The 59,626-nt window shown below is 41.2% G+C and overlaps 1 protein-coding gene across 3 annotated transcripts; it reads right to left on the bottom strand.

The window, feature by feature from the left end:
* Positions 1 to 3,147: 3,147 nt before the first annotated feature.
* On the bottom strand, positions 3,148 to 57,293 carry SGSM3 (small G protein signaling modulator 3). 3 transcript variants are annotated; one of them, XM_075182999.1, is made up of 22 exons: positions 57,189 to 57,293; positions 44,026 to 44,211; positions 38,968 to 39,053; positions 38,759 to 38,825; positions 38,357 to 38,565; positions 37,556 to 37,663; positions 36,774 to 36,917; positions 36,482 to 36,677; positions 36,134 to 36,279; positions 34,269 to 34,496; positions 33,919 to 33,973; positions 27,500 to 27,627; positions 25,202 to 25,357; positions 25,054 to 25,108; positions 24,624 to 24,673; positions 24,045 to 24,197; positions 19,410 to 19,480; positions 19,210 to 19,258; positions 17,744 to 17,829; positions 17,033 to 17,155; positions 10,553 to 10,613; positions 3,148 to 3,621 (listed from the first exon to the last, which is right to left on the bottom strand). In XM_075182999.1, the coding sequence occupies exons 2-22, from the start codon at positions 44,030 to 44,032 to the stop codon at positions 3,538 to 3,540; spliced, it is 2,262 nt and encodes a 753-aa protein (XP_075039100.1). In that variant the 5' UTR covers positions 44,033 to 44,211; positions 57,189 to 57,293; the 3' UTR covers positions 3,148 to 3,537. The 3 variants fall into 3 exon arrangements, with proteins under 3 accessions (XP_075039100.1, XP_075039101.1, XP_075039102.1); XM_075183000.1 differs by lacking the exon at positions 57,189 to 57,293 and adding an exon at positions 51,354 to 51,578; XM_075183001.1 differs by lacking the exon at positions 57,189 to 57,293 and adding an exon at positions 51,077 to 51,237.
* Between the last annotated feature and the right edge of the window lie 2,333 nt (positions 57,294 to 59,626).

Raw genomic sequence — 59,626 nt, forward strand, 5'->3', positions numbered from 1 at the left:
GCTCGTCTAGCATCTAAGTGGCTATACAGAAAGCGCTCCTAATAATGAACAATATATCACTATTTTGAGGCCAGTTGAATTCAGCGCAGAGCAACACAACACGGTCGGACATATCACCAACTGTATGTACATACATAACCTATGCCAAACAATTAATGATTATAACGAACAAACCTGTATTCAACTACACAAAATGTAATGTAATGTCAAACATTTCAAGTTCTGTGACTGTATCTGATTATGGACCTGACATTAATATTTGTGAATGCAATGCATAGCTTTGTATAAAGCAGCACCCAGTATTTTAGCTTTAGAGGTCCTTTAAGATATGCTCCCAAAAAACATGGATGTCACTTTTAAACACATTGACGTTTTCAGATATGCTCCACTATTGTTGTATAAGGAGAAGAAATGCCAGTGGTCTTACAAAACATCTGTGTGGATCAACAAAATAGCGCCATTAGATATTTCACTGTGCATATTTCATTTTCATTTTTTAACTACCATTGTCTTCCACCATCCATCTATCCAATGTAAGTAGAACACGGGATTTCTCTCTCATTTAACTACTTGGAACAATGTACCAGACCAGCAACTAAAAAGTCCTACCCCAACCACACGCCGCAAGGCTATAATCACTCCACCCAACTTATTACTAGCTGTACAATCCTGAAGTACACTTTATTGCTTGTTTAACATTCACCTGTTGCCTATGAGCAACACTTAAAAATGTTATTTTTAACAAAACACCAGATGGGTCATACAGGTTTTGTTTAAACCGCAGAGAGAATCTGAACATCTTTGATCACTACTCTGATAATCAAGCTGTTTTCATTACTTTGCTTATGGAAGCCTGTCTATTTGCTGTTTTTAATAGTTATGTTACCTTCAAGTTTCCTCTGCTTCCTTCTAAGCACTGTATGCACACTGCATATAACCGGTCACAAGTGCTGAGTCATCTGCAGATATTTTATTTGGGAATTTCAGGGCCACAACGTCAGACAGATGACATAGTGATGTAAGCTGATCATATGCAAAGCACAGTAAAAACAAACATACATTTTATAAGAGTGCATCTATCACACTATAGGCAAGGTGCTTCCCTTATATAAAATAATAGATAATAATTAAGATAAATACATAAAGCCCACAAAAGGTGAACATATACTTAAAAATTATATAGATGTCTATATATTTTAATATTTAGGTGTTTTACACATGGAAACTTGAATACTTCTAATGTGCTAAATATGATAATGCTATACATGTTTATGTTGCATAAGCTAGCATTTTACACTTAGTTGCTATTTTAAGAAACTGTGCAAATGTGAGTTCTTCAATAAATATTCATTATAATGGTGAAAAGAAAAAAACAGCACTTTTCCACACTTTTATAAACAAATAATAGATTAGTGTTACAGACCCCCATTCTATCCTCTGTTTACACTGTTCACCATGGAGTGAATGCAGATCGGACGTTCTTACGACCACGCTTTCCGTCTGTGGTTTTTCAGCAGATTTACACAAAAACAGAAAATCTGGACACCCTGTGACCTGAAGTTTTGTCTAATATTCTAGAATGTAGTAAAATACATATATGATCCTAAGATTCCCACTGCTCCTGTTAATGTGCTTGTATGCAAAGTCTGAACTTGGGAAAAATAACCCCTGTTAGAGTTAAGTATTTCCATTGGTGAAAACTGTGACACATAATAATCTAACTCTAGGCACGTTTTGAAACCGCCTACAATGTAGAACCTGAACACCACAAATGAAATCACCAGATTTGCATTAGAACAGCCATTTAGAGATTTTCATTTTCTGCAAAACATTAGTTTCGGGCCAATCAAAATGCAAAAACCTATAGTTACCTAGCAGCTTTGTCTGGACAAGTATACATCATAGTTGCCTGCTCTACCGGAATGTCCTTGACTACCGGGAGAGCAGAAAAACCTCCCAGTTCCTGGCTGTAACCATTAATTTAGTGGCAGGGGGGGGGACTTATGACGCGATTCACGTGTCATTGTGGCTCCCTGTTGTAATTGGCTAAACAAGTGTGATGTAATTTAGGGGGCGGGGTTAATTATACAATTCTTGAGCCCCAAACATGCCCACCTCCCCCCAATCTCCTGGATGCCAGTTATCAAGTATAGTATACATTTGCTTGAAGCAATATGCAGTGTTACACAAGTGTTCTAAAAATCTATGTATGATTTGTACCAAGTTATAATACCAAAACCATATTTACTGTACCAAAAGTCAATTTTTTCCTGTGCAACCAACAGGTTTCTACATTTCTAGTAACAGTAGTTACTGTCTTTACGTTATCAAGATCTAAGTTTTCCCACACACTCAATTAAAAGTCGCAAGTCTCACTCAACATGAAGAGACCTTTTCTCACATGCATCAGTCTACACATTTTTGTTCGTAAAGACATCTTTTTATATTTAACTTCTCTAATTTACAGATAAAGGTGCTTTTAACTGTTTAAATTGCAATGATTTTTCCCTTACCCCCTCGTCCCGCCTAAATTTTCTATAATATAGTAAGGAACAATCTTTAGTGGTGCATATATTCACTATGTAAACCCTCTTACATTATGTGCAACAAAACAAATAAAACTATTAAAAAAGACAATTGAAGAGAGCCTTGTCAAACCTAAAATGACTGACTTCAGCTTGGACTACTCCATTGGGACAAAACACTACAAACAAAATCTGTCATGAAATAGAGACTTTACATACACATTTTGGAAAGTTACAGATGTCTTTTGCATTGGATCAATCTGTATTTTAAACTGTCATTAAAAACATAAAAAATAAAATAAAAATGAATAAACTACTGAGACATTCGAAGCTTTGAGCAATTATTTTACAAAGAGAGGTCATTTCACAGCCTTCTGGTCCTTGAAAACATAATGGAACAGAAGTGGCAAAATAGTTTAACACTGCCAAGAAAGTCAGCAACACGTGTGCACTAAGCATGTATATTATTACTACATGCTCATGGAAAGTCAGACTTGTGTATTGTTTATATTACATTTAGGCCACAAAATATTGTTTTTGAAACATTGTATAGTGCAATAGAGATAGCAAACTGGGAGGAGGTAGGAGATGAGTTGCCAAAAGAAAAATCTACAGATCTGTCTCAAAATATACACACATATTTATTATATATATATATTTTATATACACACAGCTATAGGACTTTTATGATTTTGGACCATTTTTGCAAGCCAGACGATTTCAACCTGACTGGACAGAAGAGACAGAATGAAAGAACTCAAGTGAAGTACCACCATGAAATGTGACACATTCTCTTCTCCGTGTTTGTGACTGGCCTCAAGTTCCCTTCTGTCCCGTCATACTACATTCAATTTGGAGTGTTAATCCAGAGTGGAATACATCAAGATTTTTTTTTTCAGAGAGAGTTCTTGGCAGTAGAGCAGAAATACAAAAGTGCATTGCTGGAGTGAAGTTCTGTCCGACTCCATAGGGTCAGTTTTAAAACTTGCGGGGCATAATAACATAGCCGTCATCAACCGTCAATATCCCAGCTGAAGAGATGGTGCTTAACTAACATATCCTGTACCCCTTCCTTCAGTGGCTTCTTCTCCTTTTCCTGCAAGACATTAACAGGTCATCATTCTTTAGTAATACAGCCTTATTTTTAAAAACTCATTTTGAAATAAATAATTGTACAGTGATATTTAATTTGACAAATGTTCACAATTTACTCTACGGTTATACGTTTTATTTTACCACCAAAGCACCCAATCACATACAGAATTTGCAATCACCACCTACTCCTCAAGAAACACAAACATTATTAAACATCTCTGTTTGACATGCGGCTGCAATATACAATCATTGAACTCACTGGGAGTATGACTGTTTATGGGAGCTTTACCATGCAGAAAATCAATCAATTTTATCAATAATAAAGAATAAATGAAAAGACCACAGCTTTCACTTGTGAGAGATTCCAATTGGTTGGGTCATTAGTATGCTAGTCGCTACCACTGCTGCCCCCTGCTCTATGTCATCTCGATAGACCATAAAGTATACACGTTCTCCCACATCCCAGACAAATTGGGTATGTGAATGGAAGGATTTTGGTTCTACTTTATGCTTTGAACAGCCTGTAGTTAATAAAAGAGGGCCTTTTGCTTAGGTGACAAGTCCTCTTATTTCAACACTAACAGAACAGACATTGCTTATTGTGCTGTAAATGTAATGTTTTCTTACCATTTGACAGGTGTTAACTAACTTCCTCCCAGCACACTCCCCATCAGATGATGCAAGTACCATTACATTACATAAATATTGAAGAATTCTACCAACTCAGACTCCATTTAAGTACTGCAGATTACAGAACTTTCTGAATACTGGCCAGTGTTTTCTGAATGTTGCAGAGAGGCGAGTAAATATTGACACAAAATAAGCCTAACTTAAGCAGTACCAATAATAAAAAAACACACAAACTGATGTACTAACAAAGAGAAACAGGTTATCGGAGGGAAACATTTCTGTGGTCTGCAGTATTTTGTTTCTTACCGACTGACAACCAGTTCTCTATAGGTATAAATAACTAGCACCAGCAAGAGTGCAAAATATTATAGGTAATACAATTTTAGTGGAGTATCTTCCAATAATGAAGTAATTAGGGATGTGCACCGGCGACTTTTGAGGTCTCGTGTTTTGTGTTTTGTATCCGGATTTTCCCGATGTTTTGGGTTCGGATTTGTTTTGCAAAACACCTGCCGAAACGTTTTGGTTCGGATTTAAGGTTTTGGATTCGGATTTTTTTTGAAAAAAAACTAAAAAGTGTAAAAATCAAGTTTTTGGGCTTATTTTCACTCCTACGCTATTATTAACCTCAATAACATTCAATAACAATAATTTCCACTAATTTAAAGGCTATTCTGAACACCTAACACCTCACAATAATTTTTTTTTTTTAGTACAAAACGTTGCAACGAGGTATCTTTCTGGACTGCGTAGAGGAGTGTTCCCCACAATACAATTAAAAACCCATCAACTGGTCTGAATTACACCCAAAAATAGTATCTGGACTGCGTAGAGGACTGGCCACTGGCCACCACAATATAATATATAGAAAACCTTCAACAGGTCTGAATTACACCCAAAAATAGTATCTGGATTGCATAGAGTAGTGGGCACTGGGCACCACAATAAAAAATATATAGAAAACCTTCAACAGGTCTGCATTACACCCAAAAATAGTATCTGGACTGCATAGAGGACTGGCCACTGGCCACCACAATATAATATATAGAAAACCTTCAACAGGTCAGAATTACACCCAAAAATAGTATCTGGACTGCGTAGAGTAGTGGGCACTGGGCACCACAATAAAATATATAAAAAACCTTCAACAGGTCTGCATTACACTGCACATACGGCTGCTCCTCCATCCTCTCCATCATATACATGTTGGAGTTTCAGCGTGTGAAAACCTCTTGTTTTTGATAATGTCAGTGCATTTTGAATATTTTTCAATTTGCCCCACACCACTGAATGTACTTTATCTATGATACGCATCTATCTATCTTGACTGCGTAGTGTGGTGGCCCCGGTACACAATTTGGTACCGAGGCCACAATATAATTAAAAAACCCTCCACGGGTCAGAATTCCACCAAAAAAGGGTATGGACTGCGTAGTGTGGTGTGCCCGGAACACAATTTTTTACAGCGCCAACAATATAATTAAAAAATTGGGCATCAACTGTCACCGTTGTTTAATATCTGATACACCTAAATATGGACTGCACAGTGGAGTGGCCCCGGTAGTAAATTTGGTGCCGGGGCCACAATACCTCCTACAACTTCCAAGTGTAGTGTTTATAAAGACAGACAGCGTCGAAGTGTTATTAGTTGACTTTATTAACCCTAAAATTGTCCCTGTTGCAAATATTCGTGCAATGGACAGTTTTCATTGAAAGACTCAAGCTTTCAAGTGTAGTGTTTATAAAATATAAACAACAATACAGTAGTTTTAGAGCACGTCAATACCTCTTGTTTTAAATTATGACAGGGCATTTTACTTTTGGTTTAATTTCTTGAATTTGTTTAAATTTGGTTTTACTTTTTGAACATGGCAAACGACTGTTGATTGGTCATATAATGCAAAAAAAAAAGTTCCAAGATGGAATTGTCCTTGGGCCCTCACACCCACCCTTATGTTGTTGAAATAGGACATGCACACTTTAACAAACCAATCATTTCAGCGACAGGGCCTACCAAACAACTTTGGCTGAAATGATTGGTTTGTTTGGGCCCCCACACCAAAAAAGCTATTCATCTCTCCCTGTACAGACTAAACAGGCTCTACTGAGGCAAGATGTCGTCCTCATCCTCAACCTCTGATTCCTCTCCCCCTACAGTGTGTACTTCCTCCTCATCACACATTATCAATTCGTCCCCGCTGGACTCCACAACCACAGGTCCCTCTGTAGTATCTGGAGGGCAGTGCTGTACTTCATTGAGGAATTGATTATTCATTTTTATAAACATCATTTTTTCAACGTTCTGAGGAAGCAACCTCCTTCGCCGCTCACTGACCAGGTTCCCCGCTGCACTAAAAACTCTTTCCGAGTACACACTGGAGGGGGGTAAAATAGAGCCAGTTTGTACAGGGGCTTCCAAACTGCCTTTTTTTCCTGCCAGTAACAATATGGACTGTCTGACATGTCTACTTGGATGGTGTCAGCAAAGTAATCATCCACAATTTTTTCTATTGTGACAGCATCCAATGCAGCGAGAGTAGACATGTCTGCAATGGTTGGCAGGTCCTTCAGTCCGGACCAGATGTTATCAGCATCCCCGCCAGTGCCTCTTTTGGGAAAACTGAGCTTTTTCCTCGCAGCCATAGATGTGGAAGAAAATGAGGGTGGAGCTGTTGGCATGTCACGGTCCTCTTCAGAGGACAATCTCCTGACCAGCAGGTCTTTGCACCGCTGTAGACTTGTGTCCGCCGGAAACAGAGACACAACATACGCTTTAAACCGAGGATCGAGCACGGTGGCCAGAATGTATTCCTCTGACTTTAAAAGAGTGACCACCCTCGGATCCTGGCAAAGCGTACGAAGGGCTACATCCACAAGAGCTACATGCTTGGTGTAATCGCAATGACTCACCAGCTCCTCCCTCACTTTCTCCAGCTGCTTCTGCAACAGCCTGATCAGGGGAATGACCTGACTCAAGCTGGCAGTGTCGGAACTGACTTCTCGTGTGGCAAGTTCAAATGGCTGCAGAACCTTGCACAACACGGAAATCAGTCTCCACTGCGCTTGACTGAGGCGCATCCCCACTCCTTTGCCTATGTCGTAGGTGGCTGTGTAGGCCTGAATGGCCTTTTGCTGCTCCTCCATCCTCTGCAGCATATAGAGGGTGGAGTTCCAGCGCGTCACAACCTCTTGTTTGAGGTGATGGCAGGGCAGGTTCATGCTTTTTTGATGTGCCTCTAGTCTGCGGTAGGCACTGGCTGAATGCCGAAAGTGTCCAGCAATTTTGTGCGCCACCGCAAGCATCTCCTGCACACCCCTGTCACTCTTCAGGTAATGCTGCACCACCAAATTAATGGTGTGGGCAAAACATGGGACGTGCTGGAAATTGCCCATATTTAATGCCCGCACAATGTTACTGGCATTGTCTGACACCACAAATCCCCATGAGAGTCTAAGTGGGGTAAGCCACTGGGAGATAATTTCCCTCAGTTTCTCTAATATGTTGTCAGCGTTGTGCCTCTTATTAAAGCCTGTAATACACAATGTTGCCTGCCTTTGCACGAGCAGCCATTTTGTAGATGCTGCTACTGATGCAGCTGTTGCTGCGGAAGGGGATGCATCTACCCAGTGGGCTGTCACAGTCATATAGTCCTTAGTTTGCCCAGAACCACTTGTCCACATGTCCGTGGTTAAGTGGACAGTGGGTACAACCGCATTTTTTAGAGCACTGAGGACACTTGATCGTACTTCTCTGTACATTTTTAGTATCGCCTGCCTAGTGAAGTGGAATCTCGACGGGATTTGGTACCGGGGACACAATACCTCCATCAACCCTCTAAATCCCACTCCACTGATGGCGGACACCGGGCGCACGTCTAACACCAACATTGCAATTACAGCCGCAGTTATACGCTTTGCAATAGGGTGACTACTATCGTATTTTGTGGTCATGGCAAACGACTGTTGGACGGTCAATTGTTTTGTGAAAGACTTAGCGGTCTTACGACTTCCCCTCTGGGAAGATGAGCGACTAACAGCAGCAACAGCAGCAGTGGCAGTAGTAGGCGTACCGCTGCAGGATTCCTCGGATGAATCCCGTATTGAGGAGGACTCAGTCTGGCTGCTGACTTGGGCTGCAGGACTGAATCTGATGGAGATTGTGGAGGAAGTTGAGGAGGAGGGTGTTGCTGGTGTGTATCCAACTGGACCACGGGATTTAGGTGTCCCTGTACCGATGACGGTCCTAGCCCCAGTTCCTGAACTAACCACTGAACTATGAAGGTTATTCAGGTGTTGTATAAGGGAGGATGTTCCTAGGTGGGCAAGATCCTTACCCCTGCTTATTTGAGCTTTACATAAGCTACATATGGCCATACATTGGTTGTCTGGATTTGGATAAAAATAACTCCAGACCGAAGAGGTGCATTTTTTGGTCTTCTGACCAGGCATGACGATGGGCTTTTTCACCCCATGGACATCAGCTGTTTCCCCCCCTGGTGCCTCATTTACAATAACCACATCACCATCCTCATCATCAAGTTCCTCCACAGCGCCAGCTACATCATCAATAGGCTCCTCCCGAGCCACCTCTTCCCGTACAGTGATGGGAAGGTCAGGCTTGACAACCACCAACACCCTTGGACTCGCCTTGAGGATTTGTGATAATTTCTCTTTAGAAGGCAGAGTTGTTTGCTGTTTTGTTGCTGACAGCATAACTCTCTTCAATTTTTTGTAGGGGGGGGAGGAGGAGGAGGGATAAGATCCGTGGGTCATGAACACGGGCCAGGGCCTAAGCCGTTCCTTGCCACTCCGTGTCGTAAATGGCATATTGGCAACTTTACGTTTCTCCTCAGATGATTTTAAGTTTCTCTTTTTGCTACTTTTCTTAACTTGGGCTTTTTGGATTTTACATGCCCGGTACTACGAGATTGGGCATCGGGCTTGGAAGACGACGTTGATGGCATTTCATCGTCTATGTCATGACTAGTGGCAGCAGCTTCAGCATTAGGAGGAAGTGGGTTTTGATCTTTCCCTACTTTATCCTCCAAATTTTTGGTCTCCATTATATGTAGCACAAGATACTGCAGAATGTGTGAACTTGGTAATATTGCAGTACCAATGGACTTATACTGCTGGATTGGTTTTGCAAATTTGGTTATAATTACTTTTTTTTTTTTTTTTTTTTTTTTTAATATTTTTTATAACTTTTTTTTTATTTTTTAAAAACTTGGGAATAATGGGGAAATAACTATGCCCTTAGAAGCACAGAGCACAGGACACAGCACCACTGGACTGAACAGGACACAGCACAGGACCCAGCAGCACTACGGAACTCAGCAAGACAGACCACAGGACACAGCATCACTGGACTGATACTGCAGAATGTGTGAACTTTGTAATATTGCAGTACCACTGGACTTTTACTGCTGAATGTGTGAACTTGGTAATATTGCAGTACCAATGGGCTTATACTGCAGGATTGGTTGTGCAAATTTTGTGGTAATTAAAAAAAAATTAAATTAGTTTTTGGTATTTTTTTAAATAACTTTTTTTTATTTTTTTAAACACAGGGGAATATTGGGGAAATAACTATGCCCTTAGAAGCACAGAGCACAGGACACAGCACCACTGGACTGAACAGGACACAGCACAGGACCCAGCAGCACCACTGACCTCAGAAGGACAGAGCACAGGACCCAGCAGCACCACTGACCTCAGAAGGACAGAGCACAGGACACAGCACCACTGGACTGAGCACAGGACACAGCACAGGACACAGCACAGGACACAGCACAGCACAGCACAGCACAGCACGAGATATAGCAGGACAGAGGACCACCTAACACACCCTCCCTCTACCCTGATCAATGCCCGAGTGAAGATGGCGGCGACTAGCGGGGAATTTATAGGATCCGAGTATCGCGAGATCCGACAACGGAATTATGAGTCAGAGCCTCGGTTTCAGGTTTGAATTTGGCGCCAATACCCGGATCTGTCTCGGATCCGACTCGGATCGGCAACGTTCGGGTGGGCTCGGATTTCATAAATCCAAGTGCGCTCATCTCTAGAAGTAATGTTCTCAAATCTTGTGGAAACAACCACCCCACTTTCACCACAATACAACAGACGGAATTCTGCAGGAACCCAGGCAGATGGTAGATATACCCTTTTCCACTCTACTACATGACTTTATAATTCAGTGGCATCGGCAGTATAACACTCTGGGAAGGTGCCCAAAAAGTTTTGTCTTCTTTTGTCTTCGTTAACCTTATCCGTGTACTATAAAACATATTCAGGCTTACCTCTCTTTTCACAGGCAATTCCCAGTCTGGTGACAAACTGAAGGCAAATTTTGAAAGTACCCTGGGGAAATAGAAAACAACAATGAATGTGTTCCTATTTCAAATAATATAAACATTATATCTGTCTCTGCAATTTTATACGTTTCCCAGCATGCTATTATGATCTATGCAGATGACTGCTTATAGTAACAAAGAAAGATTTAATAGCATTATAGCGGTGTGCATTTAAAATTATACCAGCAAGATAATGGGGCATGTGTGACATACAATCATGATACAAAAATGCTCATCTCTCTTTGCATTTCTGTGCCTGGTTGTGTGCCGCACATAAGTGTACTCAATTTTGAGGCTGGTGCATAGATGGGATTATGGCCCCTTAGAGAGCATTAACAGTGTGCAACCCATTTTCTCTAACTGGAAACTTTCAAACCCATGAACAAGGCCTACCTGTGTTCCAATGCACAAACATCTTTATTAAACCAAATTACTGACGTTCACCTGCTCATTGTGACTAAACATCTCAGGGCAGTGTGTGCTCACAGGAACTGTGTGCTACTCCTATGCTTGGTTTTCAGTTTAAAGCTTTTAATTACATTTGAATATAAGAGAGAGCAGAGCACGGTGTTACTGTAGGGGTAAAAACGGTGTATTAAATTTTTTTTGCACAAACATACAAATAAGGAGCATTACATTAAATGCACTGATCTCCCGCATGCACATACATGAACCAAGAACATTGATTATTCTAAAAGCCATATTTTGTTTGTAATTTAAAAACAAAGTTTAAGCATTCTCTACAGCAAGCATCAGCAACCCTTCAAACGCATGCCACAAGGTGGCACTCAAGGACGTTTTGAGTGGCACCAGAGTCTCGTCCTCCTCTCCTGCTCCACCTCCTTCCTAGCAGAGTATAGCCTCACTGACTCCACCTGTCTGTCTCACTCTTCACTGTCTGACTCATTACTGGGGTCAGAGAGAAAGTTAGCTGGGTGTTAAAAATATAAGGTTACTAGAGATATGTTCAGCGTATAAAATGTCCCACTTCCCTTTAATGATGTGATGTTCATAAATGAGAAATCTCGTTGAGGTCAGTGTACAAGTTTCCATACGTTAAAGAAAGAGAAGCATTTGAGGAGTTCAAAGAACATGCCCCATGTGTACATGTTCCCTTTTGGAACCATCTATGCTTCACAATTGTCCCCGTGATTGGTCTGAAACATAAACCGGCAATTCCTCAACTGACTGCAATTTTTTATGTGTGTATTGTAAGCTTTGTTTTATGATAATTTACATCCAGAATTATACTGATATTTCTGTAAAAAAAAAAAAAAAAAAAAAGAAAAATGTTTTGCCTTGTAAATGTTTAGCATCTAGCACAAGAAGAGAAGAAAGGTCTTTACGCAGTGGAAAGGCTCTGCAACTCCTCAAACTATACTCGGACTTCCCTTAGGCAGGCAGAGTTTTTATTTTTTATTTATGCAATGCACCAGGCCCCACAAAAACACACCTATCGGGTAAAGCCTGCACCTGCCTAATTCTGCCCAATGTCCAGTTGAATTCTGTGTATGACTATAGAGTCACCACACATACACACACAAGCGGGAGCACACTGTGTCCAATTACTGTAAACTTATAACTAAAATGTTGCTACACAGAATGTAATAGCGAGCACACTGTGGGGACTGTTACAGAACGTAATAGCAAGCACACTGTGGGGACTGTTACAGAACGTAATAGCGAGCACACTGTGGGGACTGTTACAGAACGTAATGGAGAGCACACTGTGGGGACTGTTACAGAACGTAATGGAGAGCACACTGTGGGGACTGTTACAGAATGTAATGGAGAGCACACTGTGGGGACTGTTACAGAACGTAATGGAGAGCACACTGTGGGGACTGTTACAGAACGTAATAGAGAGCACACTGTGGGGACTGTTACAGAATGTAATAGAGAGCACACTGTGGGGACTGTTACAGAATGTAATGGAGAGCACACTGTGGGGACTGTTACAGAATGTAATAGCGAGGACACAGTGGGGACTGTTACAGAATGTAATAGCGAGGACACTGTTGGGGACTGTTACAGAATGTAATAGCGAGGACACTGTTGGGGACTGTTACAGAATGTAATAGCGAGGACACTGTTGGGGACTGTTACAGAATGTAATAGCGAGGACACTGTTGGGGACTGTTACAGAATGTAATAGCGAGGACACTGTTGGGGACTGTTACAGAATGTAATAGCGAAGACACTGTGGGGACTGTTACAGAATGTAATAGCGAGCACACTGTGGGGACTGTTACAGAATGTAATAGCGGGCACACTGTGGGGACTGTTACAGAATGTAATAGCGAGGACACTGTGGGGACTGTTACAGAATGTAATAGAGAGCACACTGTGGGGACTGTTACAGAATGTAATGGAGAGCACACTGTGGGGACTGTTACAGAATGTAATGGAGAGCACACTGTGGGGACTGTTACAGAATGTAATAGCGAGGACACAGTGGGGACTGTTACAGAATGTAATAGCGAGGACACTGTTGGGGACTGTTACAGAATGTAATAGCGAGGACACTGTTGGGGACTGTTACAGAATGTAATAGCGAGGACACTGTTGGGGACTGTTACAGAATGTAATAGCGAGGACACTGTGGGGACTGTTACAGAATGTAATAGCGAGCACACTGTGGGGACTGTTACAGAATGTAATAGCGGGCACACTGTGGGGACTGTTACAGAATGTAATAGCGAGGACACTGTGGGGACTGTTACAGAATGTAATAGCGAGCACACTGTGGGGACTGTTACAGAATGTAATAGCGAGCACACTGTGGGGACTGTTAGAGAATGTAATAGTGGGCACACTGTGGGGACTGTTAGAGAATGTAATAGTGAGCACACTGTGGGGACTGTTACAGAATGTAATAGCGGGCACACTGTGGGGACTGTTACAGAATGTAATAGTGAGCACACTGTGGGGACTGTTACAGAATGTAATAGTGAGCACACTGTGGGGACTGTTACAGAATGTAATAGCGAGCACACTGTGGGGACTGTTACAGAATGTAATAGCGAGCACACTGTGGGGACTGTTACAGAATGTAATAGCGAGCACACTGTGGGGACTGTTACAGAATGTAATAGCGAGCACACTGTGGGGACTGTTACAGAATGTAATATCGAGCACATTGTGGGGACTGTTACAGAATGTAATAGCGAGCACATTGTGGGGACTTTTACAGAATGTAATAGCGAGCACACTGTGGGGACTGTTACAGAATGTAATAGCGAGCACATTGTGGGGACTGTTACAGAATGTAATAGCGAGCACATTGTGGGGACTGTTACAGAATGTAATAGCGAGCACACTGTGGGGACTGTTACAGAATGTAATAGCGGGCACACTGTGGGGACTGTTAGAGAATGTAATAGTGAGCACACTGTGGGGACTGTTACAGAATGTAATAGCGGGCACACTGTGGGGACTGTTACAGAATGTAATAGTGAGCACACTGTGGGGACTGTTACAGAATGTAATAGTGAGCACACTGTGGGGACTGTTACAGAATGTAATAGCGAGCACATTGTGGGGACTGTTACAGAATGTAATAGCGAGGACACAGTGGGGACTGTTACAGAATGTAATAGCGAGGACACTGTTGGGGACTGTTACAGAATGTAATAGCGAGGACACTGTTGGGGACTGTTACAGAATGTAATAGCGAGGACACTGTTGGGGACTGTTACAGAATGTAATAGCGAGGACACTGTTGGGGACTGTTACAGAATGTAATAGCGAGGACACTGTTGGGGACTGTTACAGAATGTAATAGCGAGGACACTGTTGGGGACTGTTACAGAATGTAATAGCGAGGACACTGTGGGGACTGTTACAGAATGTAATAGCGAGCACACTGTGGGGACTGTTACAGAATGTAATAGCGGGCACACTGTGGGGACTGTTACAGAATGTAATAGCGAGGACACTGTGGGGACTGTTACAGAATGTAATAGAGAGCACACTGTGGGGACTGTTACAGAATGTAATGGAGAGCACACTGTGGGGACTGTTACAGAATGTAATGGAGAGCACACTGTGGGGACTGTTACAGAATGTAATAGCGAGGACACAGTGGGGACTGTTACAGAATGTAATAGCGAGGACACTGTTGGGGACTGTTACAGAATGTAATAGCGAGGACACTGTTGGGGACTGTTACAGAATGTAATAGCGAGGACACTGTTGGGGACTGTTACAGAATGTAATAGCGAGGACACTGTGGGGACTGTTACAGAATGTAATAGCGAGCACACTGTGGGGACTGTTACAGAATGTAATAGCGGGCACACTGTGGGGACTGTTACAGAATGTAATAGCGAGGACACTGTGGGGACTGTTACAGAATGTAATAGCGAGGACACTGTGGGGACTGTTACAGAATGTAATAGCGAGCACACTGTGGGGACTGTTACAGAATGTAATAGCGAGCACACTGTGGGGACTGTTACAGAATGTAATAGCGGGCACACTGTGGGGACTGTTAGAGAATGTAATAGTGAGCACACTGTTGGGACTGTTACAGAATGTAATAGCGGGCACACTGTGGGGACTGTTACAGAATGTAATAGTGAGCACACTGTGGGGACTGTTACAGAATGTAATAGTGAGCACACTGTGGGGACTGTTACAGAATGTAATAGCGAGCACACTGTGGGGACTGTTACAGAATGTAATAGCGAGCACACTGTGGGGACTGTTACAGAATGTAATAGCGAGCACACTGTGGGGACTGTTACAGAATGTAATATCGAGCACATTGTGGGGACTGTTACAGAATGTAATAGCGAGCACACTGTGGGGACTGTTACAGAATGTAATAGCGAGCACATTGTGGGGACTGTTACAGAATGTAATAGCGGGCACACTGTGGGGACTGTTAGAGAATGTAATAGTGAGCACACTGTGGGGACTGTTACAGAATGTAATAGCGGGCACACTGTGGGGACTGTTACAGAATGTAATAGTGAGCACACTGTGGGGACTGTTACAGAATGTAATAGCGAGCACACTGTGGGGACTGTTACAGAATGTAATAGCGAGCACACTGTGGGGACTGTTACAGAATGTAATAGCGAGCACACTGTGGGGACTGTTACAGAATGTAATATCGAGCACATTGTGGGGACTGTTACAGAATGTAATAGCGAGCACATTGTGGGGACTTTTACAGAATGTAATAGCGAGCACACTGTGGGGACTGTTACAGAATGTAATAGCGAGCACATTGTGGGGACTGTTACAGAATGTAATAGCGAGCACATTGTGGGGACTGTTACAGACTGTAATAGCGAGCACATTGTGGGGACTGTTACAGAATGTAATAGCGAGGACACTGTGGGGACTGTTACAGAATGTAATAGCGAGCACACTGTGGGGACTGTTACAGAATGTAATAGCGGGCACACTATTGGGCCTTATTATCAAACGTAAAGCCCTGTTAACAATTTATTTTGCTTCTAAAGGTCACTACTGAAATTTTTAATGGAAATGATGGAAAAGCAGAATGTATGCATACATTGCAAACATAAAAATAATCACAGGTGACTTAAAAGTAAAAATAACTATTTAGCACTTTGGCCCTTAAGAATATGTTACATTTAAGCTTTTATAAAACAATAAATCAAACATATGACTGGTTCTTGTTTCTTAAATTAGGGACAGTCCCTCTTAAATTACTATGCATAGGCTTTCTTCCCCCAAAAATATCTCTATATACAGTAATAACAGAGAAAACCACCTACAGAACATTGTATTATTATTCCATGTTTGTATAGTGGCAACTTCTCCCTCAGTGCAGTACATAACAGGAATTACAAAACAACCTTTAAACAACAGAGTTTACTATCTAGTTTACTATTTTTGCATTTTAATTAATAGTTTTCAATCTTCCCAAAAGTAAACAGTTAATTTGGGCACTGTGACGTTGCACATCACAACCGTTACACAGATTATAACAAATGATGCATTGTGTTATGGATAATATACAAACTCATCTTACCAGCCAATAGGTTAAACACAATTTAGCAAGTAGAAATTAAAACTACAATGTACCACTTGGGGGGGTAATTACTGTGTCTGGGAAGCTGAAGCAGGAGGTGAAATAGCAGTATTATTTATGAGTACAATCTAAAACAAATTGACTACAGGAACAAAAAAAACAAACCAGCATATTGTATAAACTAAATGTGTGTGTTGTCTTTTGGATAAAATAAAGAGAACCAACGGCAAATCAGGGATCACAGCTAAAGCCTTGCGGTGATGGATTGCTTCTGTCATGCAGAAACATCCTTAGACACACAACCATGCGCCATCTGCTCTTAATGGGGAGCAGTCTGTCATCTCACAGTAACCATCACAATGTGGAGAGCCTCTGTTACATGACGGAACATCATTTACCGTAAATAACTTGCTCACCTAAGTTCACACTTGATCTGCACCCAACCTGGGCTCCTCAGGAAAGACCATGGCTGATACCACTTCTCTACGGTCTGTAAGCTGGAGCACAGCACTTCCAGCCACAAATGGATGACCTGCTCGCTACAAAAAATACATAGATATAAAATAATAAAATGAATGGAAAGATAAAAAGACAAATATAAGTGCAGGACCGCAGGAGATCCAAAATAGGTTGAACTTGATGGACTGGTGTCTTTTTTAAACCTCATCAACTATGTTACTAGGTTTAGGTTACATAATAATTTGAAACCTCTCAAAACTTTTAGTGTTGAGAGTTACTGTGCTTTTTATTTCCCCTATAAAAATCCATCAGTAAGTCATGTGAGCTAAAAAACAACTGCCTATTTCTTCTGGGCAATGTTGGTACTCCCACTTCTGTTATGTGCAGCTCCAAGCTGCATTTCACAAGTGCAAGTGGTGTTTTTTTTTTCTTTCTCAATTTGTAACTTCCTAATACAAACGCTTGAGGAAGATTCCATTTCCATATTTTTATGTTACCATCCCTCTTGTACCATATCCACCAATTATACTACTACTATTATTTACTTACTAAATGAAACATTTTATTTATATGTATTTAAGACTAGATTCCTTTTCCTCTGATTTCATTAAAAAGTAATAACATTTTACAAGACATAATGGAATGAAGATAATTTTATTGTTACTTACTTAAGCCCAATACAAATGAGCGAGCGGAGCTTGACGTCCATCTGGGCGTGAGCTGCATCGTGACTTACATTTACAGACTGCACCCCCTTGTGAGAAGAAAACAACTTTTTTCAGATGACATATGAAAAAAAGGTGCCATAGAAATAAATCAGTATCAAACCACATGACACACAGACTACAGCTTATATGGAACACAATGCATCATGACATTTGGAAACACCCCCCTGCTTTCTGTTGACAAGTAAGACAGGCAATTTCCTCCTGTGGCTGGGTGGTAGCTGCTCCCAGAGCTGACTGGGCAATAAAGAATATGGATTCCTTAGCAAGTCAGTGATCATGTGCAGCATTATTCTCCTGAATGGATAGCACTCAGCTGCATGGTACAAGGCATACACTGTTTATCGATATAATATACAAGATAGCCAGTGCCAGCATGTCAAATGATCAAAAGATTTAAATAATGACTATCACCCAAAGCTCTTTTTGGATGTTGTAGAAAAATAGATTGAAGTTAACTTTGTACTTCATAATTTAATTTATTACAAAACAACTAGAACTAGAATTTTATTTTGTTATAACAATTATAAAGCCAGATATGGTGTGTATTGAATAGTGGAATTTATTGCAAGGTCCGACATATCTTTCCACTTCTGATACAGCTCCTTTACACTTCTATAGTCAGATCCATTTCCATGGTTTTGCAGGGCTTCAGTTTCATACCTAACCTCTTCCTGATCAGGACTAATCTATACCTTTGTGACAGTTTTGCTATATGTTAAACAGATTCGCTGCTAGCCACTTTGTGCACTGCAGTGTTTTTTATCCAAACAGATAAAACTTTCTTTTTTGGTAAGTGAAAAGTGAAAAGTGAAATAAATATATTTTATTTAATAAAAAAAACATTACAAGTATAAACAGGGAAAAAATATACACTTTCGTGATTCTTCCACAGGTCTCCTTACGGTGCTTACTCAAAGACCTTATTGTGATTAACAGTGAACTCTGGATTCACCACTGAGCTTTATATATCACTCACTCTCAGCGACACAGTATACAACAATCAGGTAGCCAGGAAATTATACCTGACCACTTCACAAGAACCAGAGGCCGTCACTGACAGCCAGGGGCAGGCTGGGCTGGGGGGCATCGGTCCGATAACTGGCTATTTCGGGCTGGGTCACCTGCACTTTTTTCCCTTTAAAATGTTCCTAATAGATTGCTGAGGCGAGTCTGGAATTTCCTCTAATAGTAGGGCAGCACTCTGGCGCCGGGCCAGAACACAAACACACTGGTGCCCCATGCTGCCACTTCATCTGCTGGCCATCACCCCAAAGGGAAACACATGGGAGAAAGGCATTGTTAACATTGTTAGGAGTTTGATAAAAGCTCACCTCTTGTCCTCCTCTCGATACAACCAAATATTTTGTATTGGGTGAAATGATCTTGTAACTATAAAATATACATACCCGATATAGTAGCTCCTCTGGAGTTAACACTTTGCCATCCTCATCTAACCTGTAAGAGAAGGTATAAACATTCCAGCATTTACAGAGAGCAGAAGACACAGAGCTTTACTAATCATTGAGTGAGGCCATTCAGAAGGAAAATGAATTTGCTTCTATAAAATGTTATACATAACTTAGTAGAGTTGTTGTGACCACATTACCTGTAGGTCTTGCACAGAACAAGGCGTGAATACACTGAGTCAAAGTCTCTCTCCACTTCCCGACTGGCAGCCTTAGGGAACATAATCACAATGCATAAACAAAAACAATTAAATTATGATCCTCCATTTGTTGTTTCTTCTCATACATAATGGAGTGCACGGTCTCCCTTTTTCAAGGCTGCCGAAAGAGCTGTATTGTATTATAGATCTTTCATAGGAGAGAATAAATACGGTACATTTAATAAAGAACTCTTATTATCATAATGTATTGGGGGATAATCTTAAAGCAGCAATCCGATGAATAAACAAGGTGTTTTCTTTTCTTTTGTTTTTTAACATAAATCACTATGACAAAGTATAAGAAACTTGGTATTTACCATTTTCCTTGGTTTGTTTCTTCAGGCTGCTATTAATGATTAATTCTGAACTGTTTCCACAGTGTCATGTGACTGGCATAGCAACCAGTCACATGGTATATGCTGTAGATGGTTTGGAATGCCCTCTGAGTTCTGTCTGCACTGATCCTTCCCCTCACTTCTCCCCCCTCTGCTGAGAGTCGGTGTGTGTGTGTTTGCTATTTAAAGTAACAAAAAAACCTTCTGTGTGGCATTGCCGCTTAAAAAAAAAAAGTGGATTTAAAACTGTACTTCTTTGTTCTCCATATTCTATAAAGTTATGCCAACATTTATTCTGCTACTTCTTTCTTCCTGTCTCATGTCTGCCCACTCTTCATCCTCCTCGATGTCCCTGTTATGTGTTATGCTGAATTGTTTTTATATGCCATGCATTTTGTACTGTTAACTTCATCCATGCATTTATCATTCTGCTTATCTGTACCCTTTGTTCTTTTCTGTATGTATGTAATTTTGTAGCATATTCTAACTTCCTATGTACTGCACAGTGGAAGCCTTGTGGAACCTTATAAATAAAATATAATAAAACATCTTTAAGGTAGTATTTGTTTTATTCATTTAATCCTAAATAAAGATGTTTTATTAGAATATGCATTAAAAAAATGAAATGAATAGCTGTCCCATAAGACACTTTTAAAGAGCATTTTCAGATTCCTTCACTTTTATATAAAGTGCCCTGAAGATAAAAAGATGTACCCTGTTCCTAAAAATGTTTAAGTGCTTGTATAAATGAATGCATACTGTAGATCTGAGTGTTCAGTGAAATAAATGTCATCCTATAATAATTAGGGTGCCATGTGACCCGGTTTTACAATAGTCACAGCACATATTTGGAACTTTGAATTTTTGATCTTATCAGAATTCAGACCCAGTGTGCACCAAGACTAAACAATTCTAAACTAGAATCCTTTGTTTATTTGCAATTTGCTCCCAAAACAAAACAAGAGATGCCATCATGGATTGAGAAAACTTCATGTCATATGATTGCTGCAGTGTTACACTTTAAAACGGTCAACTGTAGACATTAGAGAAGAGAAGACTTATAATGCATTCTGCTGCTCGTATCCATATTAATTAAAGTAGGGTCTCCATTGTAAGAAACAGCTTACACATACATAGGAAAAATGCTGGTGAGCATGGGGATTCATAGAGCTTTTTGTAGAGGGATCTCAGCCTTGTACCATAATCCCTCAGCCACAGTGTTAGCAAATGGCTTTGTATCCACACCTTTTCCTATCTATAATGGCACCTGCCAAGGTTGTACCCTATCGCCCCTACGCTTTGCGTTAATTATAGAATCCCTAGCAGCCCCTATTCGGCTGAACAAAGATATTTCAGGGATCACAACAGGCTCACGAGAACACAAAATTGCTCTCTACGTGGACGACGTTCTACTGACAGTTACTAATCCCCACATTATCTTGCTCAATCGTCTTTGAGAAATCCAAACATATAGTAAACTTTCCAATTATAAGATAAACAAGTCTGAAGTTTTGGATCTAAATGGGCCACTCTCTGTTATTCAGACACTGAAAGCATTATGACTTGCGGTGGCAGTCCCAGAAACTCAAATACGTGGGGATATACCTTATGATAAGTTACTCCCAAGTATATTCGGCCAACTTCCCTCGCATTATAGACTGCATAAAAATGGATCTAACTCACTGGACCAAGCTTATCAACTCCTGGCTTGGACGCATAGCAACCATTACGATGATTGTTCTCCCTAGATTACTGTATGTCCGACAGATACTCCCCCATACACATTCCCGCTCATGTCCTGAATACCTTACAACAGACTCTTACTAAATTTATCTGGGCTGGCCGTAGTCCACATACAAATCCTTCAAAAACATCAGACAACTGGGGGCCTGGGTGCTCCTAATTTACAAAAATATTATCAGGCCACATATCTTTCTCAATGTGTTTTATGGCACTCGCTGCCACACCAGAGAGTTTGGACACACATCAAATCTGGCCTCTTGCATTTCTACTCTCCACATTCCCTGGTATGGATGCCTCCCAGCCAAGGACCTAAGGCGGTCAACCTCATCCCCACTGTTAAATTCTCACTATCTATATGGGATCAAGTCACGTGGACACATCAATTGCACTCTGACTACTCCTTACTAGCCCCTCTTTGGAACACTGTTACATTCCCTCTGTGGAAGGAACACCAACTCATTCATACTTAGACGCGCCATAATCTCCTATTAGTTTGGGACCTTGCCCCTATGTGCTTCTTCCTCACTTTTACAGCTCTCAGTACATCGTTAGCCCACCCTCATCGACTATTTTACCAAAACCTTTAGAATCTGCACTATTTTAACTCTCTGAAACTCCCGCTGTCTTCTGAACAGTGTTCACCAATGGAGGTTCTCTGCCACAGTTCCCCTCCCTTGAAAGGTCTCATCTCCACTGTTTATGGATCCTAAGGACTAGTCTAAAATTAACCTCAACCTAGCTAAAACCTCGATATCTGTTCGTCTCTGACCTTTGCTGGTGAGCCTGGGGTCAACGTGGCAACCTGCTGCACATAAAACGGTCCTGCCCGAAAACACATTTTTACTGGCAGAGAGTTCACTCTCTCACTGAATCTATAAATGTCCATATGCCTGACTCTGCACTATACATGCTGTTACCCAGACCCATTCCTGATACCCAGCGCCCCATACAGAAACTATTCCAAAACATTTTGAATGCAGCAAACTTTTTTATTGCAGCCCACTGGAAAAATGTTACTCCATCCTATATGTCCACTCCCATACGAAGCATATGGTCCACGTATCGAATGTTGAGTATCACAGCCACCTTACATAATACACCTTCTGCCTTTCAAACTGTGTAGACTCCGTGGACAACTTCTATGATGCAGACCCTCCACTGACCAATCTCATAGGACTACTATATCACCTTTTACTTTAATTCCTTAGATTCCCTAACCCTCTGCTGCAACATGTCTCATATTTCCCTATTTGCGACTAGCTTACATTTCTACATGGATTTTTCTTTCCCCACTGTTTGTTTCCCCATATTCCGACATAGGAATACACTTTGTTTATGCACATACTTGTAATATATTTTGCTGATTTTTCCATCTGTACTCATATGTTGATTATTTCCTTGCATGTTATTCCTTTGCATATAAAACTCAATAAAACAATGCTAAAAAAAAAAAAAAAGGCACACCAAAAAAAAACCAACATCTTCCATGATGCTTTTCTTCCCTCTGCACAGATTACCAGTTTTCTAAATGTAATCAATATACCCTCTACCCCTCTTGACATAGGTACATAAAGCGCTGATCTGAATACATCATAGTGATAACAATTCACTATTTAAAAACAAACCCGATGTGTGTATCCTGCTTGTATAATATATGTGGCAACTCGCCAAGACCCTCCAGTTACCATCCGACCCATTCCTACAAGGGGGATGGTTAGAGGTACAGTAAATTCTGCATGTGGCATATCAGCTAGTCTCTAACAGGAAGGAACTACTGACAGGATCTGCTCTGACTTGTTGGTCCTCCGAAAGGATATTGTGTAACAATGGAACTGACTGGTAATGAAATACTGATAAGCTGGTATTAGCTATCTGCAAGTATTTCTAAGGCAGGAGGTACATCTGTATTAGCAAGTATCCCTCAAGGGACATTGGAAGATGTATGTCTACGACATTATTTGATGCCGACTACTAAGGCACCATAATAGCAATGGTAAGACCTACAATTCACATTTATTTATTACAGGAAAAAAAAGCAATATCAAAGTCTTTACTGCTAACAATCTGTGCAACCAATAGGAAACAATAAGGTGGTCATTCTCTTTAATTCCAATCTATTACAGTTTTGTACGCAGTGGCGGATCCAGGGGGAAACGATCGCCCCCACTAGCAGGGGCTTGCTGCCGACAGCTGCACACTGTGCAGGTCCGCTCGGCAGTGACAGAGTACTGCCCGGCTGCTCTGATTGTGTTTTAAACACAATCAGAGCAGCGCTCTGACTGTGTTTTAAACACAATCAGAGCAGCGGGGTAGCACACTGTCACTGCCGAGCGGACCTGCACATAGTGTGCAGCCGCCGGCAGCCTTAGAAGTTAGAAAGGGGGTGGGGCCTAAATCCCCCCCCCCCCCCCCAACCCCCCACCCCCTAAAGTCGCCCCGGGTAAAGCAATTGTCTAGATCTGCCCCTGATTGTACGAACAGCATGAGTAATTCTTACCTCCTCAATGAAGAGCCAAGGATGGCATGGTCCTCCTAACAGAGATGGCTTCTTCAGCCCATGCTCAAATATAGCTTTAATACTGGGGCATAATGTTCCTCGAACCAAGTCTGTAATACCCTCCGTCACAGTGTCATCCCCAGCAACCGAATACTGTGTTACAATAAAGTGACAACATTGAGTAGTGGTCCTCAGATATGAATACCTGACTATAAACTTAATTTATATTAATATGTGTAATTACAAATTTGTATTTGATGGAGAACACAGAAGAAAGTGGCATATGCATTAACATAAATATCATATGAGTTAGTCGGTGCAGTCAGGTAAGTGGGATTATATGTATGCCTTTTACTATGCATACTTACAAACATAAATTGTTTAGACAACATGGGCTGATTGGTCTTTATCGGACTTCAAACAATTTATGATTGTGAGAGCAACAGGAGTCTACTGCACATAGTGGGAGACAAGTGTCAGCAGACAATGATCTACAGTATAGAATGCATACAATGTATTAAAAAGAAGTTAGGTCATTGGACACAATGCACAGCAGCTATGAAGTCTTCCCATTCTTACCTCTTTACTTCTTTCATCAAGAATCTCCACAAACTTTGCCGGAAACCAGCCTGAGAAACGTTAAAAGAGTTAAAAAAAATTACAAACTATCATTGACATATCAAATATTGATAATATAATAGAGAGAATGTGCACTCCTCACATCTGAAGCAGGAAGTGTGTTTATTGACCACTCTTTTCTTTAATGTTTAGATTGTCTAATAACAATTATGGAGCTAATATAGCAAGTATTCATGGCTCTTCAAACCAGCATTTTTATATGTCTTGTATGATAGATGTCTGGATCACTGTGTTCTCCCCCGAGTATACAAGAACAATGCAGTTTTTCGTAAGGTCAGAGTAACTTATGCAATACAGTATGTTAAGAGGGGATAACAATTTAAACAGTAAGCAGATAATTATTCCCTCTCTGTAAAACCAATTTACTTACCTCTGAGTCCATTCAGTTCTCCAACCCAACAGTGCTCATCCTTCTGAGAAATTATCTAAAAATATAAACGGGTTAATCACTCAATCTAGCCTATATGGGTTACAATAACTTCTCTACTTGTTATCATCCATCTCTCAGTTGGTTATACCGTGATGATGTCATTCTTGCGAAAGCCAAGCTCATCGTCATCGTGGCGCTCAAAGTCTAGAAGAGCCTTTGCTCTGCGGCGTCTGCTTCGTGAACATGACACGTAATTCTCATGGTCTCTCTGATGGCTCTCCATGGTGTAATCAGGAGTCAGGTCCTGGGATAAGAATGGCTGATTAGAAAAAGCTGTGGTGTAACTTACAATCATTGTTACTTCCTAAACACAGGAATTGTCAAAAACATAACTAGATAACACACTTCACCAGTGCAGACCAAAAAATATTTTATCTGGGCTGACAAAAGCATAGAACCTTCTTTAAAATGTCACATTATCTTCATGATTATGGAAGATTGTTAAATTAAAAGTCCTATTTAAGGTTCCATTAAAAACTAATTTTCTCCCCCCCCTATACTTTTTAGAAACTGCTGTTTAGAATTGTGCCGCCCCCCTCCACCTGACATCCCATCCAGTGGTGGCCATCAAGCAGGACAGAGCTCAGTGCTAATGTCCCTCTTCTGGCTATCTACCATATGATGCATCTGCACAATGACATCTCCAATGTTTTGTTCCTGCCTCAGTATTCTGTGCTTTATGTGATAACAGAACAGTATGGTATGAGTCAGGGACAGCTGGCTAATTCCATGGAGGCTTCAATCTTCAAACCTGTGAAATGGTTGCTAAGCAGACAAGAGACATCATTGGTTGAGAAAAAAAAAGTATGGACACACAATTCTAGTAACAACAACAATCTGTAAGGAATAAGGAAGAGGGATACATTTTGTTTTTAATTGAGAATTATTTTTTTAAAGAAATTAAAATGTGTAAACATGTGCTTATACTGAAACTGTAACTGCCCAGAGTCTAAACCAGTCCCACCCCTTTGCTTAAGTAGACCATCCTGCCCAGTGCCAAACTTAAGTTTAATAGGTGTATTAGCACTCATATACCCTCAGCAATAAGGTATTACTCAAGTCCACTTATTCTCCCCCCGACTAGTCGTCTGAAGTGCACTCACCGATGTTGGGCTGGTATGATGTATGCACATTTAGATAATTGGCCAAACTAACTCTTGATTATACATACATATCATTCAGAAAGGCCACTTCCCCATCATTGGTTAGTGAGGTTAGGAGGGAATAAACAAATTCATACTTGGTTCCTCTCACTGCATTAAGCCTTAGGCAAAGAGGAGGTTGGTGCTAGTGAGAGGCAATGTTTGTGAGTGCAATTACAATCATATAAACAGTTATACTTCCACTGGGCTGCACATGGATGAATGAGAAGCGCACAGAGATGGAACCATGACAATGCCTCAAGGAGTCTGCAAAATGAGCAACAGAAGTGAGGATCTGCTAAAATTGTTGGATCGTAGGAATATGGGAGGGCAGGTAAGTTTATTATTATTTTACATATTTCACTTAATTACATCCATAGCTAAGTTTTTAATTTTGTATGAAATTATCCTTCAATGTTAACACGACAGATTTTCTTAAACAGGTGGCATTTGAGAAACCTTGCATCACACTAATACAGAAGAGAAGCCAAAAGTGTCAGAGCTTAATGACCGCCTTGCATACTCCTAGCTCACTATATACGTAATGAATATTTCACATTTTGGGCTTGGCTGCGATGAGCAAAAAGTAAAACTTTTTAACCCCTTGTGCATGGGCACAGAAGAAAACACCTTGATTAAATCTTATAAATACTAAAAGACAATTATAGCTCTAGGGATAACAACATGTATTCATTGAGTCTATCTATCCATTGCCACCGCATTTAAGAATGAACGGAAAAAAAAATTAAATTCTCTTTCTGGGTAAAAGGGGTAATTTTGTATTTACCATTAACTCCCCTTCTCATAAACTGTAGGAGGACACAGACGGCGGGGTTGTTTCACCCCTAGGAAACTGGAAAACAACTGGCTCCTCCTTTTCCCTATATCTCCTCCTCCAGTATATTTTGCAGTTCCCTGCATAGGAGGTGGGCACCATTCCTTCTGCCCTTAATTGTATTTTATTGCATTATTTTATTTCATATTATTTTATGTTTAATATAGGCGCAGCCTCAGCTGTTGCCTGGATAAAACCGCTTGCAGAAATTAAGAGTCACATTTGTTTGGTTTAAAAATGTGGTGCTTTGTGCATTTTACCTTGTTTTATGGTGATCTAGCTATTGGGACACTGCTCAGTAGGACATTACGCATAATATTTTAGTCTTTCTCCGAGGCAGTGAGTGGGGGTCGTGAGAGAGACTTATCTGTTGGTCTCATAGGCAAACCTGTATTGCAGCACGACTCACAATGTTGCAGTTTTTAGGTTCAGTGCACTGGAAATGTCGAGCGACTTGCAGGATGGCCTCCCGCAGATCTGCTACCAATGCGGTCTGCTTGATATTCTTGGCTTTTAGGGCCTCAAAGTCGTCATCACCTGTAGCAGAGAACATACAAGAGTTAGGCCGTGCAGGCTTGCCTGAAGGGATATCCACGCAATCTACTTCTAAAACCTGTCACTGCTTACTCAAAAATGTTCATTTTACCCACTCTCCCTTTCCTGGACAATTGAAAAGTGGGTGGGATGTAACTAGGTGGAGGATAAGAGGATTTATGTACTTACGTTAAATCCGTTTCTCTGATTCTGTCTGGGGGACACTGCTTACCATGGGTTGTGGAGGGGAGCTTGGGAGTTGGCACCTAACTAGTTAACTTTAGTACTGCTGACAAACCCCTCCCCTCTACAATCCCCCTGCCTCTTCCTGTCCAGTTAGTTTTAACAAGCCCAAGGATAAAAAGGGCAGTCACACAAGAGCACACAGAAGAATAACAGAAGGGAGGGATCGCAGTGTCCCCCAGATGGAATCAGAGAAACGGATTTAATGTAAGTACATAAATCCTCTTTTCTCTTTCATCCGGTCTGGGGGACACTGCTTACCATGGGGACGTTCTAAAGCAGCCCCCTAAGGGTGGGACTACTCCGAAAATCCCTCTCGTAAAGCACTACGAGCGAAATCTGCATCAGCTGATGCAAAAACATTAAACTGATAAAATTTTGTAAAGGTGTGGACAGAGGACCAGGTGGCTGCCCTGCAAAGCTGGTCTGCAGAAGCTCCATTTCTTGCTGCCCACAAAGCCCCTACCGATCTGGTGGAATGGGCTGTAAGTCTCTCCGGCACAGGACGGCTAGCCTTTATATAAGCATGCCTGATGGTAGACGTAATCCATCTAGCGATGGATTGTTTTGAGGCTGGCCAGCCTCTCTTATTAGCGTCATAAAGGACAAACAGAGTCAGTCCGTCTAATCTGGGAAGTTCTTTTAACATAAATGCGGAGAGCCCTAACCACATCTAACTTTTCCATCGATTGTTGATCCGCATGAGAAGTGGATGAGAAAACCGGAACTACTATTTCCTGGTTTAGATGAAAAGCCGACACTACCTTTGGAACAAAGGAAGGAAGGGTTCTTAACACCGCTCTGTCCTTGTGGAAAACCAAATAAGGTTCCCAACAGGAGAGGGCTCCTAATTCAGAAACTCTACGAGCAGAAGCAATAGCCAGAAGAAAGAGAACCTTCCAGGTCAACCACTTTAAATCTGCCCTGCTCAATGGCTCGAAGGGAGGCCCCTTGAGCATGTCCAGAACCAAGTTGAGATCCCATGGAGCCGTAGGAGGGACATAAGGAGGCTGTATATGCAGAACTCCCTGGAAAAAAGTCCTAATATCTGCCAAATCGGCTAATTTCATATGAAAAAATACTGAAAGAGCTGAAACCTGAACCTTTAGGGAGCCTAATCTAAGGCCTGCTTCTAGGCCATCCTGAAGGAAAGCTAACAAGCGAGGGAGACGAAAGGATGACGAGTCGCATGTCCTATTTTCGCACCAGCTAATGTAGGCCTTCCAAATCCGGTGATAGATGCGAGATGAAACTGGTTTCCTAGCTCGCATCATTGTTTGTATTACACTGGAAGAAAAACCTCTAGCCCTCCAAAGGCTGGCTTCAACAGCCATACCGTTAAATTGAGCCGAGGTAAATTCTGGTGATGGAATGGACCTTGAAGAAGAAGGTCGTCTCGATACGGAAGGCGGAATCCCGGACCTTCCGCCATAGATATTATTTCTGCGAACCACACACGCCGTGGCCAGAAGGGAGCTACTAGAATTACTGGCAGAGAGCCCTGCCGTACTCGTCTGAGGATGCGAAGAAGCATGGGGATCGGAAGAAACAGGTATCCCATCCTGAATTCCCATGACATCGTCATGACGTCCACTGCCAACGCTAAAGGATCTCTTACCCTTGCGCAGAACCTGTGAACCTTCCTGTTGTGTCTGGAGGCCATGAGGTCTATGTCTGGAAGACCCCACCTGTGGACCAGAGATTGGAAGACTTCCGGGTGTAGTGACCCCTCCCCCGGCATCATTTGGTTTCGACTTAGATAGTCCGCCTCCCAGTTTTCTATTCCTGGAATGAAAACTGCTGATATTGATGGCACATATAGTTCTGCCCAAACCAATATTTGGGCTGCGATATCCATTGCCGCTGCGCTCCTGGTTCCTCCTTGTCTGTTGACATATGCCACGGCCGTGGCATTGTCGGACTGGATTCTGACCGGGTGGCCCTGAAGAAGGGACTGTGCTCCCCGGAGGGCCAAAAGAATGTCCTTCAATTCCAATACATTTATTGGGAGAGCAGACTCCTGAACCGACCACCGTCCCTGGAGCCGGAGGTGCAGTATTACCGCCCCCCAACCTTTCAAGCTGGCATCTGTCGTGGCTATAATCCACGACCATGGTGCGAAAGATCTGCCCACATTCAAGTAAACCTGGCACAGCCACCACTGAAGAGATATTCTCGCCCTCTGAGATAGAGAGATCTTTTGAAGCTCCAGGTGTAGGTGTGATCCTGACCACTTCGACAATAGGTCCCACTGGAAACATCGGGAATGGGCTCGACCGAAGGGAATGGTCTCGAAGGAGGCCACCATCTTTCCGAGTAGCCTCATGCACAAGTGCATTGAGGGTTTGGGGGAAGACAGAACCTGAGTAGTTACCTTTTGAATAGAGGTGACCTTCTCTACTGGGAGAAATATCCAGGAACACCATGCGCTGACATGGAACCAACTGGGATTTCCTTGAATTTATCAGCCATCCGTGGCCCTTTAGGACCGCCTGGGTGAGGGATAGGTGATAGCCTAGGCAACTCTCTGTGGAAGCCTTGATGAGTAGGTCGTCCAAATAAGGAACGACCTGAACACCCTGCAGGTGAAGACATTCTGCCATTACCGACATAATCTTTGTGAAAACCCTTGGCGCTGTTGAGAGGCCAAAGGGGAGGGCCCGAAACTGATAGTGAACTGATCCCACCGAAAATCTGAGCAGGGACTGATGGTGGATCCAAATGGGAATGTGGAGATATGCGTCCTTTATATCTATGGACGCTATGAACTGATCTTTCGCTAGGCCGTTTATTACTGACCTTAGAGATTCCATCCGAAATTTGTCCACCCTTAAGTGAACATTGAGGCCCTTTAGGTTGAGGATGGGACGAAAGGAGCCGTCCAGCTTCGAGACTAGGAACAGGATGGAATAAAAACCTCTTCCCTTCTGGCAATCTGGAACCCTGCAGATGACCTTCTGAAACAGAAGAGAAGCTACACAATCCTGTATAGCCTGTCTTCTTAATGGATCTCAGGGAAGGGGAGTCTGGAAGTAACGGCGTGGAGCCGGGCCCAAAAGGTCTATCTTGTACCCTTCTGAAATAATCCCCCGAATCCAAGGGTCTTGGGAAGACGCTGCCTACTGTTCGTAAAACAGAGACAGACGTCCCCCCACTGGCACCCCCTGCAATACAGGGTGGTCGTCAGGACGCAGGCTTCTCCTGGGTCTTAGGAGCCTGGCGCTTAGATGCAAACGAGGACCTCCCCCTGGTAGAGGAGCCTCTGGAATAGGATTGCCTGCCTCTAAAGGACTGTCCCCTATGGGAAGAGGCCCCACGAAAGGGCTGACGAAAAGAGCTGCCCCTCGGGGCGCGGCTCCTGTTAGCATATACTGGCAAGGAAGTGCTTTTGCCCCCCGTTGCCTGAGAAATAAGGATATCTAATTCCGGGCCGAACAAACCTGATCCTGAAAAAGGAATAGTTTCAACAGACCTTTTTGATTCCGCATCACCTTCCCAGGATTTCAGCCAAAGCGTCCTCCTTGCTGAAATGGAGGCCGCCTGAATGGAAGAGGAAACCGCCGCTGAGTTCTGGGCCGCCTCATAAAGATACCCCGAAGCCTCCTTTAAATGCAAGGCTAGGGGAAGAAAAATCGGAGTCCTGTAAGGCCTCTGCCAGCTGGTCTGCCCATGCCTCCATGGCTCTAGCCACCCAGGCTGAGGCAAATGTGGGTCTGAAGGCAGAACCCGCAGCCGCAAATATGGATTTGAGCTGGGATTCAACCTTGCGGTCATTGGCGTCCGGAAGGGACGCTGAACCAGGGTTGGAAGTAAAGTATGTTTTGCCAAGCGAGCAATAGGGATATCCACCTTGGGAATACTCTCCCAGCGAACCACTTCTTCCTGTAAGGGATACAGGGAAGAGAACCTCTTGGGAATAGAAAATCTTTTATCAGGGTGTTTCCATGCCCCTTCAGCAATATCTCTAAGTTCTGCGGAAGGGGAAAACGGCTGGCCTTCCTCTTGGCCTTTTTAAAGAGACTTCTGTCTCTGGGAGTAATATCTTCCGGCTCTGGGAGATCCAACGCCTGTCTGACCGCTAAAACCAAATCGTTAACAAATTGGCCTTTAGAAATTTCTCCCTGCTCTGAGGAATGACCTTGGTCAGTATCCGAATAAATTTCCCCTTCTTCCTCAGACTCCTCCTCAGAGTCTGAGAGGACCAAGAGGGGATTAACAGATCTAGGTCTCTTTCTTTTAGCAGGCGGGGTGTTAGAGGAGTCAAGCAACTGGTTAAGTTTGTCCAAACCTCTTACAATAGCTGTAGACCATGCCGGATCGGTAGAAACCGGGGCTGGGTCAGTCTGTAATGATGAAGGTCCCGGCAAACTCAAAGCACTAGAACCTGAGGACGCCGGGAGGTCTGACTGCGTACTAGCATTACTAGCCACAGAAGTTGCCACAGTAGTCAGCAACTGGTTAGATTGAAACACCATCTGAGCTAAAGAGCTAACCGACTGTGTCAGGGAGGTAACCCAGGCCGGTTCCACCGACGGTGGGACTGAAACCTGCTGGGTCTGTGCAGTGGAAGCCTCTGCTTCGCATGCCGTGCAGAGCGCCAAGGGGTCCCTCTGAGCGCACGGTAATTTTACATTACATTTAGAACATGTGAAATATTTTGCCATAGGGCCCTTTCCCTTATCTGTCATATTTATAAAGGAAGGCACACCAAGCACACAGACTAAATAAAAATCTAGCTGAATATACAGATAGATAGCAGAGAGAGAGAAAGAGAGAGTAAAGTATGTAATGAACAGAGAAAATACCAAGTAATCAACTGATATATTTTTAAAAGTTGTACTTGAAAATTGTAAACACCATAAATATCTATGGCTAGTAGGAGGCTATAGTGTAAACCTGCTAGCCCAGTATTACAACATCAGATATGTGTGTAATTTAAGGTGATACTTAGCCCAAGGGCCACAAAGGGGAGAAGTCCGACAGCAGTCCTGTGCTTTCTCCTCAGCTCTGTTCCTCTTCCCGGGCTTCTGCTGGCACCAGAAAACTTGGGAAGGACCATCTCTCTCTCTGTAGGGAAGGGGGAACTCTATGTTTTAGCTCCCCCTCCTTCCGTTTTGCCGATATCAGCAACTATAATTTTCAAAAAAAAAAAACAGACTTGCTTCAAAACGTGGCAGAGTAGTGGAGACCTCAAGGACAGAGGTCTCCGCAGCGGAAGATATCCGACGCCCCCCTCCTATGTATATGGGGGGGAATCTTGGTATAGCCCCCTCTCCTTCAGCGCTGCTGCCGAAATCCAAGATGGCCGCCGGCGTTTACACTATCCGATAACCGGCGCTCTATGCCTGTAATGGCAGCGCCGGTTATTGGGGAGGCTGGAGGAGTGCAGCGGTCCTTGAGACCGCTTGTCACTCCTTTCAATCAGGCACCCTCTTCTTATACTTTTGGTCCCTGTCAGTGAGAGCCGCTGGCTCTCAGCTGACAGGGGAATGCCTGCGCTGCCAAACTGTGAGTGTGTTCTCTATAGTAGAACACACTCCAGCACTGCCACCTGTAAAAAAGTAAAAAATAAAAGAAAAAAAAAAAAGAAAATTTCTTAAATTTAACCCAAGTACTAAAAAATGCTGCCCAAACTCCAGGGCACCTAAAAAAAAACTGGACAGGAAGAGGCAGGGGGATTGTAGAGGGGAGGGGTTTGCCAGCAGTACTAAAGTTAACTAGTTAGGTGCCAACTCCCAAGCTGCCCTCCACAACCCATGGTAAGCAGTGTCCCCCAGACCGGATGAAAGAGAAAAGTTAGTATCAAGTACACATTGTAATATTTTAGGACTTTTAGGCTGCATTTTTTTGTTAATCATGTATTGGGAGTCAGGACAAAAGGGAAAAATTTGCACCTAAAAACTCCATTACAGAATTAAGAAAACCTGTAATATTCAAGAAGCCTTACATTACTGGATTGTCACACAGTATGAAGTGTTGTCAATGTAACAGGTCATATTCAATTTGGAGACACATGCAGGAATTGCTTCAGTTATATGAATCCAAGCCTACCAAAAAGAAGTGTTGTGATTCCAGACTTCCTGCGCTGACTCGGCCTTCTCATGATCTGCAAAGACAGAGAAGGGTAATAAAAAAAAACTAATTACAGTATCTATAGAGAAAGAGAGATATTTATTTCATACATATATACACAGACTGTGTGTGAAGTAATCCACTATCTAGCAAGGCCCTGTAAGGCCCGAAAGGATCTAGCTTGGTCCATACGTCAAACTGCTGGATCTCGTCCAATTAATTATCTATGTGGTTTGGACACAGATCCTGGCACACATGCCAAGAAACAGGATCAGCTCATGTACAGTAAATGTCTGTGAAGCATCAATTATTACTCACAAACTTCTCACCTTGGAAAGATTAGTGACAGCAGCGGTTGAGTTAAGCAGCTGGCCCTGGTCTGCAATGAGATAAGCCAGATGTTTGCGTCGCTGAGCCTCTATCATAACTTCCGTGAGGGTTCCCGCAATCATCATGGCTTCCCGCAGCAGCATGTCTGCATCCTCTATTTGGGACGGAATGTCCGACAGAGTGTTAAAGATGGAGGCAGAGTTTTCAGACTGGATGAGCTCCTCCTCCTGTGGGGAGGAAGATTGCCAAGACAAACTCTTTAGAAACACCATTTTTTTTCCTAAACAATTTCATAAAAATGGAATTTGTATTTACCAGAAAAATCTTTTTTTTTTCGAAATCCATAAATGGGGTCACAGAGATGAAAGCGATGAAGTTCTCATCCCTGGGATGGTGGACACTAAAAAAACCTGAAGAACCTCCTGCTATAACCCTCTTCAGCTCCAATCACCCCTCAGTTTTGTCCCCCAATATGCTTAAAAGAACAGGGGTTTTACAGTACGTACAACATACCTTTTTCCTAACACTCAGAACATGGGACACAGGAATGCAGTTTTCCTACTAGAGCCTACAGGACTCCCGTGACCAAGGCAGGCTCTGCTAAGTCAGGACATTTTCCCTATAAAATTTGGTGAAGGCGATTCGAGAGGCAGTTGCTAAATCTTCAATCTGCACTCAGATTAAAGAAAATTCTTATAAACTTTTATTTCGGTGGTATTTGGTCCCTTCCAGGCTGAAAACTATTTATCCATCTGCCTCAGTTCTCTGCTGGCATAATTGTGGTTATCAGGGTTCACTGTCCCACGTTTGGTGAAGCAGTCGCTAAATTATTTATTTCTGGCAAGAAGTGGCTGACCTTATTCATAAAATAACTAGTTTAAGGGCTCCGTTCCATCGGTCTTCTTTTCTTCTCCCTCGTCTTCCCCTGACACTCACAAACTTATTTGAAAACTCTCAAGCCACATTCTTACTGCCGCTAGATGTCGAATAGCTAGAAACTGGAAGCAAGCTGAACACCCCACTATTTCTGTGCCAATTCAGAAAATATCATCTAGAACATGAGGCTAGTATAGTAAATAATCGTTCCTCTTGTCATGGCATCTTTGGCAAGACTATTTTGCCTCTTCGCAACGTATCTCTTAATGTATCATACCCACTATGACTCTTGAGAACATAACTAACTACTTCTCCCTCTGCTATTTTTCCTTATACTAACAAACCCTTCATGCCCCCTCCCTCTATAAAAGAGGGATCAAGTCCCCGACTTGCAGATCTGTTCAGCTGAAGACATACTACCCACACTAGGCCTACCACCAGAGTGGATTGAACCACTGGACTAGCAGGAACCATATCTGTCCTTATCTATGTGGAGTTTGTATGTTCTCCCCGTGTTTGCGTGGGTTTCCTCCGGGTACTCCGGTTTCCTCCCACACTACAAAAACATACTGGTTGATTAATTAGCGGCTATCAAAATTTACCCTAGTTTGTGTGTGTGAGATAGAGAATTTATACTGTAATCGCCAATGGGACAGGGACTGATGTGAATGAAAAATACCCTCTGTATAGTGCTGCGGAATTAGTGATGATGATAGGCGTGAGGGTTCCCATGCAGAAGTGCATTGCAGAGGGTATGGGGCTGGATTCCCCTTGTGCCACATTCCATGTATCAGCTAAGGTAGTACTATCAGTTCTCGCAGTTGGAAGGACTTGTAGCAGAAAAATCATACCCCAAGTAATCAATATTGCACATTATACAGTAAATTTAAGCCAGGTTCTGATTAATTCATCATGAATTATAGGGATAGAAAATAAAAGAGTAACTTGACATGCTTGTGACAAAATGTGATGCTATAACAGATCTCACCTTAATTTTTAACATGCCCAATGTGGTCTGAAACAGGACCAGGGACCCTTGGTAGAAGAATACATCCCAGATCCGTAGCAGCAGTTTAATGTGAACTACACTGGCAAATGCAGTGAGGAACCAGTGTAAAGTGATTAGGGATAGCTCTGCAGGCCGGGAAAGAGAGAGAGAGACACAGTAAGAGACGATACATGCACAGGAATATACAGATAAGAAAAAAAACAGCAAGACAATCATGCCAGCGCATGCCCACATAAGGGAACACTTTAATTCAAGAGTTGGCAGATTGTTAAACATTCTTCTACTCAAGTCATGCATCCAAGCTGTAGCTTACATAAATACACTTACCAATATCATGTTCCTGTAGCAGCTTATCCAGTCGTGGGAGGTACTGAACAATGAGGTGTCTCAGTACTCTCTGATCTGTTTGCACACCTATCAGAGTGGTGTTGAAATAAGAGGCTGGCACCAGGTCCTCTACAATAGCACTCATCATCCAGAAAGCATCTTCTTCCTCTAGGAAAAGCAGTAAGCACGCCGCCACCTGACAAAGGTTAGAGTTTTAGAGACCTTGGCTCAAGTAAAACCATTATTCGTATAAACACAACTGTATGCGTGGCATACTTTCTGCAAGACTCACCATGCCCGTGCCTTGGCAATACCCAATATCTGGGTACAACCATGCCAGCCCACGCAGCACTCGTCTGAGACGAGGCACGCCCACGCTTTGCAGGTTGGAGAAACAAGCATTGCTGGGCATTGTGCGGAGCAAGTCTTTCTCAATCTGACAAGAAACACAGTAACAACACAATATCAGTTATATCACAACTCTATTATAATAAATTACTATGAGCTTGAGAAGCAGATGTTAGACTACTAGGCCAGTTCATAAATGACACAACAGACATTATATAGACTTTCTTTTTTATTTAAAAATAGCACCATCTAAGAGCAATTGTGCTACACGCATTTTACTTAGGAGATGAAGCTTGTTTTCATACTTTTAAAAGACTGTACTGTGTCTGAAAACAAACATGGCAACTGTGGAATTAGAAATGTTAATGTTTTTATATTGAGAAATTGTCATAAATGTTACGCTACTCGTAACTTTGCTGTTTGATTTTTTACCAAGATAAAACAGTACATATAGATGACAGCATAAAAGAAAAATACCTCACATTTAATAGAAATTGGAGAATTATATTCAACCTATCAATACACCAATGGGAGTATAGAGAAAAACTTTAAATCAAATTAAACCAACACCATCAATACAAATGTGACATCTTAAATAATCAGAAATGATATAGTATTATTCATTACATATCGCTTTCATATAAATGCAATGTGAAGGGAAGAGGGCTCTAGGGACTAGAAAGAAAGAACAGTTTGTAAGCACTGAATGAAATCGTCGCTCAGTACCTGTTTTGCAGCAAGAGTCTCATCGTTGGAGCTGTTACGCACAATATCTTTGTACGTCATCTCTGAATTCCTTTTCTTCTGCAAGCCACCCGAGAGCCGCATCCAAAGCTGGGTCACAATAATAAGTTACGTTATTTATCCTTGTTTACTTAAGCACTGTACTTTATGAATTGTGAATTATGTTTGTTAAATTAAGCATATGCAGTGCCATGGAAACCAGTGATTCAATTTGGAAATGCAAAGGCCTAGCAAGTAAACAATGAAGTCTATGACATAGTGCTGGCATTGAACATTGAAGGCAGATAAAGATCAACTGGATTATCAAATTCACCCTTTTATTCTTATTAATAAATGGGTTATTCTTCTTACAGCAGACCTGCATTAATCTTAAGCAGGGTTAGATTCCTTTGCTGTATTTTTTTTTTTTTTTATAACTAAATCTGCAAGAGGTCTGTTCCAATATTCTAGGGTGATCCATTTGGCCACAGTGTCAGCTATCCCACATGAAAGCACAACACTTCAGTGTGAACCATGGCATGGCTTCACAAGTAAGGGTTTCCTAACAATACAGACTAGCTAGTCTATATTATTTGACTTACATCTAGAAAAATATCGATTTATAGAGGAAATAAAACACACAGTAAAGAATAATAATACACAGTAACCTACAATGTGTTTACATGTATGCAGCATGCACCTCCATTATTAATTACATGCATAGCTTTGTAAATTGAGCTTTGTTATTGAAGTGCTTAATGCTTTCAGCGTAAAGAGGTATACCATTATCTTTATATATTGTACCTGTGGTCTCATACTGTGGGGGATCCCAGCAAGAACAAGGGAGCGCAGCTTGTCAGAATGAGGGAGAGTTACATCAATCTTATCCCATGTTAGGTCTCCGACATCATGATTGTGGGTGAATTCCAGGTGGGCCTGCCACTTCAGCCTCTGCTGGGGATCTTCCGTCAATGGGATACCCAATAGCTTACTCGAATTTGGTTCTGCTCCATCTGCGGCATGCAAAGTAAAAGTGGCCTTGGTAACACAAGGATAGACACAAGTAAAACAAGAGTATAGGAGAGAAATAAAATGAGAGGGATGAAAATGGAAGTTAGAGGTGTGAAGACATTACAAGGAATGATTTCTTCATACCCACTAAAGAAACCTCCTTTCCAAGTACTTCCTGATCACATACAATCTCACCTTCTTTATCTACTCGGAAACCAAACTCATCATAGCGAAACTCCGGCTGATCTACAGACTGCTCTTTCTGTAGAGGGTATAAAATGAGAGATCTGTATACAAAAACTGCATATTTGTTAATAAATCAATGTGTAAAACTCTCAAACAGTAAGAGACAGATAAATATTTATGCCGTAATTATTGTTCCTTACATTTTGCTCTGTTCATACCTGTGTATATTTTGCAAGGATGTCCTGTGGCCACATGCTTGCTGTAAGGGCTGAGAAGGAACCGCCCGGAGACGGGGTGTAACTCCCTTAAAATTGGTTAGAAAGCAAGACAACATTAGCACCTAAACAGAAGGGGATGTAAGAGCATGTTTACTAACACAGAACTAGTATGTGTCAATTAGATATTAGCTTGATCAGCCAAATGTAAGATACTTGGAGCAAATGTCTAAATAGGTGCCTTACTTGGAACCCCAGTATAATAATAAGTGCTGAAATCTACCTGATGTGGTATGTCACTTCTACAGAGCTCAGCATTTTTATTACTAGCAAACCCATCTACATTAGAGCTGACCACTAGCTGCCCAGATGTGGAATGCCTCTTGTAGATAGACTACATGAAATCTTTATGACTACACTGGCTCTGTATATGCATTAAAAAACCACCTGTTCATTATGATATAGATGAGCTGTAACCATCATTCTTCATTAGATTATTATATATGAATAAAATATGTGCACAAAAAAAATAAAAAAAATAAGATTTTTACTCACCGTAAAATCCATTTCTCTGACTCCATTGGGGGGCACTGCGAGACATTGGGGTATAGTAGTGGGCTCAGGAGTCTTGTCACTTTAAATGCTAAGTCTTTGGACTCCTCCCCTGCTATGCCCCTCCTCTCCAGAGAGATCCTTAGTTTTGAATAACCAAGAGTGAATGTAAAGGAGGTAATATAACCTTAAATTATAAAGAAACATACCCAAAGTTTTCACACACAGAACTATATACAGAGCAGTGGAGGGTGCACAGTGCCCCCCAATGGAGTCAGAGAAATGGATTTTACGGTGAGTAAAAATCTTATTTTCTCTTCCCTGCCATTGGGGGGCACTGTGAGACATTGGGGATATACCAAAGCTTCCTCAAGGGTGGGAATGCTCTGGACCAGCTGCACGCATAATCCTGCGACCAAAGCTTGCATCAGCCGATGCACAGCCCTGAAATCTATAAAATTTAGTAAATGTGTGGACGGAAGACCAAGTCGCCGCCCTACACATCTGCTCCGCCGAAGTGCCCCAAGCTCAGACACTCTCCGTGCTGAAGCTATAGCCAACAAAAAAAAATACTGTCTTCCACGTAAGATACCGCAAGTCAATAGACTGTAAAGGCTCAAACGGAGGTTTAGTGAGAGCACGAAGAACCAAATTGAGGTCCCAGGGCTCGACAGGATGACAAAAAGGAGGTTGTATACGCAACACACCCTGCAAAAATGTCTTAATATCTGCATATTCAGCAATCTTTTTCTGAAAATACACAGAAAGGGCGGATATCTGCCCCTTGAGGGAACTAAGTCGCAAACCCTTCTGAACACCTTCCTGAAGAAAACCCAGGACACTGGAAATCTTAAATCTTGAAGAATGAAATCCCTTAGACTGGCGTCTGTTGTGACTAGGGTCCAAGACCAGGTCTGTAAGGACTGGCCTCTCTCCAAGTTGGATTGGGACGTCCACCAGACAAGGGACAGCCTTGTGGCCGTGGACAGACGAATAATCTGTTTGTCTAAATTCCTCTGAGACCCTGACCACTTTCGCAAGATCTCTGCCTGAAGTGGACAGCAGTGAAAATGCGCAAAAGGAACTGCCTCGAATACCGAGACCATTGTCTCCAGAAGCTTCATGCAACTGAGAACCGAGACTCTCTTTTCCATTAGCATGGCTCTGGTCCTTTTCTGCAAAGCTAAGACTGTTTCTGCTGGAAGATAAACTCTCAGAGACTGAGTATCGAAAAACAGACCCAAGAAGCGCATCTGCTGAGTTGGCACCAGCGATGACCTTAGTAAATTCAACACCCAGCCATGACTCTGAAGAAACTGCATAACAGTCTGAATCTGTTGGGATAGAGGACCGCAGACAGTGCCTTCAACAGAAGGTCGTCTAGGTAAGGGATAATTGTTATGCCCTTCTGGCGCAATAGACTGGCCATGACTGTCATGATCTTGGTAAAGACTCTGGGGGCGGTAGCCAGGCCGAAGGGGAGTGCCCTGAACTGAAAATGCGCCCTTCCTACTGCGAACCAAAGGAGACTCTGGTGTCCCTCCCAGATCGGTACATGTAGGTAAGCATCCTCGATGTCTAATGATGCCAAAAACTCCCCTTTTTCTATCCCTGCTATCAGAGCGTAGGGATTCCATGCAAAATTTGTGAATCTTCAGCTGCTTGTTTAGAGACCGAAGATTCCGGATGGGCCGGAAGGATGCATCTGGCTTTGGCACCAGAAAGAGATTTGAATAAAAACCTTGCCCCCTTTCTAGAGGAGGAACCTGAACTATTACCTGTGCAGTAAGGAGCTTTTGAATGTCTTCCTGAAGTGCAACACGTCTGAGGGGACAAGAGGGGAGAGGAGTGACGAAGAATCTGTGAGGAGGGGAGTGGGCTAGATCTATGACATAGCCCCGGGACACAATTCCTCGAACCCAGAGATTCGTCGTGGATTTCCACCACTGATCCCTGAATTGAAGTAGTCGTGCCCCCACCTGATGCTCCCCCTGAAGAACTATGTCACGCGGAGGGCTTGTCTGCTGGACGAGCAAAACCTCTCCTAGTTGTACCTCTACCTCCTCTGCTTCTATTAGCTGACGGTCTAGACGCTGAGGAATGTCCTCTATTAAAGGTACCTCCCCCTCGGGAACAAAACTCCGAAAGGAACAAAATCTACCCTGACGGGGTCTGTTTGAAACCGTGGGTAGAGCAGAACTCTTTCCTCCCGTGGTCTCCTGAATAACCCTTTCGAGCTCCGCCCTGAATAGAGTTAATCCGTCAAAGGGTAAATTCTCCAAAGCGCTCTTAGAGTCTGCGTCCACTGACCAAGTCCGTAACCATAGGTTACGACGAGCTGCTACAATAAGAGCAGAGGCCTTAGCATATACAGAAACTGCATCCATGGCAGCGTTCGCTACATACTCCGAAGTTTCTAGTACATGTTCAGCTAGATTTACTAGCTCTGTACGTGGAGTGCTATCTCTAAGGCCCTTAATCAAAGCCTCCATCCATAACTGCACCGCCTTGTTAGCCCATGCTACAGCCATGTTAGGTCTAAACAAACTTCCCACAGCGGTATAAGCTGAGCGAAGAGCCAGATCACACTTCTTATCAGTGTAATCCTTAAGGGTTATCCGCTCTTGGACAAGGATAGCCGAAGATGAAGCTAAACGGGCTACCGGTGTGTCCACCCTAGGCAAAGTGGCATTTTACTGTGTCCTCAGGAGGCAGAGGATAAAGGGACTTAAACTTTTCCCGGCATCATAAACTGCTTATTTGGCTTCTGCCAAGCTTCAGAATAATCTCCACCATTTCTGGAGAATGCGGGAATATTGCTAAATGTGCCTTAGGTCTTTTAAATAAGGAGATACCCTTAGGTGCTGCGGGCTCCGGATCAGCCAACCCTAAGGTATGCCTGATTCCCAAAATAAGACTATCCACACTCGTGGAGACTGAGTCAGAAACATAGAGAGCCTCCCCTTCCGGGTCTATATCTACCTCACCTTCCTCTGCTGAGGAGAGATCAGAGAGCTGATCTATGTCCAGACCTGCATCAGTAATAGCTCTCTTACCCCTCTGGGAAATAGATACTAGCCTATCTTCCCTGTGGGTAGACCCAGCCTGTGATGTGGAAGCATTCTCGTCAGACTGGCTGCCTGCAAGTGTAAGTGGGGTAGTGCTGTCACGTAACTCTGTTACCCGCAGCATCACGTCAGTTTCTCCACAGCCGAAGACAAGGATTGCATCCAGGGCGGTTCTACCACTGCAGAAGATCCCTCCTGGGCTGAGCTGTCTCGCCTCTGAGCTTCCGCAGTACAAGCTGCGCAAAGGGCGTTTCTATCTGTGTGGCCAACAGAAAGTTTTGTGTTACACTTTGCACAGGTATAATACATTGCAGAAGGCACAGAGTGACCCTTGCTTTTTAGCTGTCCCCTTCTCAGCCATTGTCCTGCTTCTTAAAATAATTATTAAAAGAAATGCAGACAAAATGAGACTAAAGAAATAGAAGTCTCCTGTGTTAGGAAGTCTCTCTAAAATAAGAGCACCACTCCAATATCAAAAAGGGGTAACAGTACTGTCTGTGAAAATTCCTTTTCCTGAAATAACTCACAAGACAAATATAAACATATAAAACACCTCCAGACAACACTCCTCTAGTCACACAAGCCTGAAATCTGTACACAGTTAAGGCTATCACTGGAGGAGAGGCAAGCTGAGAGTTTCAGGGCAGCGCTGCACGATTTCAACCAGAGGCTATTACTCACCACCGCACGGGAAGAACAGAGGAAAGAAGTTACCTTAATACTCCTCCCCTTCCTGGCGCTGCCCGCTCTGCTTCCTCCGCTCTCACTGGCCCCATCCACGAATGGCCGCCTATGAGTGCCCGGCGCACGCCGTCAGAAGTGCCCAGTACAGCGCGCGTTATTCCTGCAGCCAACTCACCTCTCCTGAGTGTGAGCGCTGCTTAAATGTCCCCCAAAATGCTAGTTATCTGCGGGCAGAGAGGGGACCTGCCGGCAAGCTGTCCGCGGCAAGGGAGGAGAGGCTGATACAGCATCCTCCCCTGTCGCTAATTTTCAGTGCATCTAAGCAGTGACTTTCCTCTGATTATTTCTATTGGCCCAATAAAACTAATGCCGGCAGATGTGCTGGTAATGTGAGCGCGAAGCTTCACTTACATGCGCTAGGATCCAGAGTGAGCATGCTGGGTCTTGTCTGGGATCCTGCTCTGCACCTAAAAGGGAATAAAAATAAAAACATGTAACCCTAAAAACTAAACAGAGTATAGGCAGGAGCCTATACTCTAGTGACCTTGACTCTCCAGTCACTTACAAAAAACTGAGGATCTCTCTGGAGAGGAGGGGCATAGCAGGGGAGGAGTCCAAAGACTTAGCAGTTAAAGTGACAAGACTCCTGAGCCCACTACTTTACCCCAATGTCTTGCAGTGCCCCCCAATGGCAGGGAAGAGAAAACACTGTTTGCCAAAGTTCATTAAAAGAAAAATATAGGTGAGTCTCGCTTACCTGACATGGTGCCAGAGTAAATTCTGCTGGTGGATTTATCCTGGCCTCGGGCACTGGGCAATTAACAAAGGCAAAGTCTTCAGAATACTGTGTGGAGCTCAGACGTGGAATTGGCGGTGATCACAAGGTGTGGACGTAGCATCGGTATCTTATGGGAGGTAGTGTGTTGGCAGTAGATGTTCTCTACTGGAAATCAAGAACATTGCAAGTGGTGTATTCAGTAACAAATTCTTGCCAAGTCTAAGGGTTGTGGTTTTGTTCTCAATGTCACTGAATGTTTGCACCCTAAGGGCTAGCCTAGAACACAAAGGCTTTGTGTTGATTCAGACTGTGTTGAGTCACCGCATACCAAATATATACAAATCGGTAAATATATCATGAATATTGGACATTATTTTTCCGAAATGCAAGCCATTACCATATAAAAAGACAGGATTTAGGATTTTTAGTAAAGAGTTTTGTTCATATTGATCCTTCTCATTATGTTGGAGAGAATAAAGTGAAAGCATAAACCTAGTAACTTGTAAAATGTACATATCCATTCACCCAGGTGATTATTTAATACCATTTAAGTTAATTTGCGAAGGTCCATACACATTTTTGTACAACACATTTTGATTGTTGTATATCTCAAGAGCACTTACACAGAAAATGTATGACAAAGTATTTCACAGTAATAATTATTATTTTTATACTTTTTAACTTATCCAGTTCTGGTATTTTGAAGAAAGGATACCTGGTGGTATCTATAAATTTATTACAGTGGCACAATTCTGATCAATATATTATATGAATAGCACACCCATTTGGAAATTAATCTCAGTAATTAGCTAACAAAAAACAAACAGTCTTAAAAATCTCCGGTAGACCTATACTACAAGAAGAATTATAGTTGAAGGCTCTTGTTCTCTTAATTGCATCAAAGGAATCACAGGATGTGTGTTTGTATGTGTAATTGTGCTCAATGAGGCTCTCTAGAAACTGTAGCGCTACTCTCCATAAGGATAGGGACGCACAAACGACTTTTAGTTGCAAGATTAAAATCAAAACTTAGCAAAATAGAAAACACTATGATACTGCATGCAAATGTTTGCAATTGTTTTTATAAGTTTTGTCCTCAATTATGTTTACGTCACACAAGATACACATATACAATTAAGGATATCCTTGTGCAAATAGATTGAATTACAGCAAACTGTGTCAGTTAACTGCTCTCCAGTGCGTAATTGTGCCTATTCACACGACTGTTAGAAATTACTTTGCACAGTTTACAACATAGTTACTCACTTATTTTAATTGTGAGTCAGTGACCACTAACGTAGCCCTAGCTTTAATGATGTTTAAGGAGAATAATGAACAATAGGTAAACAAAGAACATCTTCCCGCATAGAACAGTACAGGTTAGGCTGAAAACCTCTATTTGGTTCAGGATGCCCACTCAAAACACCAATTCCATCTGGGGTCGGCGTGAATATTAAAATTACACACACACACACACATATATATATTATATATATATATATATAATATATATATATATATATATATATATATATATATATATATATATATATATATATATATATATATATATATATATATATATATACACACATATACATATATATACATATACATATATATATATATATATATACATACACACACATACTCACATTTCTTCCAATGCACTAGTAGATAATTTTATATAGATTGCAGCCAGCTGGCTAGTCTACAAAACTAGTCCACCACCCTTTCTATAAACAAGGTGAGGTTTGGTATGATATTATGTCCTTATATTATACAAATGTAACACTGTATTGCGAGAAAACAAGGCGATCATGCAGAGTGCACAGGTAACAAATATCATTAAATAATAATTGTTTAACACAACACAGGAGCACACCTGAACGAACTCACACCAGACATGAAAGGAATAAAAAGTTCTTTAAATTTAAAATTAAATAACTTACTAAATTATTTAATATTTGAGAAAGATGCTGAGAAAAGTATATAAGTAGTACATGAAATGTAAACGATGTTTGCTATAGAACTCAAGATCACGGTGACATGGTAGATAAGATGACATGATTTGATCAAGTTATGATACTTTGGCTGGCATGTGCAATACAATTTCTAATACATGTCAAAAAGCAAAAAAACTGCAGTGCATCTCTGTGCGCGCTTAATAACTATTTGATGAACGTCGATACTTTACATGTGTGCTGAATCTGATTTTTTTTGTATGCATATGTGACAAAACAGGGAGTTATCTTGTTTAAGCCAAACACTTGTGAAAACACATATGTAAATGCTTTTTTACTGCATGTCGTAGTGTTTTAAACACACACTCATTGAGATGGATTAAAGCTTTGAACTGCATGTCACACAAACTTAAATAGAACAAGTAGTGTTCAAAGAAAAAAAAAAGAAAAGGACGAGTTGTAAAAGTGCAAATGTGTGTGGTTCCATTTGGTACAATAATTGTAATTTTCATAGCAAATTAAATGCACTGAACCTGAGTTAAAATTCTACATTTACAGTGCATTTCTAACACCTGTGAGTACATGGACTACAAATCTCACTCTGTTCAAATACACAACTATTTAGTAAAGTTACAATACCACTATATTAATTTATTCTGGAGACGGTATTTTCAGAGGTGTTCAATCATACTAACAGCAGTGTACCACTTTTATATTTAAAATAGACCGCGATACCAATTTTTGTACACATGTAATTTTGGAGACTTTGTCTACTATCCATCAACATGGTTTTAATAAATATAGATTATAGTCAGGTCCTTAGTTGCATTTCATGTATTCAGAAATAGCTGCCAAGAAAGATTAGCATTTTATCTGCAATATGATATCCATGATGTTAGTGTAGAGACACATCTGAATCAAGGTCACCTGATGTGGTACAATGTGGTACACAGACCGATATTTCATCAAATTATATCTTGAACCTCACTTTCTACAAATATAACACTGTTCAGCAAAGCAGGAATGTATTATTCCTTAGTGCCTCGTAGTCCTAATATATCAGGTTTGCCTCCTGCACTGTATTTTACATAGCATGTCAGTACAATGTAGCACTTTTTATAATTAGGAATTTAAGTACACTAGCCTTGTCCTTAGACATTTAGAACATTCATGTAAGGTTGGGGTAAAACAAAAAAACAGATATTTAACCCTCAACACTTTTCCATAGAAAAATACTTTAAGGCCCACAGGCTTACAATATACAAACCTCCATGAAAGGCATGATCTGCACTGTGCATGAACATAGTCAACAGGTTCTTTTTTAGCATTCACTTTGGAGAACTACAACATAGAACATTTCAGCCTTTCCATGTGAGAGCATTTGTAGAATACTTTACTTTGAGCATTTTACTTCTACCTGTGTTTCTTTGTACTGAATTTTGCTCACAGCATGGTCAACAAAATGCAATAGAGAATATAATCCTTTACAACTATTATAATCCATTACAACTATTACAAAAGAAAGGTGCAGACTTCCAGTAGAACAGATAATGGACCATGAATGCTACATGTTATATGCTTTTTGAGCCCTTAAAATGAAACGGGGCCTCAAAAAAATAAATTGATAACTTCACGTATGAGCTTTATTTTCATACACTTGTGGTTCTAGGCATAGGTGCAAATTTTTATAAAATAATGGTGGGATAATGAGAACACCCCAATATGACTGAAAAAGGCCATGCAGGAACATATTTAGCTGCAGGCAGGGCCTGATTAAGGGTTCAGGCCGCCCTAGGATAACATGCTCATAGTCACCCCTCACATTTCACGTCAAGTCAATATGTGGCAAGAAAAAACAAACTCCTTCTTAATTTACAATCCGGCTTCCTTCACTTCACCCCCTCCACTTGGGATTTTAAAAAGGTCAAGGCAATCTATGTCACTCATTAAATTTTCATTAAAATCAGAACTGCATGGCAGAATGGAGGCAGGAACAAGTGCTACCGCCTCTCCTCTACTCTAATAACCTCATCCCACTCCAGAATTCAAGACTTCTCCCGAGCTGCCCCCTTGCACTGGAATGACCTCCCTCGCTCCATCCCTCTATCCCCTAACTTGTGCTCCTTCAAACGGGCACTCAAAACTCATCTCTTCCTCAAAGCTTACCAGCCCTCCACTTAACCCTCTTTCCATGCTCGCTCTCATCTCCTGGATCCTCCTTTGAAAAGGGTGCACTTGCTCCCCTCCTCTGACTCCCTCTGTGCCGATTGTCTGTTGCCCTCTCTTTAGGATGTAAGCTCTAATGAGCATGGCCCTTCTCCCTCCTGTCTCTCTACCTTCTCTTCTGCTCCAACCTCAATATTTTTGCTTTTCCTGGAGCATCTGAAGTCTTGGTATTACTCGTTTATTGTTCTGTACTGTTATTCCCTGTACTGTCCATTGTTTGTACTGTGTTCGGCGCTGCGGAAACCTTGTGGCGCCTTATAAATAAATAATAATAATACCGAGGGTGAACAGGTGAAGGTGGTGAGGGCACCTGCAACCATCCTTGTTTCTCCTACTCACTTATCCTTAAGTGCCTGCCCAACAATGACTCATTGTCTTCAGCCTTTACTACGGGAATAATAAGAAAAGGTAAAAACCTTACAACATTATTTCTTTCATGTTTTCTTTTTACTTTGGAGAACAATAATTCTTAAATATTTTAAAATCAGTTTAATTTTCTATATACATGTTCCCTGTCACAATTATTGCAGGAATATTGCCCCCCAAAAGCCTTGTGCCCTAGGCTGCAGGCTAGTCAGCCTATTGGATAATCAGGCCCCTGTGGAAGGGGTAAAACAAATATTGGGGGTGCTCAAGCACCCACAAAGCTGGTTCCAATGGTTCTACGAGCTGTCATAATCTCTTTCTCAGTTCGTAGAAATGTGCTGTATATGCAGAGAATAAATAGAAATGTTTACCTGTTTACCTAGTTTAGTTCTTGCAAAGTCAGAAAAAGAAAACTCTGCTGGAGCATGTGTTGTTGTCGAAAAGGTGAGTTTATTTAAGTAATAAAGTAAGCCACCAGGAATGTGAAATGGTCCTGCCCAGAAATATAGCAATGTGCAGCTTTAAACTTCAATAATTTTCAGAGTAAACAGAACCGGTCTGGCACTTAATGACAGGCAAGATGATGCAGTTTTTAGTTCCACCTTATGTCAACTAACGACGTTTGGTATTGAACAGAACACATGCATTTGTACATGATCAGATCATTTCAAGTGTGTTCTGCTCAATGTTTATTGGATAATTTCCTCTAGTGGGATGTGTGCATGAAAAGATTAGTCAGGGTTGTTTTCATGGAAGAGCAGCACAATGCACAGAGAATGAACAAGCAAAAGTCCATGTCTATGAGCCCATAAAAAACAAACATACTATTCTAGTTTTGCTACTAGTTTGAAGTATTTCAAGCGTATCTTAAATATATTAAATAAGTACCTGCGTGTAATAATCCTAAATCAACTGAAACAATCTGATTTCTGTATGGTCATATAGAATTCTAAACAAAATATGTTGGAAGTACTTGAGGACAGGGCTATCAAATTTGCCCCATATATTTGGGAGATATACGTATATCTCAGAGCTAACATTTCCCACCCAAACTGACTTCCACCAAAAAATATCACAAACTAACCTAGTTAAAGAAGTGATCCATGGTTTGCTAAAAACTGCCTTGAAAAATATATAAATTTAAAGCCTTTTGGATACATTTAGAAAAATTATTGCACAAAAATACTGTGCAAAACAAACTTACTGAAAATTAGCAAAAATGTCAAACAAATTAATAAATGCACCAGAAACTCTTTAAAAAATGCCCCCTTGTGTATAATTTAGTACTTTAGTCAGCTTGTAAACTTTGATGACGTTTTCTCCTAGTATACTTATTGATAAGATTTTATAGGAATGCCAACACTTTGCACAAATAGGACCATGAGCCATAAATGTAATGTAGTATTGTCACCTTTACTTTCATTGGTTGCACAGTATTATTGCATATATGTGTACACTATTATTATTATTATTATAACTATTATTAAAAAGAAGTTATATAGTGTCAGCATATTCCAGTGTTTTACAACTGGGAGCAAATACAGTAAGAAAACAAGACAGGGTATTAGCAAACATACAAAAAGGTAAGAAGGCCCTACCCAAAAGCTTACAATCCATATACATATGAATATAAAAGAGAACAAATAACTAAGATGCTAAGGATAAGAAATGTGTCTACAACACTGGATTGCTACTATGTTATGTCCTTTCTGAAAGGTAAGGAGTTAAGCATTATTCAGCTATAAAATGACAAAAAGGCATCTGGAGAGGGGTCAGACTGGTTTTTCTCGCTGGCCTGCCATCTCCTTGGAAACCTGTCTGTATACGTAGAGGGAAGGAGGTGTGGGAGACATGAAGCAGAATATAATCTTTCCCCATTTATCTCCTGTTACCAGTGAATCCACTGACCTCTCGCTACCAGCTATGTTCTTAATGTAAGGATTAGAGGACAAGCAGGGGAGAGAGCGCGTTGGCATTTACTGACATGGCTATCTACATGGAGATCTGCCAGAGCCTTCCATTGTGAGCTGAACGAAATTCAAGAGAGGTGGAGGACAATGTAGAGATTTAGGAGATACTACACCTGTTTAAACATAGTAAGAACCCACATCTTGATTGAATATTGACCTAGTTGTAAAGCAAGTTTGCATGTTATCCAATTCTATACAATTTCCTTGAAATTATCACATCTATTAATTTTTGCAGACTAAAGCCATCTAAAATCACAGGTAAACTGTGTTTGTAATATGCTTGTGGATCAAACAGTTGGAGAAATAAACTAAACATGTCCTAATATTATACATGCACCGATCCCAGGAATAAAACTCTCTTTTATTCTCTGTTGTATTTATGTGGATTAAACAGAATGCTTCAAGTGAAAGGAGAAAACTGTGTTTATATCAATATATAAAAAGTGAGGGAGTTACAGAACCAGTAAAGTTGGAGTAACACAATGTAAACAAACATTAACATACCTAAAAGTAATAATCTTTGAGATTGTGATCAAGCAGCAAAACCAGAGTATTTTCAGCCCGTACACGCAGTGAACAATCTCTCCCTGTGTGTAGTCACTGACGTGTCACTAAAACTGTAACACACACAAGGCAGGTGCGGCTCTGGAGAGCTAGGGCACAGCAGTATCAAGTGTACCCCACTATAATCCTAGGACCATCAGACTGCTTACGATGTCTCTGCAGTTACCCATTGTTCCTTTTGTCAACTTTAAGTATCTAGCAACAGAAAGCAGAATACCTTGGCTCAGTCCTTGCACTCTGTTCCCTCATCCACACAGACTTGTATAAGGAGTGCACACAGAAAACTAACAGGTGCATGGGAAGAAGCAGAAGTGGTGGGATCCTTGTACACGGAGAAGCCCCCTTAGTGATTCAGATGTCCATCACCTCTGCAGGAGGGAATTCCACTTCTGCCATAGATGCTTCTCCTTCCCACCCCTCTCTCTTCGCTGTTCACGCAAGAGCACAGGAAATAATTCCCTGAGCTACACATCCTGCTGCTGCGCTTCTAATATTTACTCTCACAGATCTCCACCCTCCCCCTCACTTTGCAAAAACCTTCAGCTATTTGGAACCAGCTTAGTTATCATAACTGTGGCATGGCAGTAGCGCCATTTACATATTTACTCCACTTCTGAGAGAGGCTGCAATTATTGCATGTTATAATCCAGTTTAATAATCCCCCTGTATTGCTTTCAGCACTGCTGGGTGCTCTCCTTTGTATATTGTATTTCATCATGAAGGTTCACATTTAAAAGTCTCAAATTTACAGCTTACTTTTATAAATACTGTTCACTGCTATACTATGGAATTATACTATTTTCTAAATAGTAGTTACCACAGCAAAAAATAAAGTGGTATACATTGTATTGTCTGCTCCCCACTATGTACCCCCTACCTCTCCTCCCTTTCATTTCTGTACCCCTTTCCATAGCTTAAAACCTTTAATAAAAATGATGATAAAAAAATAAAGTGATAATTGCTTGACAGGTGTTGGAAAACTACATAAGAGTCATACATAGATCTCAGAGCAAACAAAAAAAATAAATTAAACTGACTTTCTCGTGGAACACCTGTCAGGCAAGACCCAGATATCTACCCTCAGGCAGTATGTCTGCAGTTCAACCTGTTGTGTGAAAAAGCTATCCTTTCCTATATGTGAGGCAACACAGCACCAAACCTGTAGTTTTCAAATACAGTATTTTCCTGTAAAGCTGACAAAAAAAAAAAAAAAAAACTCTTTCCTTGCCAAGAAATAGAACACACAGGAAAATACACAAATCCAGCAGCTAACTGTTCTCTTAGTGTTCTCCTATTGCTATATATCATTTTATTTGTATTATAGGATTTATTAAAAGTATAATTTAAATGAATAGATTGGGGTTCTTGGTAATATTATTCTAGATATTCACCACTTTTTCTGTATCCTAAGATCAATTATTACACATACAAACATAGAAAATGACGTCCATCTCTTTTGTCTCTGTTGTGCGTGTTTGTTGTTGTTGTTTTATTTATTTTTGTTTGTTTTTTTCTTCAAGTCTAAATAACCATGTTGTCCCATATATTCTAGAATTTCATTTTGGATCTTGAACTCTTTTTGCTAAAAATAAAAAATAAAAGTCTATTTTATTGTGATTATTTTTGTGGATGATACGTCGTCCAAAACTGAACAGTACCCGAGGTGAGGACTTACCAGAGCCCTATGAAGTGACAATATAACCTCCGTCCTCATCCTATTAATATATCATGCTTTACAGCCAATTATGCTACTGACTTTTCTCACTAATTGCTTACATTCGTGTTATCTAAAACTACAATTCCATGGCCCCTTTCCTCTGTTTTGCTGATATTACAGTCTTCTTTTGGATTTTGTTGTCCCACATGCATTATTTTACAATGTGACGTAATACATTTTAAATTGTGCCCTCTATTCCATTCCTCCATATTCTTTAAATCACTATACAGTTTATTCCCTCTTCTGAGACATGGTGTGTTACAAACCATCATCCCAGCTGTGCTTACACCACCGAGTCTTGTAGTCAATCTGTTCTTTTGACAATCCTTTATGCATTCCACCAACTTTAGATATAATTCAGTTCTTCAGTTTCTGACCATATTTATTGTGGGATACTTTATCAAATGTTTTAGCAAGTTATATCCACTGATCCTCCCTGGTCTACCACTTTAGCTACCGAGTCAAAAAACCCTCTTTGTTTGACAGGATCAGGGCCCTCTTAAGAACATCTTGGGCCCCCGGGCACAGCAGTGCACCGGGGCCCCTATATATACAAAAAAAATAAAAATGATTATATATATGGGCCCGTCGGAGGAAGCCCAAAAAAAAAAAAAAAACCTGGAAAAAGAAAAGAAGAAAATACTTACCGTGCTGTCAGCTGGCGATCCGGCTCCCTCCATGATCTCCTCCGTCGCTCTCCGCAATGGATGTCGGGAGGGGCGTGATGACGTCACGCCCGACATGCACTGCGAGCGCGACGGAGGAGGAGACCAGGGAGGGAGCCGGATCGCCAGCTGACAGCACGGTATTTTCTTTTTCCAGGTTTTTGGTTTTTTTTTGCTTCCTCCGACGGGCCCCCCTGGGCTGCAGGGCCCCCGGGCACCTGCCCATTGTGCCCTATGGGAAAGACGGCCCTGGACAGGATCTCCCAACAACAAACTAATTTGTTTGCCTGTAAATAGTAAACAATTTTGATTCTATTAATTGTCCTATCATTAGTGTAAGCCTCACAGGTCTGTAATCAGATTCATCTCTACTATCTTTTGTGTGTAGATTTGCAACAACATGGAATTACAGCGATCAGCAGCTGCTACATAAAAAGTCTGGTAGTGACATGTCAAGCACTAGTTTAGTTGTTTTACTCTTGTATGTAGACCCTAAGTACTTAACTACTTTTATTTTATAAATAGCTGTGTCTACAGTGCGTTGGGATATATCATTACTTACTAGTTTAGGTGACCCTTCGAATGTTCAACAGTAAATACAGAGTAAAAATGATTATTTAGAAAATCCCAAAATATTCACCCCCTCAAGTTTTTAGTTTCTTCACTCCACCCTTTATTTTTTCTCACGCTGACGTATGTAAAGAATGCTTTGTCTCTTTTTTTTTTTTATTACAGATTGTCCAATCTTTTTTCCTTTTTGCGCTGTAGCATGTTTAGTCTCTCAGACTAGTGTCTATATTTCTTGTATGCAGTTTTCTCAGCACAGTCACTTATTTGGAGAACCATATTGGCTTTCTCTTCCTTTTGCCTTTACTAAAATACCTTCCTGAAAATTGTTTTTTTTAGTTTATGCTACCCTGTCAGAGATGCACAAATGAAATCGCATTTCACAGTCTTTCTAAAATCTAAAACCTGTGTTTTAGTGTGGAATGCTGTCTGTATATTAAACGACACCGACATATGATCAGTAGACTCTGCTCTCATTTAATCACCACTTACTGCTCCATTTATCAAAAAAATAACATCAAAGCAAGCAAGATTTACTGCTGATATTGGCCCAGCAGTTATCCGCTGCTTCACCAGGCCAGTATCCGCAGTTGTAAGCTAGTTTACGTCATTACAAAAATTGCTTTATTCTAAGTCTAAAGCATTTTTTAATGATTTTGTTCTGTTAACACCATACTTACATTAACAGAACAGGCATTGTGGCAATACAAGTATCACTACGATAATCTAGCCTATGCAGGGTTATCAGAAACCCATTAGATGTATAGGGCGATGCGATAACAAGCCCTACTACCAGTGGAAAACAAGTGACCCTTCATAAAACTATGACTCCATTTATTCTCACCTACAGACACATGTGATACAGTCTCAAATTGGGAAACACAGTCATATACAAACGGCAAGTTCATACCCATTTACACATTCAAAAACTAATGAAAACTGCATTAAAATGGGACATATTAGAGTCAATGGTGCTGTACTCATTGCATTCTAAAATGTTAATGCTGCATGTAACTACTTTGCACTACTGTGTTTCAGCGTGCTACTCATACAACAGAAAATAAAGGTAAAAGAGTGAAGAACGAAAAGTGAACAGAAAATATGCAACAAAAATCAATAAGTGCACATTAGTTTTCATACATTTAAAGTCATTTTCTCAGTGTGTGTGCAAGAGAACTAACAAACAAAGATTGGATAATATCCAAACTTGCATTCTGGTATGCATAAAAAATAACTAACAATTCTGAATTATCACTGTGATATCCTTGCCTGCCTTGTTATATATTGCAAATTGCATAATTCCAACATTATTGTAACGAAGATGAATTACAATGTTTTTGTTTATTAACTAATTGTACTAAGGAGTATGTGGTGGGAGAGACTTTGAATGGGTTTAGCAAGTGAAGCTCTTTGCTCGTGAGCAACGCCTCTGCTGCAAGCTTTCATGGCTTTGGCATTTTTTAACATTCTGAAATATGTAAATGTCAACAAAAACATGAATATGTGCAAATATTTACACATAAGATTGGTTTTGCATCTTTATATACACAAAATGGGATTTATGTGTTATGTGGCAGATTGTCTTAAGGTTGGCATGGTACATTGATAAATCCAAGTACATAGATAATGCCTGTCAAAAGGTGATATAAAAAAAACAAATAAAAAAACACACACACACAAGATCTCCCAAAATACACAATCCATACTTTCAAAGTAATCTGGAGGCAAATCATTTGTAATAAGCAGATTGATATAAATGAACCTGGTATGTATAATCAGTAAAGTAAGTCAGTGTGCAAGCATAAAAACTGTATTGTATCAGACAGATGGCCATTCATCCCACTGCAACACAGTCTTCACTGAAGCTGAAAGGAGACCTGGAACAAAGTGATTAGAGCTGTGAGTCACAGACACACGTCAGAGTAGTGGCTGCTTCTCCATCACACATCATGGCAGTGGTCTCCATTAACACATCCACTACCAAAAAGGATTTTGCTCAACAACGCAAAAGTGAAAGCCGAGGTAGGGAGCAGAAGCCCAGGACACAGACTGTTCAATATGACATTGGAAAGAAATATCTTGTAGGAGAGGGCAGAATTACAAAAGAGAGAGAAAAAAAATAAACAATATATTGGAAATGTATCGGATTATGGGCATGTTTTTGTACGAGGAAGGTGTAAGTCTTAGCAAATTCCTACAGTACTTATGCAAATGTTGTAATATACTATAGCTATCATGGCCTATGGTGACAGAACATGACGGGTACAACATAATGAAAAAAGGGCTTTTGAACTTTTCAAAGAATGCATAATTAGGCCACCCAAAATACTTAGATACACCTCTGTTGATTATCCTATAAGAAAATGACTTTTGAAATGGAAAACAAATATAACCCAGTCACGATGTACCCTCTGCCAAATACAAACTTGTACAAAGCATTTTTTATTTTTTTTTACAAAATCAAATTAATAATACCAGAGTCAGTGACTAGTAGGTCCCATTACAATAATAAACAGGGCAATTCTATCTTCGCTCTAGTGTCAAACACTGCTAAGGGGTAAATCCTACACTGTTCTTAATAATAGAATCACCCTGCCTCCCCCTCCCCCATACAAAAGAGCACCAGTCTAATAGCTCTTTGCAAGATCCCACAATTCTCATTCACTGGATGCTGCAATTTAATGTAAACAGTTTTTTAAAAAAAAATTCTCATTGCAGATGTTCCACTTGATTTGTTCAAAATGTCTGCCTAAATATACACCGACAGGTGATAGTCAATAGATCATTTGCAAAAGATTCAAGTATTCTGAGACCAGGGTACCTTTGCTATAAATATCAGTTACCGATTTCCATCCATCACATCATTGTCACCAACAAGTATGACACTCATTATACTGCTCATTGTGGCTGTAGGTCAGTAGCAGCTCATTAATGTGGCCCCATCCTTCAGACACATTCAGCCCCTCTCTCTGCCGATGCTATTATCACCTGTCTCCACATTACTCCGCATCGGACAGTCAGAGATCTCTACCAAACCTTCTGTCTTCGCTTTCTCGGTCCCCCATATACATGTGCACGTACAGGTGCAGCCCCAACTTCTTACCTGTCTGAGGTCTCCGGTTGTGTCTCTCTCACGGAGCTGCGTTCTCTCCAGTCAGCCTCCGCTGCGTCATTACTGCGCATGTGCACCACCAACACCCGACATCGCTCCTGGTGTTCTTACTGCGCCTGCGCCGCACTAAGCAAGCAGGGAAATGTAGTCTTTTTTTTTTTTCAATTGATTTTTATTAGAACTCTAGTATTCCAAATAGTTTTTCAGATCAGCTTGTGTACATAGCCAAACACCTAATTGACCGAAGGAACAGAAAATACATATATGGTGCACTCAGACTTTTCACAGTATACTTTATCAAACCTCACACCGACATGCAAAAATAGGGACATACTAAAAGGAATGACAGCTCCAGTCTGCTAAAAGGAGTGCTAATTTACTACTATGATATCAAATTGAAATTTTATGTATATTTTACAAAAATATTATACTTCTGAATTATATCTTCCACATACTTATTGCTAAAATACTTTGTCATGACCATAAATCCCACCGCACAAGCTCGCTGCCTAGGTGTAATCCTTGACTCACACCTATCCTTTGTTCCCCACATTGACTCTATATTTAAATCATGTTGCATAAATCTAAAAAACAATTCCAGAATTCGCACATATCTCACGCAAGACACTGCAAAAACCTTAATTCATGCACTTATCATCTCCCGCATTGACTATTGCAATTCCCTCCTTACTGGTGTTCCCCAAAACAGACTCAAACCCCTACAATCTATTTTGCACACTGCGGCAAGATTAATTTTCCTTGCAAATCGTTATTCCTCTGTTGAATCACTCTGTATGTCTCTACACTGGTTGCCTGTTTTCTACCGAATCCAATATAAAATACTTTTACTAACCTGCAAGGCCATCAACAAAGCTGCACCAACATACCTCTCCTCTCTTGTCTCAAAATATCTCCCAACTTGGCAACTCCGTTCTGCACAAGATCTGCATTTATCATCCACCCTCATTACATCCTCCCATTCCCGGTTACAGGACTTTTTTCGGGCTGCACCCACTCTATGGAATTCTCTCCCTCGCACAATAAGACTCTCCTCTGGTCTACAAACTTTCAAGCGTTCTCTGAAAATCCACCTCTTCAGACAAGCTTATAATATTCCTCAACCACCCTCTTAACTTCACTACATTACCATATTACCACCCGTTACACAATTTCACACAGGACAACTACCCCCTGACCAACATTGTTGTGTGACAGGATCATTTAGCTTGAGTCACTTTTACCTTTGCAGTATGGCTGGGCTGAAATGCAAAATGTAGACTTAACCTCATGTGTCAAACTCCCATTGTCCCATAGATTGTAAGCTTGCGAGCAGGGCCTTCTCACCTCTTTGTCTTTCTTTTACCCAGTTTGTTTATTAGTTTACTATGTTTGTCCCCAATTGTAAAGCGCTACGGAATATTTTGGTGCTATATAAATAAATGATGATGATGATGATGATGTTTTACATATGGAATGACGGACAATTACTATGGAATGACAGCTGTTATATACACCATGTCAATGCAGAAATGTAAAACATAATGCTGTTCTATCATGGAAAACATACTTTTTTCTCTGAAATCCCTTAAGCCCACACACTAAATCCTTTGCATATGCGCTCTCCCATAACTGAACCCCACTACACAAGCGTCATAATGTGGAATGACGGATGATTACTATGGAGTGACAGCTGTTTTATATGCCATGTCAATGCGAAATATCAGTTAAAACTTGCATTTCTCTCATAAACCACCCTTATTTCTCCAAGATCCCCTAATCCCAAACACTAAATCCCTTGCATATGCGCTCCCCAATAACTGTACCCCACTACACCAGTGTCATAATGTGGAATGATGGACAATTACTATGAAATGGCCTGGGAGAAATAAGGGTGTTTTTATGAGTGAATACAACTGTTTACTGATGTTTCTGCATTGACATGGCGTATAAAACAGCTGTCACTCCATAGCAATCAGCTGTCATTCCACATTATGACACTGGAGTTTGATATAAGGCCTCGTACAGTGAATGTCCAACTACCTATTTTTTGGAAGTATGATAAAATTTGATATTGACATGGGATTACAACTTTGTAAAATTACAGTAATGTTTTAGAATTGCTTGTAAATTGGAGGCCATGTAGAAAACTGGAGTAAAGAAAAACTGGATTTATGTGTACTCATGACGTCCACTGTTAAGGCAGCCATTGCATGGGATGAACACATTCAGCCTATCAATACACTAGGCGCTTAATTACATCACTGAGAAATGAGGCACAATGCATTAATAAAGGCACTAGTTTCAAGTGGATAGGCTGCATTCTAGTGAATATTGGTTCGGTCCACTGTGACGAAATGTAGCATCTAATGACTGATTGTTATTTTCTGTTGAATTTATGTATAACACTGAATATTTTATGTAACCTTTCA

Source organism: Mixophyes fleayi, chromosome 8 (genome assembly GCF_038048845.1).
Source record: "Mixophyes fleayi isolate aMixFle1 chromosome 8, aMixFle1.hap1, whole genome shotgun sequence".
Classification (NCBI taxonomy): Eukaryota; Metazoa; Chordata; class Amphibia; order Anura; family Limnodynastidae; genus Mixophyes; species Mixophyes fleayi.

Excerpts from the sequence above, each read along its gene's own strand:
- SGSM3 (XM_075182999.1), bottom strand. Across the intron at positions 36,678-36,773 it reads ATTGCCAAGGCACGGGCATG|GTGGCGGCGTGCTTACTGCT; the intron begins GTGAGTCTTGCA and ends AACCTTTGTCAG. Across the intron at positions 33,974-34,268 it reads CTGTCACTAATCTTTCCAAG|ATCATGAGAAGGCCGAGTCA; the intron begins GTGAGAAGTTTG and ends CTGTCTTTGCAG.